The 72,089-nt window shown below is 41.3% G+C and overlaps 1 protein-coding gene across 2 annotated transcripts; it reads right to left on the reverse strand.

Annotated features, from left to right (window-relative positions):
• Nucleotides 1-10,509: 10,509 nt before the first annotated feature.
• LOC309622974 (interferon-gamma-inducible GTPase 10-like) lies at nucleotides 10,510-36,726 on the reverse strand. Of its 2 annotated transcripts, XR_014241222.1 has the most exons (3): nucleotides 31,006-36,726; nucleotides 14,624-16,174; nucleotides 10,510-11,487 (listed from the first exon to the last, which is right to left on the reverse strand). XR_014241222.1 is itself a non-coding variant. In XM_082379471.1 (2 exons), exon 2 carries the CDS (start codon nucleotides 16,152-16,154, stop codon nucleotides 14,910-14,912), a length of 1,245 nt encoding a protein of 414 aa, XP_082235597.1. In that variant the 5' UTR covers nucleotides 16,155-16,174; nucleotides 31,006-36,726; the 3' UTR covers nucleotides 14,561-14,909. The 2 variants fall into 2 exon arrangements, 1 of the variants encoding a protein (XP_082235597.1); XM_082379471.1 differs by lacking the exon at nucleotides 10,510-11,487 and having other exon boundaries at nucleotides 14,561-16,174.
• Nucleotides 36,727-72,089: the final 35,363 nt, after the last annotated feature.

Consider the following 72,089-nt stretch of genomic DNA (forward strand, 5'->3'; position numbering starts at 1 on the left):
AAAAGTATTTGAGAAAATACATCTTTTCATGACAAAACCCCTCAACATATTAGATATAGAAGAAACATATATCAACATAATAAATACTATATGACAACCCCAGAGCTAACATACTCAACGAAGTATAATTTATTTTTTAATTATAAAACAGAAAAATTGAAAGATTTTCCTGTAAGGTTAGGAACAAGACGAGGGTGCCCAGGCTTACCACTATTATTCAACATAGTATTGGAAGGAAGTCCTAGCTATAGCAATCAGGCAAGACAAAGAAATGAAAGGTTTTCAAACTGGAAAGAAAGAAATAAAATTGCCATTATTTGCAGATGACATGATCTTACATATTGATAATCTCGAAGACTCAGTGAAAAAGCTATAGGATCTAATCAATGAATTCAGTCAAGTTGCAGCATATAAGATCAATACACAGAAATCAGTTGCATTTCTATATAATAGCAATGAAACATCTGAAAAAGAAATTTTAAAAAGCTATCATATTCACAATAACATCAAAAACAATAAAATACTTAGGAATACAAAGAAGTGAAAAGTTTTGTACAATGAAAACTACAAGACTTTGTTGAAAGAAACCAAAGAAGGCAGAAACAAATAGAAGAATATCTGTGTTCATGAATTGGAAGAGTTAATATTGTTAAAATATCCATGCTGCCCAAAACCATCTATAGATTCAATGCAATCACTATCACTTTTTTGTTTGCTTTGTCCTCTTCCTCTTTTGCTCCCACAAAAATCCCTGTGCATTTCTTCCAGATGTTTCTTTCACTTAGGCCTGGGCTCTCCTGGTAGCCTCCTCTAGGCTTTGCCTTCCCCAGGAGCCTAAGGAAAGAGGCCTGGCCTGAATGCAGCTTGAGGCCTCAGCACCAAGCAGGGCTAAAAAAATCACATCCCAGGCCCTTCTTTGATACATCCAAGCCCCAGGAGCCAAGCCAGCTCAAGCCAGGAGCAGCTGAGAAAGATCAAGTTGGAAAAACTCACTGACTTAAGGCTGAGTGGAAATGAGAAGCACACACTGTGGTCACTAGAAAAGCTCTGGACATAGTCATGAGGGATGCATGGGGGTCAGAACCAGAAATGGGTGGCTGGAAGGAAAGCAAGCTCCGGGGAAATTTCCTTGTCCTCATGCTTCTTGCCATCTGTCTCTGCTGCCATGCCTCCAACTTCTTACTAAGTGGTCCTCATCACTTGCTTTCCTGACAACCTCACCTATCCAAAACCAAAGGGCCCTATGACATTTATCACACAAATAGAAAAAAAGAATGCTAAATGTGTATGGAACCACAAAAGACCCCAAATAGCCAAAGCAATCATAAGAAAGAAGAAGAAAAACAGACATCACACTTCCTGATTTCAAAGCTATAGAATTTAAAACAGCATAGTACTGACATAAAAATAGACCCAGAGACCATTAGAACTTAATAGAGGCCTCAGAATTAAACCCCAATAAATGCAGGCAACTTATATTTGACAAGAGAGTGAAGAACACCCAAGGGGGAAAGGATAGTCTCTTCAACAAATGGTGTGGTGAAAACATGAAGAAAAATAAAATTGGACTCTTATCTTGCACCACTCACAAAAATTGACTCAACATAGATCAAAGACTTAAACATAAAACTTGATACCACAAAACACCTAAAAGCAAACATGGGGGGAAAGCTGTTCAACACTGGCAGTGATTTTTTTGAATATGACACCAAAAGTAAAAAGAATGAAAGAAACAAATCAATGAGTAGAACTACACCAAAATAAAAAGCTTCTGCCCTGCAAAAGAAACAACAAAATGAAAAGGAAACATATATGGGTAGGATCTGAATGACAGAGTAGAAATATCCTGAGCTGATTTCCTCCCATGGACACACCAAAACTACAAATACATATAGAATGACTGTCTCTGAAAATGACTTGAAGATTGGTAGAGCAAATATCTACGATTAAGGATATTAAGAAAAAAACACATTGAGACAGGTAGGAAGGACAAAGGCACAATCTAGTCAGGACGCACACCCCTGGTGCAGTGACCCACAAGCAAGAGAGGATATCATGAACTAGGAAGTTTGCATCATGCATACCGGCCCTGGGGGCCTGGCCCAGAAGTTGAGCCTCCAAAATGCCTGGCTTTGAAAACCAGCAGGGCTTACACTCAGGAGAGCCAGAAAGTTGTAGGAAACCAGGATCCTGCTATTAAAGGGCTTGTGCACAAACCAACTCACTCCAAATCCCAGCACAGAGGCAGTAATTTGAAAGGTTCCTGGTGCTCCAGCAACCCTGACAAGGCTGTCCCAGCATGCCTCAGAGCCCGTGCCTGCTTCAGCACCAGCCACCCCATCAAGACAACCACAGCTGGCCTGGCATATCCAGGGACCTCTATCACTCATGCTCACTCTAGCTCCAGCCATGGCAACCTGAGTGCACAAGGCAACCTCAGTCCAGCCCAGTGCACTCTGAGAAAAGTCTGGCCTGCACTTGCTCAGCTACAGCCACCCAACCAAGTTTCACTCTCACCAGGCTGGCCCAGTATACCCTGTGAAAAACCCCAACTAGTGCCCATTCTAGCTCCAGCCATTCTGCCAATGTGGCCCTGTCCCAGCTCAGCACACCCCATGAAAAACCTGACTTGTGCCCACTCCAGATGCAATGTCCACCAAGGCAGCCCTGGCTCATTCCAGCACACCTTGAGAAAGCTCCTCCAGCCTGCACCTACTCCAGCTACATCCATCACACAAAGGTGACCTTGGTGACCAACCCCCCCCATTCGTAACCACTCCAGAAACAGTTGTCCTACAAAGGTGACTCAGGCCTTGCACATCCCAGGAAGCACTGGCTTGTGCCTGCTCCAGCCCCATCCAGCCTGATGAGAATCAGGAACATGTAGTCTACATATGGGGTGTTCCTACACAAGGCCATGCCTTCAAGACTAGAAAAGGAAACTAGTTTACCAAGTTCATAGAAACAAACACAGAAAGTCAAACAAAATGAGGAGGCAGAGGAATATGCTCCAAACAAAAGAACAAGATAATCTAATGAAATGGAGATAAGTAATATGCCTAATAAAGGGTTTCAGTAATGATCATAAAGATGCTCACCAAACTCAGGAGAAAATACAGGAACTCAGTGAGAACTTCAACCGAGTTAGAACCAAACCAGCTGAAGAATACAATAACTGAAGTGAAAAATACACTGTGAAAACAGCAGATTGGATGATATGGAAGAATTCATAAGCTACTTGGAAGACAATAGTGGGAAATCCCCAATCAGAACAGGAAAAAAAAAAAAAACAAAGTAAAATTTGAGGAATAGTTTAAGGGACTTCTGAGAGAATGTCAAAAATGTCAACATATGCATTATAGAAATCCCAGAAAGAGAAGAGAGAGAGAAAGTGGCAAAACTTTTATTTGAAGAAATAATAGCTAAAAACTTCCCTAATGTGGGGAGAATACCTAGGTCCAAGAAGCACAGAGTCCCAAACATGATGAACCCAAAGAGATCCACACCAAGACATATCATAATTAAAATGGCAAAAGTTAAAGATAAAGGAAGAATTTTAAAGGTAGCCAGAGAAACAGAGCTAGTCACATGCAAGGAAAAACTGATGAGGCTATCAGCTGATTTTTCAACAAGAACCAGGCCAGATGGAGACATATGATGTATTTAAAGTGCTGAAAGGAAAAACTTTACAACAAAGACTACTTTATTCAGCAAGGTTATCACTGAGACTTGAAGGAAAGATAAAGTATTTCCCACAAAAGCAAAATTAAAGTAGTTCATCACCACTAACCAGGTCTTACCAGAAATGTTAAGTATCTTCTTTAAGTGGAAAAGAAAAGACAATAAATAGACATATGAAAATGTACAAAAGAAAAAAATCTCACTGGTAAAGGAAAATATATAATAAAGTCAGTGGATCAGACACTTAAAATGCTAGTGCAAAGGTTCAAAGACAAAAGTGTAAAAGAAACTATAACTACACTGAGTAAAAAGATGTACAATATAACATCTATTACATAAAAAATGTGGGATAAAAATGTACTGTTTTTAGAATGTCTTTGAACTCAAGTAACTATCTGCTAAAGTAAACTAATATATGTAACTATAACTATATATATATAGGTATATATAACTGTATATGTATGTGTGTGTGCATATGTATATATACATATATATAGAGAGAGAGAGAGAGATTGATATGTATGAACCTCACAGTAACCACAAACCAAAGACCGACAATAGAGACACAAAAAATAAAGAGAAACAATCAAACTATAACACTAAAAAAAAAAAAATAATCAAACCACAAGGGAAAACACTAAAAGAAGAGAAAAACAACAAAAAAATCACAAAACTTGGGGCTTCCCTGGTGGCACAGTGGTTGAGAGTCTGCCTGCCAATGCAGGGCACACGGGTTTGAACCCTGGTCTGGGAAGATCCCACATGTCGCGGAGCAACTGGGCCCGTGAGCCACAACTACTGAGCCTGAGTGTCTGGAGCCTGTGCTCCACAACTAGAGAGGCCTCAACAGTGAGAGGCCCATGCACCACGATGAAGAGTGGCCCCCGCTTGCCGCAACTAGAGAAAGCCCTCGCACAGAAACAAAGACCCAACACAGACAAAAATAAAATAAATAAATAAATAAAAATTTATAAAAACGACAACAACAACAAAAAGCAAAGGTTAAAAATCAAAGAAACAGATCAAACATGGAGTCCAATTTAAAAAAAAAATCACAAAACTTTTTTTAATAGCAATAAGTTCATATCTATCAATAATCACTTTAAATATAAATGGACTAAGGAATTCCCTGTTTGTCCAATGGTTAGGACTCCATGCTCTCACTGCTGAGGACCAGAGTTCAATCCCTAGTCAAGGAACTAAGATCTCACAAGCCACATGGTATGGCCTAAAAAAGAAAGTAAATATAAATGGACTAAATGTTCCAATCAAAAATATGGTGGATGAATGGATAAACAAACAAGACCCATCTATATGCTGCTGCAGGACTCACGTCAGATCTTAAACATGCACAGACAAAGTGAAAGATGCCAAAAGATATTCCAATTAAATGGAAGTTAAAAGAAAGCTGGCATGGCAAAAGTCATATCAGACAAAATAGATATTAAAACTATGAATGTAGCAAAAGAAAAAGAGGGCAGTAAATAATGATAAAAGGGTCAATCCAAGAAGTGGATATAAACTTTGTAAAAATGTATTCACTGATCATAGGAGCATTAAATATAGAAAGAAAATATTAACAGGCGTTAAGGGGAAAATTGACAGTAATACAATGATAGTAGTGGACTTTAACACCACATTAGCATCAATGGACCGATCACCCAGACAGAATATCAATAAGGAAACAAAGACCTTAAAAGACAAAATAGACCAGATTGCTTTAGAGATATATACAGAACATTCCATCCAAAAACTGCAGAATACACAATCTTTTCAAGTGCAGAAGGACCATTCCCCAGGATAGATCACATTTTAGGTCACAAAACCAGTCTCAATAAATTTAAGAAAATTGAAATCATATTAAGCATCTTTTCTGACCACAACAGTATGAAACTAGAAATCAATTACAAAAAGAAATCTGGAAAAAACATAAACACATGGATCCTAAACAACATGCTATTAAACAACCAATAGGTCAATGAAGAAATCAAAGAGGATACCCAAAAATACCTTGCGACAAATAAAAATGAAACACAACTTTCTAAAATCTGTGGGATGCAGCAAAAGCAGTTTTAGGAGGGAAGTTCATAGCAATACAGGCCTACCTTAGGAAACAAGAAAAGTCTTAAATAAACATTCCAACTTTCCACCTAAACAAACTAGGAAAAGAAAAACAAGCAAAGCCCAAAGTTAGTAGAAAGAAGGAAATAATGAAGATCAGAGCAGAAATAAAAGGGGATATATGTATACATATAGCTGATTCACTTTCTTTGTACAGCAGAAACTAACACAATATTGAAAAGCAACTATACTCCAATTAAAAAAAAAAAGAAATAGAGAACAAAATATAGGAAGATCAATGAAATTAAGAACTAGTTCTTTGAAAAGATAAACAAAATTGATTAGACTTTATACAGACTCATCAGGAAGAGAGGGGCAAAATAAATAAAAGAGAAGTTACAAACTTACCATAGAAATACTTACAATCATAAAAGTCTACTACAAACAATTATATGCTAACAAATTACACAAACTAGAAGAAAAGGGTAACTTTCTAGAACCATGCCATCTTCCAGACTGAATCAGGAAAGAAATGAAAACATGAATAGACCAATTATTAGTAATGAAATTAAATCAGTGATCCAAAAACTCCCAGAAACAAATGTCCAGGACCGAACAGCTTCACAAGGGTACTCTACCAAACATTTAAAGAAAAGTTAATACCAGTCCTTCTCAAACTATTTCAAAAAATTGAAGAGGAAGGAATGCTTACAAACTCATTCTACAGGGTCAACATCACCCTGATACCAAAACCAGACAGAAAGACCACAAAAAAAGATATCATAGACCAATATCCCTGATGAACACAAATGCAAAAATCCTCAACAAATATTATCAAACAAAACAACAACACATTATAAGATAATACAGAATGATCAAGTGGGATTAATTCCAGGAATGCAAGGATGGTTCAATATCTACAAATCAATCAATGTGGTATACCACATTAACAAAACAAAGGTTAAAAATCATCACAATAATCTCAATAGATGCAGAAAAAGCATTTGAGAAAATTCAATATGTATTTATAATAAAAACTTGCCACAAAGTGAATACAGAAGGAGCCTCAACATAATAAAGGCCATATATGACAAACCCATAGCCAACATAATACTCAATGATGAAAAGAGGAAAGCTTTCCCTCTATAATCAGGAATAAGACAAGAACGCCCACTCTCACCACTTTTATTCAAAATAGTATTCTATGTTACAGGCATAGCAATCAGAGAGTAAAAGCAAATAGAAGGAATTCAAATTGAAAAGGAAGAAACAAAACTATCACTATTGGCAAATAACATGATTATATATATATATATATATATATATATATATATATATATATATATATAAAACCCTAAAGACTCTACAAAAACAAAAACTATTAGAACTAATAAATGAATTCAGCAAAATTAAAGAATACAAAATTAACATACAGAAAAAGGTTGCATTTCTATACAATAACAACAATCTATCAGAAAGAGAAATGAAGAAAACCCATTTATATGTTCATTAAAAAAATGAAATACCTAGGAATAAATCTAACCAAGGAGGTGAAAGACATGTCCTCTGAAAGCTAGAAGACTTGGATGAAAAAAGTTGAAGACAACACAAATCAATGGAAAGTTATGATCAGGGATTGGAAGAATAAATATTGTTAAAATATCCATACTACCTAAAGCCACCTACAGATTCAATGCAATCCCTATCAAATATCCAATGACATTTTTCACAGAACTATAAAAAATAATTCTAAAATTTGTATGGAAACAAAAAAGACCCTGAATACCCAAAGTAATCTTGAGAAAGAAGAACCAAGCTGCAGGTATTACACTCCTTAATTTCAAACTAGACTACAAAGCAATAGTAATCAAAGCAGTCTGGTAGTGGCTCAGAAACAGACACCTACATCAATGGAAAAGAATACAGAGCCCCAGAAATAAACCCATGCTCCTACAGTCAATTAATCTATGACAAAGAAGGCAAGAATATACAATACGAATAAGAGAACCTCTTCAAAAATAGTGTTGGGAAAACTTGACTGCTACATGCAAAAGAATTAAACTAGATCATTTTCTTACAGCGTATAAGAAAATAAACTTAAAATGAATTAATTATATAAATATAAGAACTGCAGTCACAAAACTCTTAGAAGAAAGCATAGATAGTAAGCTGGTTGACTTCACGTTTAGCAATATTCTTTTTCCATCTCTCTCCTCAGGCAAGGGGAAAAAAGTAGAATAAACATTTAGGACAGCATCAAACTAAAAAGCTTTGTACAGTGAAGGAAATATCAACAAAAAAAGCAGTCTACTGAATGGGAGAAGTTATTTGCAAATTATATATATGATAAGGGGTTAATATCAAAAATATACAAAGAACTCATAAAACTCAACATTAAAAAAGCCTGAATTTAAAAATGAGCAGAGGACCTAAATAAACATTTTTCCAAAGAAGACATACAAATGGCCAACAGACACCAAAAAAGATGCTCCACATCACTAATCATCAGGAAATGCAAGCCAAAAGTACAATGAGATATCACCTTACATCTTTCAGAATGGCTATTATCAAAGAGACAACAAATAAAAAGTGTTGGCGAGGATGCGGAGAAAAGGGAACACTCGTGCATCATTAGTGGGAATGTAAATTGGTGTAACCAACTATAGAAAACAGTAGAGGTTCCTGAAAATATTAAAAACAGAACTGCCATATAATCTGGCAATCATACTTCTGGGTATATATTTAAAAGAAATGAAAACAGGTTGTTGAAGAGATACATGCACTCCTGTGTTTATTGCTTCACTATTCACAATAGCCAACATACTGAAACAACTGAAGAAGTGTTCATTAACAGATGAATGAGGAAGACGTGGTATGTAGGTACAGTGGAATCCACTTCAGCCATGTGGAAAAAGGAAATTCCACTATTTGCAACAACATGGATGAACCTTGAGGACACGAGTGTAAGTGAAAAAGAGACAGAGAAAGACAAATACTGTATGATATATCATGTATCTTAATTCTAAAAACACCAAACTCGGGCTTCCCTGGTGGCGCAGTGGTTGAGAATCTGCCTGCCAATGCAGGGGACATGGGTTCGAGCCCTGGTCTGGGAAGATCCCACATGCCACGGAACAACTAGGCCCGTGAGCCACAATTACTGAGCCTGCACGTCTGGAGCCTGTGCTCCGCAACAAGAGAGGCCGCGATAGTGAGAGGCCCGCGCACCGCGATGAAGAGTGGCCCCCGCTTGCCACAACTAGAGAAAGCCCTCGCACAGAAATGAAGACCCAACACAGCCATAAATAAATAAATTTTTTTAAAAAGCAGCCTTTTAAAAAATAATAATAAATAATAATAATAATAAAAATTTTTAAAAAAACAAAAAATAAAAAATAAAAACACCAAACTCAAAAAAGCAGAAAGTGAAATTGTGGTTACCAGGGGTTGAGGAGTGGAGGAATGGAAGAGATGATGTTTAAAGGTACATAATATTTACAGCTAGTAAATAAATAAGTTGGAGATATAATACACAGTACAGTGATTATAAACACAGAGCTGTATTATAAACATTACACTGCTGAGAGATTAGATCTTAATTTTTCTACTACTAGAAGAAATGATAATTGTGTGATGTGACGAGGTGTTAATTAACACTACTATGGCAATCACATTGCAAAATAAATGTATCAAATCAATACATTGTACACCTAAGGATGTAAGAATAAGAGAGAGAAGAGTAACTTTAAAAGTCAAATGGTTCTAAAAGACTTATGACCAGATAGAGTATTCCCTGCCTCACAATAGATTCCAACACCCAGACACAACCATTTTCAACTCTTTTATTTGTTTCTTCCAGAAAGATGAATAAAATTGATAAACCTCTATTCACACTGGCCAAAAACAAAGATAGAAGACAAAAATTACCAATAATGGATGAAACAAGGGACATCAATACTGATCCCATGGACATTAAAAGGGTAATAAGAGAATACTAAGAACTGTACCCTCATAAATTCAACAACTTAGGTGAAATGGACTAATTCCTTGGGAGACATAAACTACCAAAACTCACAAGAAAAATAGAGGATGTAAGAATTCTGCATCTATTAAAGAAATTGAAATTATTAAAATTCACCATAGAATAGAAACAAAATGCCAGGCCCAGATTGCTTCACAGGTGAATCCTACCAAACATGTAAGGAAGAAATCATTCTAATTTTACAAAGCTCTTCCAGAAAAGTAAGGCAGACTTTCCAATTCTTTTCATGAGGCCAGTGCACTCCAATACCAAAGCCTGACAAAGAAAAGTAAACACAATTACAACAGAAAACCATAAAGAAGTAATTTATCTATATATATATGCATATATCTGCAAAAATAATGAATACAAGGTTACATACACAATTACAGCAATATATGGAATGAATAATACATCACAACCAAGTGAGATTCACTTCAGGAAAGCAAACCTGTTTGAACAATGGAAAAATCAATCGTAATTTCACTAGATTAGCATAATAAATAAGAAAACCATACGATCATCTCAATAGATGCATAAAAATCTTTCAATAGTATTTACCATTTATTCATGATAAAAACTTACAGAAACTAAGAAGAGAATTTTCTTAGCCTAATAAAAACCATTTATATTGAAAAACAACCCCCCCCCCCACTGCCCGCCACAGCTAGCATCATTCTTTTTTTTTTTTTTTTTTTTGGCTGCGTTGGGTCTCCGTTGCTGCAGAGAGCAGAGGCCACTCTTCGTGCGGTGCACGGGCCTCTCACTGTGACGGCCTCTCCTGTTGCAGAGCACAGGCTCTAGGCATGCTGGCTTCAGTAGTTGTGGCTCACGGGCTCCAGAGTGCAGGCTCAGTAGTTGTGGCGCACGGGCCCAGTTGCTCCGCGGCCTGTGGGATCCTCCCCAACCAGGGCCCAAACCCATGTCCCCTGCATTGGCAGGCGGACTCTCAACCACTGCACCACCAGGGAAGCCCCATCATTCTTAATAATGAAAGACTGAATGTTTTTCCCTAAGGTAAGGAACAAGACAAAAATACCCTCTCTCACCACTCTATGATACATAATATTGAAGTCCTAGCTAGTGCAACAAGACAAGAAAAAGAAAGATATACTTGTTGAAAAGGAAAAAATAGGAATGTCTCTGTTCACAGGGTGTAATATTCTGCATTAAAAAATCCCAACAAATGCACAAAAAACTCCTAGAACTAATAAGTGAGTGGAAATGTTGCAAAATACAAGATCAGTATACAAAAGTACTCCTATTTTCCAGCAAGGAACAATTGAAATTTGTTTTTTAAAAAAAGTATCATTTATAATTGCACTAAATAAATAAAATACTTAGATATAAACAACAAAATATATGCAGGAGATATACACTGAAAACTACACAACACAGAAGAAAGAAATAAAAGAAGATTCAAATACACGTAGAGACATATTGTGTTCATGGATTGACGGCCTCAATAGTGTGCTGGTGTCAGTTTTCCTCAGTTTGATCTATAAATTGAAAAAAATCCCAATCAAAATCCCAGCAAGCTTTTTTCATAGATATTGATAAGCTAATTCTACATTTATACAGGAAAGACAAGAGGAACAGAATAGACTAAACAATTTGAAAAAGAAGAATAAAGTTTGAAGACTCACACTGTAAACTTATCCTATTCCAAACTTGCTAGAAAATTTCCATAATCAGGACACTGAGGCACTGAAGAAAGGATAGACCTACAGAACAATGAAATAGAATAGTGAGGACAGAAATTAACCCCAAATTTTTTAACAAGTTGCTAAGACAACATTCAATGGAAAAACGAATGCCTTTTCAACAAATGTTGCTACAACAAGTGAATATCAATATGGGGGAAAATGAACAAATTAACTCATTGACAGGAAAAAAAGTAGTCAATAAAACGGAGAAGTCGAGGGAACCTAATGGAGCCCCAGATTCAGGCGGAAGTATGGTGATTACCTTACCAGTTTGCCTGCATTCCCGTCCTCATTTGTTCCCTGGAGACAGGTTTATAATGATAAATTTTTCTCTCCCAAGTTAATTTACCTGTGGCTTACCTCCTAATAAATTCTGTCACTCCGTGGAGCACTTTCACTGCACCATACTCCTTTCATGTAAATATTAAATCATCCCAGGACTTGTATTCCCCAAAAGGTCCTTGAGTGGATAAGTTGATCCCCATTTTGAGGGTAAAGGAAAGTGCTTCTCAGTGATTTGCCAAACGTCAGACAGATAGAAAGCAGCACAACCATGATCTCTGCTGACCCTCAGACTCAAACCTCCACCTGTCCACATGGCACCTCCACTCAGAGTTCCAACGGACACCTCAAGTCTAACAGTCCTTTTCTTAGATCTCGACTCTTAATTCCCCAACCTCACCCCTACCCCCAGGTCTACTCTCCCAGAGACTTCCCCATCTCTTTGAATGGCACCCCCTTTACTTAGTTGCTCAGAAGGAATCATCAGGTGATTCTTATAGTCTCCCTCTAACATCCTCATCTAGTCAGCAAACCTGGCAGGTCTATCTTCAAAATACATCCTGAACCCAGTTTCTTCTCACACTCTCTGTCTCTCTCACTATTGTCCAAGCCACCATCATCTCTAACAAGAAGGAATGAATAATCACCTTTAGGTGCTTTAGACCTATCCTTTCAGCCTCCACTGTAATCTATTTGCCAAGCCTAAATTAAGTCATGCCTAACACCTTCAGTGGTTCCATCATACTTAGAATAAATTCTGAAGAAAAGACCATGCCCACCATTGTCCTACATTCCTGTTCCCTGATTACTCCTCACCCTTCATATCCTACCACTCTCCCATTGGTCACTACTCCACCACTGGGGCTTACTACCTACTCAGTGGACATGGCAAGTTCCTCCCATTTTCACAACCTTACATTTGCTGTTCCCTTTACTGGGGGCACTCTTCCAACATATATGCACATTTTTTGTCTCTGCTCAAGTGTCAGGTATCCAGGAAACTGTACCATTCACAATACGCTTTTCAAAAGTGTCCCAGTGCAGAGAACCAATTTGTATCTACTAGACACTGATTTGAGAGAGAAGACAGGATAGGAACTGTTTTACCACTAATCCAGCGGTAGGATCCAGCATCCAGGAAGATGCTTTCAACCAGTAACCCTGAGGGGCAGGGATGAGGGGAAAAGAGGGGCTTCCCTTTCTCAGTAACACCAACCCTCTAGTGGTCATGAAAAGGAGTTTTGTGCTCACAAGGTAAGACACATGGGGACCAAGGAAGTGCATGGCACAATGAAGTGGTGTTTCAGGCTATGGGCTGCAGACTGTTGAATGAAAGAGGCTCACCCAATGCCTAACGTGGCGGTCAACCATTACAGCACCACCCACAGGAACTTCTGAAGCTTCTGCTGACAGTCTGGCTGGACTTCAGAAACTGCCCTTATAAGAGCCTGATGCTCACACGTATTGATGTGCTAGGCTCAAAGGTCTCAGTTTAGAGACTCCGCACAGTTCTGTCCCCTCCTACCAGACCCTGAGACCTCTCTTCTTCTTCACAGCCTCCTCCCATTTCCCCACTTTTTTCCCTGCGAGGGGAATCATTCAGGCACTTCCTGAATGTTCTCCTAGGTACATGAACCCTCCTGTTCACTCTGGGTGATGAAAACAAGACACCAGAACAGATTTTCTATTTTCCTCCTCTGAGTTCTTTCTTCCCAGAGAGAAAGACTCATTAACCCTGCCTGTCTTATTTGGGAATAAGGGAACTTTGAAAACAAAAACCACAGATGTAAATATTTGATAACTCTTGTTTTGTAGCAAGGGTGTTTCCACTGGGACCCACACAAGACCCATTTGATTTGTCCTTTGCTATCTTGATGGAAGGTCACTGAAATGAAGTGAAAAAGCCTGGGGAATGTGGAAAGTCATAATTTCTGGAGAGGGGGAAGGTCGTGTGAGTCCCAATGTTGGTCACATCTGACGAACAAAAATTTTTTAATGCAATCTGTCCATAACAGAAAGTCAAGAGCTCCTTCTCTTTTATCATTTCACATATCTGTTGAATATGAGGCAGCACACATAGTGATCTGCTTCATCCCCCACTGACTGCTTCTGCCCTACAGGAGTCCTCTGCTGAGCAGTGGGGGAACAGGGAGGAGTAGGGTGATTGTGGACCCCTCATGTCCTACTTCATATCTCAGTGCCCTCCACCCACTGAGAGAGCCTTCAGAGTGTGGGGATCTAAGGGAAGGCCTCAGCCATGTACATCTCTTAGACCGTACAGCATCCACCCTATACCAGTGATATAGAGAAGAAGAGAAGAAAGTCACATGTACAATTACAGTTACAGCAGGAGTAAAAACCCCCAAGACTTGAGACAGGTACTGTTGTTGTGTGCTTCTGTTTCAGAAGTTTGATGTAAAATTTTGGGTGAGAGAAAAAAACACTCTATTCTCTCATTTATCCCAGTTCAGTTAATCTTTTCTTTCCTTCTTAATTCAACTTCACTCTCTCAAATCTCCTGTCCCTCATCGTGCCCTGTTCGCTGGTCTCTTAATCTATCCAGTGTTGAAAAAGTCCTAGAGATATAAACGCTGACTTGGTTTCCCTCCCTTTAATTTCTAACAGTATCTAGAAATATTACATTCTAAATCATTTCTCTAATCCTCTCTTTTCTACCTGCTGTGGTTCCCCATACACATCATCAACTATTCACTTGGCCATATTCCCATAGTTGTGTATTTTCCCTTATTTTGGTGAGGATGGTATTGAAATGATGACTGGGGATAATAATTCATAAAAAGCCAATAGATAACAGTTATCTTATTATTACCAAATGTTTATTATCAGAGTAAAACTTGCAAATGAAAAATACCTTATAACACCAGGAGATTAATGAAAGTTATATGGTGCATTTCTGTCATGATTAGAGCAAAATAGCTTAGAGAGTACAGAAAATTCCCTTTACTTAGCAGTGTAGCATCAATGTGGAGCAATGGTCTTTTTCAAACAGTGAGACAATCTTTTTACTTTAGGGTAGTGTTGGCCTTGGTGGTGGGTAGAAGAGGATCCTGCTCCCACCCAGAGAACACAAGACCTGAGGCCCTTTTGTTATTCAGTTAGGCAACTCTATACCCATCTCTGCCTCATTCTCTTAGACTTCAGCTCTCTAAAGTCTTATGCAACAGCATTTTAACATCATCAGCCACAGTATTGATGAATTTCAAACGTAGAAAATATACTTTCAAAAATTGAAAGATAGAAGATCGGAGTCCTCCGTTCACTGAGCAAAAGGATTCAGCACATTTCATGGCCTTTGCTGCTATACTGTCATTCTTCACAAATAACCAGAAATCCAAGGACTTTGTGGAGCTCTTGATCTCTTGCACAGATGTGCCCAGCTTCTGGGCAATCTCTTTGACTGACTGCTCATCCAAACCAAAATAGCTTCGATAAAGGTTCAAGCACTTCTCCTGTTTAGGCAAATCAAAGCCACTGAAGAAGGCCATGAAAGGGATGATGGCCAAAGCGGCTGATTTCAGGGCATTCAGCCAGATCTTCTCTTTGAGGATAACTCTCTTCACCTCAATGAAAGCATCAGACAAATTGGACAACTGGAGCACAAAGGTGTAGTGCTTATGAGCAGGGAGATCCTGCAGCAGTGTCTCCTGCAGTCTTGGGAAATCAAACTTATCCGGGTGAAAGTTGGAGACCAGGAAGACACACGGATTAGATACTCCGATGTTGCTGAGAATAGCCAGGTAGTCATCTCGGATCTGCTGAAGGACTCTCTCCTTTTTGAAGGTTATGGGTTTGCGTTTCTCTTCACTATGTAATTCAACATCCACCATTGTTCTAGCAAAATAGAAATTCTTCCCCTTCTCCTTGATTTTCTGGGCCAGGAGAGCATCATTTGAGCTGAACCGTGAGGAAGAAATAATGATGAAAAAGTCATAGTCATCATCTCCTATAATTTCTAGATAAGAATCTGGAAGGGAATTGGGAGTCCCAGTTCCAGGCAGGTCCCAGAAGGTCACACTGGGATATTTTGGATGTTGATAGGGGGTTTTCTTCATGGTGGTTGGCACAACTCCAACATGAGCAGACCCCTCCTCTTCATGACCAAGACCTAGCAGGGCATTGATGAAACTGGACTTCCCAGAACCAGATTGCCCAATCACAGCCACATCCAAGGGAGCATTCTCAGATTTCTGAAGTGCTTCCTGAATCTCTTCAACCACCTCTTTTAAAGTCCCCTCCTGAAAGACTCTTCGAATACGTTCAACGCTTTCCTGAGAGAGGATCCCCCCTGCCTTGCTGATCAATGTGGAGTAGTGAGGGACAAATTTTTGGGCCAATTGCTCAAAATTCTTTCCTGACAGGAAATATGAGGTGAACCAATCCATGCCAGTTAACTCTGGATGATCTGTGGAAAAAGAAAGAGAATAAGGAGGTAAGGTGAATGAAGCAGCAGAACAGGCAGGTTCAGCTGAGGAAACACAGTGGTCTCAACAGATCAGTCCCATCTCTCACACTTACTCATGTTACTACAGTTAATTTATTTTTCCTGATGACTTTTGTTTCCATTGCTACAGAAAAGACTACCTGTTTTCTAAGCTGATGATTTATATGTCCCAGGAGACAGGACAATGTAGAGACAGAATAATGGCCCCTAAGATGTCCACATCCTGAACCCCAGAACCTGTGAATGTGTTACCTTACATAGTGAAAAGCACTTTGCAGATGTGATTAAGTTAATGATCTTCAGATGGAAAGATTATCTTGGTTTGTCCACATGGGTTAAATATAATCACAGGCATCCCTATAAGAGTGAGGCATGGCCAAATGCAGAAAAGAAGATGGGATAATAGGAACAAAGGTTGTAGTGAAGATGGAGGGAGGGCAATGAGCCAAGGAATGCCAGGCAGCGTCTCGAGCCTGGAAAAGACAAGAAAATGAATTACCTCCTGGAGCCTCCAGAAGGAACCAGTCCTACTGACACTTTAATTGTAGCCCCTTAAGATTCATTTTGACTGCTCACCTCCAAAACTATAAAAGAATGAATGTATATTGTCTTAAGCCACTAAGTTTGTGGTAATTTGTTACAGAGCAATGGGAAACTAATATAGACTGTCTGTATTTTCCTGAAACGTGAATACAGAGCCCAGCACCTTTCCATTCCGCAGGAAGAACCACTTAGGCCAACATGTTAGTGAGCACAGATGACTTCCAGAAAGACCCTCACTTCCAATACCCTGCAGCAAATCAGGACAGGACTTGCGTTGTGGGAGAGGCAGGAGACAGAGACAAGCCCACCAGGTGGCCTGTACGCCAGGATGTATGTTCCATAAGGCAGACAACCAAGAACATAGTCATTGTGGTAATAGTTACCCCATGGCAGCTTAATGTCTATTTACCTCACTTTATGGACCACTTTGGGTGGAACTTAAAACATGTGACAGGAAGTTGCAGAGGAAGTAAATAAGAGCTCTAATTTTCCCTATCCAATTCAGCACAGTTTTGAAACATGGGCATCTGATTAAACCAAGGCAATTTAAAGAAATTATTAATATGATACTGATGGGACCTCCTCTCATTCACTATGAGTGAGGAAAGTCATACCAAGAAACTGTGATTTAAAGAATATTTATACCATAAGATTGTTTCACATATTACCAGTGGGCTCTGTCCAGTAGGGGTGTGTTGAATGCCCTCCACCCCCATTCTACATATTGTGCAAAGACAATTTTTTTTAAAAAGTAAAATCATGACTCTCAAAAAATATTAAATGAATACATGTTAAGGATTTTATTTAACTGATCACTAATGAAGGAAGTAAGCAGATGTTAATGCTAGTTGAAAGGAGAATACCAAAGAAGAGACACGTTTATAGCTCAGGAATATTGAAATGAATGTCAAAGTGAGACAAGAGTGCTGTCTTCTAAGAAGAGGGTGGGAAGACTATTGAACCTCAACAGACAGATTTATATGGGCTATGGACTAAATGTGTCCCCATAAATTCATAGATAAAATGTAATGCTCAAAGTGATTTTATTAGTAAGTGGACACTTCGAACGTGCCTAGGTCATGTGGGCAGAGCCATCATGAATGGATTAGTGCCCTCATAAAAGAGACCCCAAAGAGCTAGCTTAACCCTTCTGACATGTGAGCTTAAACAGAAAAGACATTCATCTAGGAAGTGTGTTCTCATCAGACATCTAATCTACATGTGCCTTGATCTTGGTCTTTCATCCTCCAGAAGTATGAGAAACAGATTTTTCTTCATAAGGCACCCAGTCTGTGGTATTTGGTTATAGCCTGCACAGAGTAGGGAAATGGCAAAGAAACTAATTATTTTGCATTGCTATTAATTACCAAAACTCAAAGAGATTTAAATATCTTTATGGTAATGAAAGGCTAGAATCAGAAAACCCTGAGTGTGCATTAAACATTACATAGTTTACTACTGGAGAAACCAGTAAACCTTCTGTTGCCCCAAATTTTCTTACAACTTTCTCAAAGAAAGAAGGAAGGAAAGAAAGAAAGAAAGAAAGAAAGAAAGAAAGAAAGAAAGAAAGAAAGGAAGGAAGGAAGAAAGGAAAGGCATCTTCAGACACAGGGGTTGTCTATTCTTCAAAGAGGTTGGCATGAACTGCTGGATGGAATTCCAGCTCTCCACCAGCCAGCCCTGTCCTCAGCCCTCCAAGCACAAAGCTGGCCTTGGCCACTGCAGGTATAGAGCATGTTTTCCAGAGAGAAAATGGACTTCCTATGACAGAGATCAGATCCAAATGTTTCCACTAAAACAGCAGAAAATGCTGAGACTGTGCAGGGACACTCCCCAGAACTGTTCTCACCAGGAAATGCAGACACAGTGTGCTCCTGTGCTCACTGTAGAGAACAAAGGTTAGCAAACCTCTGCTGCCTGGGTAATGAGGCCCAGAAGGGGGAGGCGTCAGGAAGTACAATACCTTCTAACCTGAGCCTCTCCCTCTGGAAGATCTGATTGATATTTGAGAACCCACATTTCAAGGAGGAAATGGGAAGACCTGCCATACCCTGTATGGTATATTTTCATGTATATTTTATACATTATAAAAATAAACAAAGTATATTTAATACTGTACTTGGGTGCTGGCATAGGGATAAACCAACTGACCCACAGAACACAATACCAATCCCTGTCTTGGACTCAGGCATGTGTGGAATTATGTTGAAAGGGAGACATATGGGTTGGCCAAAATGTTCGTTCGGTTTTTTCCATAAAATGGCTCTAGTAGCACTTAGTTGTCTTTAACTTCATTTGAAAAAATTTTGCTAGAGTGTATGTGACAGCTGTCATATCAGCATGCATTTAAAAAATGACGTCAAAATTGATGAAGTTTTGTGTAGCCATTTTAATATTGAAGATGGAAGAAAAAAGCAACATTTTTGGCATATTATTCTTTATTATTTCAAGAAGGGTAAAAATGAAACTGAAACGCAAAAAAAGAAAAAGATTTGTACAGTGTATGGAGAAGGTGCCGTGACTGATTGAACATGTCAAAAGTGGTTTGCGAAGTTTCGTGCTGGAGATTTCTCGCTGGACAATGCTTCACGGTTGGATAAACCAGTTGAAGTTGACAGTGATCAAATTGAGACATTAAGTGAGAACAACCAATGTTATACCATGTGGGAGATAGCCGACATACTCAAAATATCCAAATCAAGTGTTGAAAATCATTTGCACCAGCTTGGTTATGTTAAGCGCTTTGATGTGTAGGATCCTTACATAACTTATGCTAAAATAAACCTTCTTGACCATATTTCCACATGTAATTCTCTACTTAAGCATACCTTTTTAAAAATAAATTGTGATGGGTGATGAAAAGTGTACAGTAAAAGTACTGTACAATAATGTGGAACGGAAGAGATCGTGGGGCAAGTGAAATGAACCACCACCAACTGCACCAAAGGCTGGTCTTCATCCAAAGAAGGTGATGTTGTGTATATGGTGAGATTGGAAGGGAGTCCTCTATTATGAGCTCCTTTTGGAAAACGAAACGATTAATTCCAACAAGTACTGCTCCCAATTAGACCAACTGAAAGCAGCAGTCGACGAAAGCGTCCAGAATTAGTCAACAGAAAACGCATACTCTTCCATCAGGATAATGCAAGACCACATGTTTCTTTGATGACCAGGCAAAAACTGTTACAGCTCAGCTGGGGAGTTCTGATTCATCCGCCATATTCACCAGACATTACACCTTCAGGTTTCCATTATTTAGGTCTTTGCAAAATTCTTTTAATGGAAAAAATTTCAATTCCCTGGAAGACTGTAAAAGACACCTGGAGCAGTTCTTTGCTCAAAAAGATGACAAACTTTTGGGCAGATGGAATTATGAAGTTGCCTGAAAAATGGCAGAAGGTAGTGGAACAAAAGGGTGACTATGCTGTTCAATAAAGTTCTTGGTGAAAATGAAAAGTGTGTCTTTTATTTTTACTTAAAAACTGAAGGCACTTTTTGGCCAACCCAGTACATGGAATGTCAGTGAGTAAAGAAGGCACTATCAAGTAAATGGAGCTGGAAAAACTGGTTTTCCATTTGGAGAATGTTACTGATTCCCTACCTATATCACTTTTGATAATCAACTCTAGAGGAAGAGTAAAGATCTAAACTTCAAATAGAAAACAATATTAGAAAATATAGCAGATCTTAGGGTACAGAAAAAAATTTTAAACAAGATACCCAGAAGATAACTGTATAAATAAGATTGACAAATGGGGTGCCTTAGAGTACATTAAAATGAAAAGTTTCTGTTCATGAAAAGAAATGCTTCAGGGCAGTAAAAAATTCTCCAGACATGTGGAGAAGATATTGGCACAAATGTCATAAACTAAAAATCAATACTAAGAAGGTATTTTTAAAATGCTAGAGATCACTAAGAAGCAAAACAATCCAGTATGGAAGTGCAAGGTGTGGGGGGCGGGGGGGGAATGAACAGATCTTTCTCAGGAAGAAAACAAAAAACAAAAACAGGTGTGACCAATAAGCACACAGAAAGTTTAGCATCCTCCTTAGTAATGAGGCAAATGCAAAACTGTGCACAGTGAGATGACATTGTATGTCAATTCAATTGGAAAAATTTTTAAGTTGGACGATATTGAGTACTAGGGAGAATGTGAATCAGTAGAATCTCTGAAATATAGCTGCTGGGAGTGTAAAATCAATACAATCACTATGAAAAAAGTATGGATTAATTTTATTAAATTGTACATTCATGCACCTTAGGACCCAGCATTTCCACTCCTAACACGGTACCCAGGAGTCACTGTGCAAAAATGTACAGGGGACATGTAAAATGTGTTTCTAACAGCAGTCTTCATTATTGTGAGAAAGGAGAGGATAGCCATTGATAGAGAATGGATAAATAAACTGAGCTCTACAACACTGATCCATTGTTATACGTAGGTAAATAAATCTTAGTAACACAACACTGAGGTTAAAATAAATAGAATTTAGTAGAAATGGTAGAAAAAAATAGTAGGAAAAAAGAATACTCTTTAAATAAATCTTCAAGAAAACACAACAAAATATTGTTTAGGCACGCATATGTAAGTGATAACACAACAAATGACAGAAAGGAATTGTAAATACATACTTCATGAAGTTGCTAAACAAGGGCTGGTGACAGAGTATGGAGTAAATAGGAACACATAGGTAAGTGTAATTATTGAAGGTGTTCTATTTCTTGGGATGGTTGTTCACTGTGTAGGTGATCATCCTATTATATAAGTAAACAAAGGATTTTTAAAAGAAAAATATCTCAGTTCTTTCAAATTGGTGCTGCATGTATTCTTTTCTCTGTAGTCAGTCATGAATCTCTCCCTACTTCCATAGTTTGGGGACATCAGAGAAATACTCTGTCTGACACATAGAGACAATCAATGCTATGATGGAAGAAAGCAGAGAAATCGTTGAGGGAGGAGGTGGGGACAAGAGAGATTGTCATTCCAGGCAGAAAGAACTGCAAGGCAAAGAAGAAAGATCACAAATGAATTTGACAGCTAGCTGTAGATGCAGATGAACACATACAGACACCCAATTAAAAACTTCAGTTTTGGGACTTCCCTGGTGGTCCAATGGTAGAGAATCCACCTTCCAATGCAGGGGACACAGGTTCGATCCCTGGTCAGGGAACTAAGATACCACATGCCTTGGGGCAACTAAGCCTGTGTGCCACAACTACTGAGCTCGTGCACCTCAACTAGAGAGCCTGCATGCCACAAACTACAGAGCCCATGTGCTCTGGAACCCCCATGCCACAACTACAGAGCCCACGCACCCTGGAACGTGTGCGCCACAAATAGAAAAGAGAAAACCTGCGCGCCGCAACTAGAGAGAAGTTCGCGCACCACAGTGAAGAGACTGTGCACCACAGTTAAAGATCTCGCATGCCTCAGCAAAGATACCACGTGCCACAACTAAGACCTGATGTAGCCAAAAAATAAGTAAAATAAAATAAATAAAAGACCTCAGTATTAATTAAAAACACCACTCAGAGTTCCCCAGGGCTGGACTGGTCCTCACTGTGAGGGTCACTCTGAGTCTGGTGCCCCATTTCATAGTCTCTGGCCTGGAGTGGCCATTGCTCAGTGATGCCCCTCAATGTACACCTCATGGTCCATAGTCAGACTTTCTAGCCCTAAGTCCACTGAGATCACATGAACCTTCCTCAGGACAAGAGGTGACACAGCATGTCATGGTCACTACTGTGCACCTACCAAGTGGAATTGTTCCTTGGACTCAAGCATGGCTTCTGCCTTTGCAGGAGAAACTCCTAACAGGCCCCATCAGAAGTCTGTGAGTCTCTGGCAAGGTGCCTTCTCCCTGCACAGAGTAGGAACCCAAAGTAGGATCTGGGCAGAGTCCACAAGAGACATATAAAGTTTGCTGATTGCACTTTAGGGCCACACTTTGAAAACCTTTTCTAGGTTTGGGTTCTGCTTTCAGGCTAATCTGTCCATTAGATGCCTGAAATCGTTTGAACCTGGGCTCAAAGGAATTCACAAGGTCCAGGCAGGCAGCCAAATTCAGCCTCTTTTTTGGTTGAGCCACCTCCTCTCATGTTTCTCCATCTTCTGGCAGGCCCTCAACCCATGTGATGTTTGCATGGTCCTCACTTCACCACCAGGAACTGGGCAGGCTGGAGAGCTGAACAAGAGGCTGTGTCAGGCCTGTATCTGAGACCAGACTAGGCCTGGGAACACTAGCAAAGCAAAGCAAAGCAGGGAACAGGAGAAAAGGGAAGGAGGACAGGCCTTAAATGCCTTGCCTAAAGCCCTCAGGCTGTTGTGTGGACCAGCAGGGTTCAGGCTGAGTTCCTCCAGAAAAATCCTCTGCAAGTGGCTTAACTGTAAAAGTGTTGCTAAAGTTGAAAATGGGTGTAGTCCTTCCGTCACCTTGCAAATATTTACTGAGCTTTTCAGTTGCAATTCGGCCCTGTTCTGTGGGTGACTGACAAGACTAGGCCTCTAATATCTCGGTCTCCTTAGGGCATCACACCTTCAGGACAGGGAAGTTACTCCTGGACATCAATAAGGTCTCTGAAATGCACAGAGGCAAAGCACACATTTCCTGGTTGGAGGAGGAGAGGAATGTCTCAGGAAATATCCTGTCTCTTGGTCCCACTCAGGTAAGCAAAAGTCCAATTGGTCTCATAAACAATCTGCAGACTCTTACAGAGTTGAAATCTCACCTGCCCTGGCTCAGTCCCTCCACCATGTGAGATAGCTGCAGCAGGGACAGGAAAAGAGTCAGCTTCTCCCTCTTTCTTCCTCCTACTGACCCTATTACAAGGATGGGAACAATAAAGGGTAGGAAAGACACACTCGGGTGGGACAGGTGCAATCCTGCTGAAGCCCCTGGTGCAGTGACTGTCCCTCACGTAGGTGGGGCCATGGGTGGCTCACACTGACGTCCCCATTGGGATCTCAGGGACAGGCACAGCCCAGACCTGCAGGCCTGCTACCTCCTCCTTAGAGTTGGGCAAGGTGGGTAGCCCCAGCCTCTTACCTCCTGATATCATCTTACCCAGAAAAGAACATCCAGCCCTCACTGTTGGCCATACCCCTTGCAACAAGTCCACTAAAGTGATCTTTGCCTTCCCCTTTCCTCAACCTGTCAACTGTCTTTTTCTGACCCAGGGAAGGAATCAATGGTGGCTAAATTGAATTCACAATCTCTTAGATGCATAAGAATTTCCTATCCTATTATTGACGTTTGCAATCTCTACCTAAACCTTGGAAGCATTGTAAGCCTTGAAAACTTTCTCTGTTACACTCACACAGTCCTCTGTCTGGGGCCTCTCTCCTGACCACAGAAGACTTGGGGAGCTTTTCCTTCTGATCCCTTCTGATCTTTTCCTTCTGATCTGAGAGCGAGCACATGACAATCACTAGGATGTTAGGCAGATGCCCAGGGTCACCTGGCCAGTGGTGAGCATTGCTGGGTCTCAGGCGCCCAGCAGGTACATTGACAGCAGGTAGGGGTCAGAGCTTGGAGTTGGCAGGGAGGTCCGTGATGGATGGAGAATATGCACTCCAAGCAAAGCTGGTGGTAACAAGTGAACTCAAGTGCTGAGTGAGCTGGGCAACACCAGGGAGCATCTCTGCAGACAGTGTCTTGAGCCTCAGGAAGGGGCAGGGTTTGGGTGATGGTGAAGCTGAAGGTGGACATAGGACTGAGCTGAGGACCAACATCCGAGGACATGGCTCTGGAGGGAAGCAGCAGGGCTGGACCCAGGACACCCCAACTCTGTGCTTGGCCTCTGTGCACTGATTTGACACTGAGGCCTTAGAGTCTGGCTCAGGCCAGTGCCCCCTCCACTATGGAATGCAGAAAGGAAACTGGCGCTCCCTTTCCTGGACAGCTAGAGTCATTTCCAGGAATAGAATTGAAACTTCCGCTGCCTGAGTCCCCCTGCAGCTGGAACCCTGCCAGCATTCAGATCTAGAAATAACCCAGCTGAGAGGTCCAGTGTCCCCGAGGGGTCGCTGAAGGAGAAAACTGCAGGACAACCAACTGTCCTTCCCAGCTCCTCTTCCCTCCTTCCCCTCAGCTCTCCCTAGGGCAACCCCAACCCTCCACAATTCCATTTCTTCCTTCTGGAGCAATCTGAGCTTGGATGGTCCCAGAAGGAATTGCCTCTGTTTGAGGAGAGGACTGTTCCCCAGGGAGGGGTGACATGCCAGGAGGCCCACTGACATCTATCTGATCACCATCACCCTCTGCTTCCATGGAGTGTGTAAGTGAGAGGGCTCCTAAGATGGAACGTGTTTGATAACTGAGCTACTGTAAGGACATGAAAGGTGGAGCCCACACCAGGACAGGAGAACTTGGCATCTGGCTTACTCATTTCAGTGAGTTTTCATAGCAGGACCCCTCTCTGACATTCTTCAGGGACCACATCAGCACACAAACACTTTGCTGCTCCAAACCCATCCAGCCCTCCAGTGTGGAGGCAGTGTGCCTCTCATCTCCATGTTCCTGGCATTTGGGGTCTTCTGATGGAGACCACATGTGTAGAAGGAGGGCAGGATGTGCCACTCATACACTCTTAGTGTCTAAACTGGAGAAGGAGCCACTGGTCATTTCTGGGGCATCTGGAATTGTGAGTCCACTAGTTCCCCAGGGTGGACCTCGCATGGAATAGGGACCTTAGGTGGGCTTTCAAGGATGAGATGTCTAATGGGACTTTTCAGTCCCCCTCAGTTTAATTGTGTATTAGCCTTGGAGAAACTATCTCTATTGCAGGGCACCAACTCTTCCCTTTACAGATGATGTTAGTGAGGTGGGAACTTTTCAAACACCATCTTCCCAGATGTGTCCTGTTCAGTACCAGGCCCTTTGATGATGTTGAGGCTTATCATACTTTTCTGCAATAAACGAGCATGTTGATTTTCTGTCAGCCTTTCATGATAATGACCAAATGGGGGACAAACTTGGGGCTTGATGTACATTGGATTCTGGGCTCACAGAAGTCCTTGATGCCTCGGATTCCACATCTGGTGCAAGGTGGGCCACACTTCTCCATGGGTCCCTTTGGTTGGGACTTGGGATAATTGGGCATGTTGGGAGCTATATAGAAACCAGCATGGGAAATCCACTAATGAGTGGTTTTCATTCTGCTTGTCTGAAGTTGTGAAATCTATTTTGTGGGTTATAACAGGAGTTGTTTTTTTTTTTAAGTTACCCACTGGAATTGAATAAAGTGAAGAGATGGCAAATCCTGTGGTAAAATCTCTTTTTCAGGTATGTGCCTGTGTCTGTGCATGTGTGTTGAGTATACTTGGTTCCTATGTAAAATGCATCTTTTACTCCTGGGCTCATTCATAAGACTGGTGGCTGAGGGAGAATGTAAGCCAGCATTAGGAGCAGTTGGGAAAGAGTGGACAATTGCCCAAACCTTCACCTAGGAGCAATCATGGAGCAGTCCTGTGAAATTAGGGATTTCTCCACATGTCACTTTCTGTTTGCTTGTTGTAAAATTTACTTTAAATTGATGTATCCCCATGCTATTTTATAACCAAACTCTAAGATGGTGACCATTCCTACTATTTCAAGAGAAATTGAATGGATGCTTAGCTCTTAAGTGGTGGCAAAGGTGACATTAGTGCTGTGAATGGCTCTGAGCTTACTGAAAAGTCCTGTATCCATGGCTAACATTCAAACTGACCGCAAACCACAGGTATTAACTTAAGATTCTGTGTGGCCTCAATTTAGTTGTTTAAGCAGAGAGTAACTGTGCTTAAGCATAATTGTACCCCATCTTACTCCACTGCCTAAAACCTAGCCTAGCCTCCCCTCTGATGTGAAGGCTTTAGGACTTGTGAAAATATAGTACCAGTAATATTGAGTTCATATCTTCAGAAGCTATCACTTGCTTACAAAAGGGGTCTCAATAAGCCCAAAGCAATCACAGGGGGAATGAAAACAGCATGTGAACTGTCAAATAATTCCTTCCTTTATTTCTTTATTCTAGAAGCAAATCCTCCCTTTATTTTCTAAGCACAATCATTCTTTATTCTTTCCTTTATTCTCTAATCAAATTCTTACTGAGTGTCTGCTCTGTGCCAGGCAGTGTCCCAGCCCTGGAGCTTCAGGAATGGAAATCATTGATTTCATAGAGATTGCTTTCCAGGGGAGAGACAGAGGAGTGAGAGAACCAAGTGAAATGTGGGCCAAGCTTGATGTGATAATCAGAGAAGACTAGATTGCTCCCCTAGAGAAAAGCACACAGATGGGGACAAGGGCATGGAGATGGTGGATTGTGAAGATGGGCCGGGCCTGAGCTCTACCTGACCAAGACGAAACCAGCACCCGGCTGTGCAGTCTGCTAACCTCTGCACTGCCCTCAGAGGGAGGGAAAGCCTTCCCTGGTGCTCTGTGTCCGTGTTTGAGTCCCTCTTTTACAACAGCGTTGTCTGTACCCTATGTAATACTGTGTCCTTTTTATAATTAATAAATAATGGAATATACATTTGACTGACCGCTGTGTCAGAAAATATAAAGTAGACCTATGCACATCAACATAGAGAGATGCCCCAAATGATATTGAGTTTAGGAAGTAAGAAACTGACCTTGTTAGGGGTTTTAATGTTTTGTTACATAGGCACTGTTGAATAAGTCATTGACCACTGATGATTGAACTCAATCTCCAGCCCCCCTCCCCTCCCTGGAGTTTGGAGGGAGGAAGGGTAGGAAGGAACTGAAACTGCCAACCCTTTAATTCTGGCTCGATCTTTCTGGCCACCAGCCCCCATCCTGACGCTCTGTAGGCTCCCTGCCCCCAATAATCTCATTATCTTACAAAAGACATGCCTATCACTGAGGAAATTTCAACGTTTTTAGGAGCTCCTTCCAGGAATTGTGGACAAAGACCAAATAGGTATTTTTATTATAAAACAGACTTTAAGCTCAATACTTTTTGTGGACAATTAAAGGGATAAACATAAAGCACTACTCTATAGCTTTCATGGATACATATATACATTAATATGCATTAATAAATATGTTCAAGATGAATATCCTGACACATATTAAATTGAAAAGACGGCGGTAGTCTGTGATGGGAAGAGAAATAAACTAGGGGAAATAGGAGAGAGATTTTTAAGGTGGGCTTTAGAGTCACAAAAGGCAAGATAATTTGAAAACGGGCACTCCTGTCACTTCCCTAGAAGTAAAACTACCCAATCCAGGGGTGAAGCCCTTTACAAACACAGTCTCCCCTTGGGAACCCTAAAGAGAGGTGAGATGTGCAGCCTTAGGGAACCTCCTTGTTCCATCTACTCAGTTCCCCCACATCTCCTCCAGCCCCAACGACACAAGACCACATACTCACTGATGACTCCTAGGTTTGCATGCACATTGCACACGTCTCTCCTCAGCTCCACACTCCAGACTGGTCCTTCCTGCAGACAGCCCTCTGAGAAATGCCCTGAGGTGACCTCACACAAGCTCTCTCCTGCACGTGGCCTGGATCAGACGTATGGACCACACATCACACCCTTCACCCCAACTCATTCTTGGGCTTGCCTGCCACATCTTGCTAACCTGACTTGCTAACCTGACTTTCACATTTAGATATCTCAGGCTTGTGACAAACCCAATTCCCTGTCCTCTAGCTGTTCTCCCTAAGCTCCTGCTAAAACCCTCATTCTGAGTTTGACGTGAGGGGCAGGCATCACTCTCCATCTTTGCCCTGGGGATCCCATACCCTAACATCTCCCTCAAAATATCCCTTCACAAATTCCCTCACCCCAACCCTTTTGTACCTGCTATACAGGTGAGAGCTTTGACAGTGGTCTAACTAGTTTGTGGCCACCTGATTTGAAATATCTATGTGGCGGTTTACCTTGAAATGGCGCAGCAATTATTGCCATGTATCAGCCAATAGGGAGAAAGAAAGAATGAGTCCCATTCTGATGTTCTGTTACACTTAGCATCAGCGACCTCAGCGTGGAGAGAGGGTATTTTGAATGTATTTGAAATGTGACCTTTAAGTCATAAAAACGAAGGGTACTAGAGCAATGAGAAGACATTTTGTTTCAAAGGTGAAAGAAAAGTCAGATAAATGACCAGTGTAGGGGATAAAATTGCCACCACGAAATGCTTCTCTGGTATGAGGATTATTTTAGGTTGGTTATTTTTAAGAAACAGAAGACTCAGGAAGTTTTCCTTTTTACCTTCCCCTTAACTGCTTAAAAGCATTTAGATGGGGGGCTTGTTCCAAGAAGGGAGCTGTCACCAGAGATAACTAAAAAAATATGAGCTAGACATGTAGACCGGGAAATTTACCAAGGCCTATTTGTTCCCATTCCTCTCTGTGTCCCATTGTCTCTACATGGCAAGGCAAATACTTGTTTACCAAACATTTCCTCTTCCCATTACCCTGTGCCTTATCTTCCTCACCTTTTTTTTTTTTTTTTAGTATTATTTATCTTGATTACTGAGCTTTTTTTTTTTTTTTTAGCACCTTTAATTATTATTTATTTATTTATTTGGCTGTGTTGGGTCTTCGTTTCTGTGCGAGGGCTTCCTCTAGTTGTGGCAAGCGGGGGCCACTCGTCATCGCGGTGCGCGGGCCTCTCAGTATCGCGGCCTCTCTTGTTACGGAGCACAGGCTCCAGACGCGCAGGCTCAGTAGTTGTGGCTCACGGGCCCAGTTGCTCCGCGGCATGTGGGATCCTCCCAGACCAGGGCTCGAACCCGTGTCCCCTGCATTAGCAGGCAGATTCTCAACCACTGTGCCACCAGGGAAGCCCCCTTCCTCACCTTTGAAGTCCTACACCCTTAGCCCCAACTCCTTTGCTCAGAATGAATACATAGCCTTGATTGTCTGACTGCCTCTGTGCCCCATATTCTTCTGGAGCCCTCTTTCATAGGTATAGTAATTAAATTTGTTTTTTCTCCTGTTAATCTGTCTCATGTCAATTTAATTCTTAGACCAGCCACAAAAACCTAGAAGGGTAGAGGAAGAATTTCTCCTCCCCAACACCATTTTGTTAAACTAAAGCAGGAAGTGGGTGTGGCCGACCACTCCTTGCTTTGTGTGCACGTCCCCCCACACAGTGTGATCTGAAATTGGGGTGCCCATAGCATAGGGGAGCAAAATTTGCTGTCCCAAAATGTATCTCTTTGGCATAGGATTATTTTAGGATGATTATTTTTAAGAAACCAAAGACTCAGAAAGAGCTTTTACCTTCCCCTTAACTGCCTAAAAGAACTTAGATAAAGGGCCTATTTCAGGAAGAAGAGCTATCACCAGAGATTTCTACAAAGACTATGAGCTAGTGTGGTAGACTTGGGGAAAATTAGCAAGGCCTGTTTGATCAAAGTCCTCTCTGTTTCCCATTGTTTCTGCATGGCATGGCAAACATTTGTTTATCAAACATTTATTTTTCCATCTTCCTGTAAATTGACTTCCCTCTTTGAAGTCCCAGACTCCTACCCCATCTCCTGAAATGTGAATAACATATAAGCCTCAATTGCCTGAACGCAGGTGTGCCTCATATTATGGAACCCCTGCACATACAAAGTTAAATTTGTTTTTTTCTTCTATTAATCTGCCTCATGTCATTTTAATTCTGAAACCAGACATAAGAAGCTACAAGGGTAGAGGAAAATTATTTCCTCCCCTACAACAGGCTCAGTCCTGACCCTGCTCCACATACATGCACCCTTTAGGTTATCCTAACCTGTCTCATGTTGTCCAGCACCATCTACGTGCTGGCAACTCCCAAATTTATATCTCTACCCCAGGCATCTGCCCTGACCTCGGACCTAAATATCCTATTGTTTATACAACATCTCCCGTTGGTATGTCTAGGATGATCTTTAGTAACTGAACAAGGCCAAACCTATCTCAAGCCCCCATCTCTCTCCTCCCATAGACTTCTCCCTGCCAGACAATGTCAATGCCACCCCTCATTTGCACATGGGGCTGTCCGCATAATCTTCTTTCTCTCACACTTCACACCCCCAGTCCTGCAACCTGACCAAATTTATCCAGAATCCAGTCACTCCTCCCATTCTCACCACTATTGCCCTAGCCCTGGGCAGTTCTCAGCCCTCCCTCACTCTCTTAACCACCTGAGAAGGAGGAGCAGGCTTTCTGCACCAAGCCACAGGTCTCCACCAGCCAGCCCTGCCCCTCAGGCCTCCAAACACAAAACAAGCATCTCATCCCTGCAAGTGCAAAAAGCTTGCTCACTCACCAGTTCAAGAGAGAAAAGACATTTCTGGTCAGAGCTCCGACCCGAATGTTTCCACTAAAACAGTAGAAAATGCAGAGTCTGGTGAAGTGCTCCCTGCAGCCCCCAGCACAGGAACAATCCAGAGAACTGTCCTCATCCAGATAAAGGCAGACACAGTAGAGAGCAAGGACTGGCAAACTTCGGTCCTGCCTGGGAAATGAGGCCCAGGATGGGAGGCAGTAGGAAGTACAATAGCCTCTGACTTGAGCCCCTCCCTTAGGAAGAAAAGATTGATAGTTGAAACTAACATTTCCAGAAATGAAAATGAAACCAGGGAAATCATGTTTATGTCTTTCTCTACAACACCACATTTTCCAGTAAAGAAAATACAAGAGTGTGACTTCCAGAGGATCAGTGAGTAAGGAGAGGGCAGAGAGGTACTAAAGACCAGGAAAGGCAGGTCTCTTAGGACCCCTGGGAGGTCACCTAGCCAAGACACCCAGGGGAGTACAGACAACAGGGAAGAAGGAAGGCTGTGAGAAACTTTTCAAAGCGTCCAGTGAATGAGGGAGAAGCATTTCTCTAACTTTTCTCTGTCTTTTTGTTCTTTCATCATTAGGAGCCCTATACCTGACTGCCACATTGTCAACCGGGGCCTGGATCACTCTGGCGGGTCGTGGGGTCACACCTGATGAGCAAATCAAACTACCAGAAGGGGCTCTGGGGACACAAGGCAAAACCACAAGGAGCTGGGCACAGAGAGGAGGGAGGAGCCTGGATTCCTAAATTTACCTGGAAGATTAAGGAGAAAATACCAAATTTTCTTTAGAAGAAGAAGAAATGGGAGGGTTTGCAGTACCATATATGGCATTTTTCATGTATATTCTATACATTGTAAAAATAAAGTATACTTTAATGCTGTACTTGGGTGCTGGCACAGGGATGAATGAACTGACCCACAGAACACAGCACAGAACACTGTATTAGACTCAGGATTTACAGAATTGTGTTGAATGGAAGAAGTACATCATACGTCAGTGGGTAAAGAAGGTGCTGTTTAGTAAATGGAGTTGGACAAACTAATTATCCATATGGAAAAACGTTACTGATTCCCTACCTATATCACTTTTGATAATCAACTCTAGAGGAAGAAAGGCCTAAATTTCAAATGGAAAACTCTGGAAGAAACTATAGCTGATCTTAGGGTTCAGAAAATTTTCTTCAACAAGATACCCAGATAATAACTGGATAGAAAAGATTAACAAACAGGGTGACTTTGACTACATTAAAATGAAAAGATTCTGTTCATGAAAAGAAATGCTTATTGACAGTAAAAAAAAAATCTTCAAAAACCTGGAGAATATACTTGCACAAATGTTGCCAACTAAGGGTCAATGGAAACAAGGTAGTTTTTAGATTTTACAAATCACTAAGGAGATGGGAAACAATCTAGTGTGGAAGTGGGCAAAAGACATAAATAGACCTTTCTCAGGAAAAACAAAAGCAAAATCACGTCTGGCCAGTAAGCACCAGAAGGTTTAGCACCTCCTTAGTAACAAGGAAAATGAAAATCTGGGCACAATGAGATGACATTGTGCATCAATTCAATTGGAAAAATTAAAAGTTGGAAAACATCAAGTATTGGTGAGAATGTGGATCAACTGGATCTCTGAAACATTGCTGCTGGGAATGTAAATCAACACAATCACTTTGATCAATAAAAAATAATAAAAATTTTAAAAATACAATCACTTTGAAAAACTGATATGGCTTAATTTTATAAAACTGTACTTTCATGCACCTTGGGAATAAGCATTTCCACTCCTAAGATGATACCTAAGAGTCACTATGCACAAATGTCCAGAAGATATGTAGAAGTGTGTTCCTAACAGCAGTCTTCATAACTGTGAAAAAGGAGAGGATAGCCAATGACAGAGAAGGGATAAATAAATTGAGCTCTACAGCATTGTAAAGAATGGGTCATAGATATAATAGATAAATAAATATTAGTAGCATAATGCCAAGTTTTTAAATTAAGAACCAGTATAATGCCGTTTAAATAAAGTTTCAGGAGAACACAACAAAATATTGTTAAGGCATGAATATGTCAATGATAAAACAACAAATGAAAGAAAGGAATCATAAATACATACTTCATGAAGTATTTATCCAAGGGCTGGTGACAGAGCATGGAGTAAATAGGACCACATAGATAGGTATAGTTATTGAAGATGTTCTGTTTTTTGGGATAGTTGTTCAGTGTGTAGGTAATCATTATATTATGTAAGTAACTAGAGGATTCTAAACAGAAAAATATCTCAGTTCTTTCCAAATTGATGTTGCATGTATTCTTTTCTCTGCAGTCAGTCATGACTCTTTCCCTCCTTCCATAATTTGGGTACATCAGAGAAATACTCTGTCTGACATATAGAGACGATCAATGCTATGTTGGAAGAAAGACTGAGAAATCATTGTGGGTACAAGAGAGACTGGCATTCCAGGTAGAAAGAACTGCAAGGCAAAGATGAAAACTCACAAATGAACTTGACAATGAGTTGTGCATGCAGATAAACACAGCCAAACAGCTAATTAAAGACCTCAGTAGTAAAATAAGAAATAAGTAAAATAAGAAAACCAAGTTCATGCCTTCTCCATCTTTGCTCTGAACTGTCCACAGGCTGGGACCTGATGCCCTGAATACACATCTCACAGTCCACAGTCTGACCTTCTTCTCCTAAGTGCCCTGTGATCACATGAATCTTCTTCAGGACCACAGGTGACACAGACCTGTCATGGTGACTACTGGTCACCTACCAAGTGGAATTGTTCCTTGGGCACCTGGACAGCTGCAGCCTCTGCAGGAGAAACTCCTAACTGGCTCTGTCATAGGTCTGTGAGCCTCTGCAAAGATGCTTTGTCCCCACACAGAGTAGGAACCAAAGTAGAATCTGGGCAGAGTCTACAAGAGACATACAAAGGTTGCTGACTGCACTTTAGGGCCACCCTTTGGAAACCTTTCCTAGGTTTGGGCTCTCCTTTCAGGCTAATCTGTCTATTAGATGCCTGAACTGGTTTGGAACTGGGCTCAAAGGAATTCACAAGGTCCAGGAAGCAGCCTCTTTTGGTTGTACTACCTCCTCTCATGTTCCTCCACCTCTGGTAGAGCCTCAACCCATGTGATGCTTGCATGTTAAGACTTTCACCACCAGACACTGAGCAGGTTAGAGTGTGGACAAAGAAGCTGAGTGCCAGGCCTCCATCAGAGACCAGGCTAGGACTGGGGGTACAGGTAAGCAGAGCAGGGAACAGGAGTAAAGGGAAGGAGGACAGGCAGAAAATGGGTTGCCTAGAATGGCTGAGTTTGTCCAGAAAACCCTCTGAAAGTGCCTTAACTCTAAAAGCAGTAGCTGAAGTGGAAAATGGGTGTGGTCCTTCCTTTACCTTGCAAATGTTTACTAAGCTTTTCAGTTGACATTGGGCAATGTTCTGTGGTGACTGACAAGACTAGGTCTCTAATATCTTGGTCTCCTCAGGGCATGACATGTTCAGGAGGGGCAGGCATTCCTGGATATCAGTATGGTCTCTGAAATGCACAGAGGCAAAGCACACATTTCCTGGTTGACAGAGGGAAGGAATGGCTCAGGAAATATCCTGTCTCCTGGTTCCGCTCAGGTAAGCAAAAGTCCAGTTGGTCTAATAAACGATCTCCAGACTCTTATAAAGTTGAAATCTCCCCTGCCCTGGCTCAGTCCTTCCTTCAACTGAGATAGCTGCAGTGGGGTTAGGAAAAGAGTCAACTCCTTCCCCTTTCTTCATCACACTTGACCCCATTACAAGGATGGGAGCTGGCTGAGAGGAAATATAAAGGGTAGGAATGACATACTCAGGTGAGACAATTACAGTCCTACTGATGACCCCTGGTGTAGTGAATTGTCCCTCACATAGGAGGGACCATGGTAGGGGTGGGAGTGGCTCACACTAACATCCCCATTAGAATCTCAGGGACAGGCACAGCCCAGACCCACAGGCCTCCTACTTCCTGTTCAGGGTTTACAAATGGTGAAGAAATCCACCTTTTTTTGGATGAGGGTATCTTACCCAGGAAGACCAAGTCCAGACCCATAGTTGGCTTAAAGTGAAAGCACATTCTCTTGCAAAGGGCTCACTAAAAAGTGATCCTTGCCTTCCATTCTCCTCACCTGTCAGTCATTGTTTTCTGACCCAGGGATGGAATCAAGGGTGGTAAAGCCAGGTTCACATTCTCTTAGCTGGGTAAATGTTTCCTAACCTGTTATCGACATTGCAATCTCGGCCCAAACCTCGGAAAATACACCCACTCTATCACCCTGTTACAGTGGAAGCTCTCAGAACATGTCCAGCAGCTGCCTGGGCACCTTTGGCTCAGGGACAGCCCCAAGCACTGCCACTGACCAGGCATCACTGGCCCACAGTGCTTTCAATTCCAGGGTGAAAGAAACAAGGTCCTGGTCCTGGTCTGGTCTATGATATGTCTCTTGTAAGTGGTGGAATCTCGCATGTGATGACACCAGGGTATTCTTACCTACTGGTTGCCTTGATTGGAGGTTTCCTTTTGGGGGAAAAGGCATAAAATTTGGTCATCTGGTTTTGAGCCTACTGCCACTTTAATTGGACTTTTCCTTCTGGGTCAAGGAGTCCCTCGCCATCTGACGCTGCCTGATTGGTAACTGGGAAACTCCCTGTTAGACCAAGTCTTGTTGGTATCCCCATCTGCAGTGGTAGGCAGACAATCCTCCATTCTCTTGCTAGGGAACTGTGACCCTGAGAGACTACCGAGTATTGGTTCATCTGGTCTTGGTCTGTCTGTTTCTGGTAATATTGACCATAAATAAGAATAATGGATAATCAGGGCTCTGTTCCATCCTGTAGTCCCCTAGGGTGTATCGGTGGAAGACCTAAATAGACATTTCACCAAAGAAGACATACAGATGGCCAAGAGGCACATGAAAAGCTGCTCAACATCCCTAATTATTAGAGAAATGCAAATCAAAACTACAGTGAGGTATCACCTCACACAGGTCAGAATGGCCATCATCAAAAAATGTACAAACAATAAATGCCGGAGAGGGTGTGGAGAAAAGGCAACCCTCTTGCACTGTTGGTGGGAATGTAAATTGATACAGCCACTATGGAGAACAGTATGGAGGTTCCTTCAAAAACTAAAGATAGAACTACCATATGACCCAGCAATCCCACTACTGGGCATATACCCTGAGAAAACCATAATTCAAAAGGACACATGCACCCCAATGTTCATTGCAGCACTCTTTACAATAGCCAGGACATGGAAACAACCTAAATGCCCAACAACAGATGAGTGGATAAAGAAGGTGTGGTACATATATACAATGGAATATTACTCCACATAAAAAGGAACGAAACTGGGTCATTTGTAGAGATGTGGGTGGACCCAGAGTCTGTCATACAGAGTGAAGTAAGCCAGAAAGAGAAAAACAAATATAATAATGCATATATGTGGAATCTAGAAAAATGGTACAGATGAACCTATTTGTAGGGCAGGAATAGAGATGTAGACATAGAGAACAGACATGTGGACACAGCAGGGGAAGGGGAGGGTGGGATGAATTGGGAGATTAGGATTGACATATATACACTACCATGGGTCAAATAGACAGCTAGCGGGAACATGCTATAAAGCACAGGAAACCCAGCTTGGTGCTCTGTGATGACGTAGATGGGTGGGATGTGGGGGCGGGGGGGGGGGCCAAGTAGGAGGGGATATAGGTATACATATAGTTGATTAATTTCTTTGTACCGCAGAAACTAACACAACATTGTAAAGCAATTATACGCCAATAATAAATAAATAGATTTGTTGCAGGCAGAAGAGTGGGTCCTGATAGATGTCTATATCTAGTCCCCAGAACCTTGGAATATGTTTCCCCACATGTCAAAAGGGACTTTGCCAGATGTGATTGAGTTAGGGATTCTCGATTGTCTGGTTGGGCTCAGTGTAATCACAACCGTCCTTAAGGTGTGAAAGAGGCAGGCAGAAGAGTTAAAGGAGTTGTGATGACAGGAAGAGAGGTTGGAGTGATATTCAATTGTTGGCTGGGGGCCCAAACCAAGGAATGAGGACACCCTCTAGAAGGTGGAAGAGGCAAGGAAACAGACCCTCCCCCAAAACCTCCAGTCCTGCTTACATCTTGATTTTAGCCCCATGAGACCCGTTTCAAAGTTCTGACCTCCAGAACTATAAGATAATAAATTTGTGTCATTTTAAGCCACAAAAAATAAAATAAAAACACAGCACAGAATTTTCAAAGATAAAAATGAATTTAACAATTTGTATCAAAGGAGACAAGTGCCATTTGTGTGGGAGAGGAGCAGAATGAAGGGATGGGACTTGATTCACTAATGAGCTAATGTTAAAAACAACAGGTGTGCTGTGCACAAAACAAAGACAGTGCTTTGCCATGATCTGGACAGCAGGGCCAATTCAGCCCTCTGCACTGGAGGGCCCAAAAAAGTTAATCAATTTTGTTACCAGAGTTGCCACAGACCATTGCTCAAAACACACCAACACCTCCCTTGAACAGGAACTAACATATATCTTTAAGTCACAAGGTCTGGACACACACACACACACACACTCACAAAAGAAGCTGTATGAAGAGAAAAACAAAAACCAGATAGAACTAGCTAAAACCAAGATGGTGACAAATCTGACCTCTAACAGACCCTGAGTTTCATTCTACCCTGATTTTAGTGAATTAGGTACTAAACGACACACCTACCAGCGGTCACGATGGGAAGTCTTGGACCAAAAAGGACAGAAAAAGGATGACATCGCATTTCCAGGAAAGCCCTGCCTCTCTTCCAGAAAACTAATGTATATGCCTCCCCATCATTAGTCTCACTCCTCCCACCCATTGTCCTTACTCATTAAAAGCAAATCCCTCTCACCATTAAGGTGATAGTTGTAAACTAAGTTTATAGTTGTAAACAAGTTCCCGCTTCTTTATTCTCTGGCCATTGAATAAAGCTCGCGCTGCTTCAATCTCAGCTTCAGTTTCATTTTGGCTCTGAGAACTGAAACAGAAAAAGTACATTCCCCGCTGAGACAGGGGGCCTCGGCCAGTCTATGGCCTGAGTGGGGGGTCCATATGTCCTAATTTGGTAACAGTTTTAAAAGAAAGAAAAAAAAATCAGCTTAAAAGTTAAGGAGGGAGAGTATTCTTCTCTGGGGCTGTGAAGCCCAGTGGTGGCTGCATGCAAACCCTTGTTATGAGCTGGGAGGACTTCTGTGTGAGGTGGCCAGTGGGATTGTCAACTGTCATGAAACCGAACATGAAACCAAGAGCCTGGGCACATGGGCTTTCCTTCAGCATTCTCAGAGGGGACATTCCCGCTGACCACCCACTCTGTTACCCCAGCCCCCTTCCAGGGCAAGGGTGGGTATGGGTCATAAACTGCTCCTCTGTTCTCACATCTCCCACATCCTCAGGTCTTCCTCTCCCAGATTCCTCCTTTATCTCTTACTCACAGCTTCCCCCCTGGAACTTCCCCAGGGTTAACACGGGATCTTCTGAAATGTTAGTCCTACATACATGGGGCTAGTGGGTGTTGAGGGAGGAGGCCCTGTGGAGGGAACCAAAGGGTCAGGAATGTGACAAGGAGACAGGAACTCCAGCTCTGGTCCCCACCCAGGCACTAACTGCATGTGGCCTTTGCACCACTGGGGGATCAGTGTCCTTTTTTGGAGCAATGAGAACCCCCTGCAAAAGTCTGTGATCTGGCTACCTGGGAGGTTGGGAACGTGGAGAGCATGGGGCCCACGTGACCAAGGGGAAGAGGAAGGGAAGGAGGATCACACAGGAGACCAGCAATGGCTGGCTTGGTGCCTGTGGCCCAGGACCCAGAAGAAGAGGTTTCGGGCAGGGTCAGTTCTCCTTCCCCCATAATCACCAACTGACCTGGGTCCCCCCAAGTGCTGGGAGTCAGCAAGACAGGAGGAGACAGGGGCTGTGAGAGGCGTGGATTACCTCTTAAGGACTGATATGAAGAAGACCTTATATCATATAGTGCACTATACATTAATGAAGTAACTTATATGTACTTTCTTATCGAATTGTATCAAGACATTTTCGAGACTGTATTGTGATTACTCCCTTCCCAGAGAGAACATCAGGTTCTGAGGGGCCACACAGAGTCTCAGTATTGGAGCTCGTTTTCAGATGGGTTCCAGGGTTGTGAGATAATAAAAAATATATATTGTTCTCTGCACCCAGTTCCTGGCACAGAACTTCTGAAATCCTTGTTATTTCCTAAGTGATAAGAACACTAGGAGCAACCCTTGTTCTAATATATCCTTTGACCCCTTCCTGGACACAAACTCCTAAATACTTTGAGGCAATCTGGGTGGGCTCCTGGATGGCTCCTGGGTGGGGGCTGGTCACCAGGAAGACCAAGCCATTATTAGAAGCTTGGAATTTTCAGTGCCACCCCCCATCCTCTAGACAGGGGAGAGGGGCTGGAAATAGAGTTAATAATTGATTACGCCTACATGATGATGCCTCCATAAAAATCCCAAAATTATGCGGTTCAGAGGGCTCTCAGTTTGGTGAACATATTGAAACTGGAGAGCTCCTGTTAGGAATCTGCAAGTCATCCTGACTCTCTCCAACGTAGGCTTCTTCCCTGCCTTGATCACCAGAAGCCATGGGTGATGGCAGATGAATAGCTTCCAGGGTTCTAATATGGAAGATTCCCAGGCTACTTTCCTGCCAAAGACACTCTCCTCTCACAGTACCCTAGTTACAAGCTTTCCCTTGGCTCTGTTTCACCCTCCACTTCTTCTGACCTTATGTCCTGCTCATGTTCATGTTGCAGAGGCTTGTAGAACAACATAAATTCAAAAGGAGACCAGAAGAAACATCAGGTGGGCACATAATGAGGGACTATCAGTAATGACCTCTATTGTTTTTCAGTTAAGTGTATGGTGCTCACAAGTATGTAGATCCCAGACTGGTTGGAACCAAAAGGTTGATGATGTTGACTCCAAATTACCTCACCACCCACCAATCAGTAGAATGTCCATTAGCTGATCATGCACCTCAGACGCCCCTCCCTCACCCTGGCTTTAAAAACCATTCCCTGAATGCTATCAGGGAGTTTGGGTCTTTTGACCACTACCTACCTGGGACACTTGCTTGGCGCCCTGCAATAAATGCTGCACTTTTCTTCACCACAACCCAGAGTCAGTAGATTGACTTTACTGCACATGGGTGAGGGAACCAAGTTTGATTTGGTAACAAGACTAGTAGACATTCCTAAAACATAATTATTCCCAAAGAGTTCACCCCAATACTCTTACCTCATTTACATTTAATTTTTCATCATATCAAGTTATTTTTCTTGCTGACAAATTTGCAACAGAAATAATATGAACTTAGTTGATTTCAGTAAACTTAGGTACAATTAAAGTATTATACTTAACATTGATGACTATAAAAACATGTCTATATTAATTAAACCTACAATCTTAAACTTGTTTTTATTCATTAAAAATTAGTCCTAGATCACATGATCCTTTAAAAATTTGGGTTAGTTTCTGTTGTACTTAGAAATATTTTATTTGCAAGCACTTACTTTCCTTTAAGCCAACTAAATAGAGCCCATTTACAAATTAATTTTTACATGAGGTCAGACAGAACCAGAGATTTCGTAGCTTCATTTAAAAACTTGTTTAATGGGGACAGTGTTTCAGTATAGGAAGGTGAAAAAGGGGAAGGGGAAAGGGATAAATTAGGAGTTTGGGATTAAAATATACACACTACTATGTATAAAATAGATAACCAACTAGGGCCTATTGTATAGCACAGGGAACTCTACTCAATATCTTGTAATAGCCTATAATGGAAGAGAATATAAAAAAGAATATAGATGTATAACTGAATCACTTTGCTGTACACCTGAAACTAACACAACATTGTAAATCAACTATATTTCAAAAAAATTTTTAAACTAAAAAAGAAAAACTCTTAGTCATGAACCAGATATTTTAATATAAAACTTATTAGTTTATAAATAATAGTTGGAATAAGTTAAGTTTACTCACTCAAGTTTAAAAGGATTCTTTTTTCTTAAAGTTTTACTAATTTAGCTAAGGCCATAGTCTCAGGCAATGTGGGCTGTGTTTGCATTTCAAGGACATGACATAAGAGTTATAACTTAGCAATACTTTTACTTTTTTAGGGTCAGGATTTTGAAAAGATACTTTATCAAGCCAGCTTTCTCTAAACATATATGCAAAAATATTTTGGAATATCAAAAGAGTGTCATGTTGGCTGTTTTCTTCCAGTGCCTAAACAATACTTTGGTCACACAGTGTTAGAAAAAATACCATCTTTTTTCTTTTCATGGAAGAATAGATGAAAATTTCCCAATGTGTAAGGTACACCCTATAGAACTACAAGATGGAACAGAGCTCTGATTATCCATTATTCTTATTTATGGTCAATATTACCAGAAACAGACAGACCAGGACCAGATGAACCAATACTCAGTAGTCTCTCAGGGCCACAGTTCCCTGGCAAGAGAATGGAGGATTGTCTACCTACCATTGCAGATGGGGGTACCAACAAGACTTGGTCCAACAGGGAGTTTTCCAGTTACCAATCAGGCAGCGTCAGATGGCGAGGGACTCCTTGACCCAGAAGGAAAAGTCCAATTAAAGTGGCAGTAGGCTCAAAACCAGATGACCAAATCTTATGCCTTTTTCCCCTAAAAGGAAACCTCCAATTAAGGCAACCGGTAAGTCAGAATACCCTGGTGTCATCACATGTGAGGTTCCACCAGTTACCAGAGACATATCACAGACCAGACCAGGACCAGAGCCTTGTTTCTTTCACCCTGAAATTGAAAGCACTGTGGGCCAGTGATGCCTGGTCAGTGGCAGTGCTTGGGGCTGTCCCTGAGCCAAAGGTGCCCAGGCAGCTGCCGGACATGTTCTGAGAGCTTTTACTGTAACAGCGTGGTAGAGTGAGTCTGTTTTCCAAGGTTGGCAGAGATTGCAATGTCGAAAACAAGCTAGGAAAATCTTACCCTGCTAAGAGATTGTGAACCTGGCTTTGCCACCCTTGATTCCTCCCCTGGGTCGGAAAAGAATGGCTGACAGACTGAGGAGAAGGGAAGGCAGGGATCACTTTTTAGTGACCCCTATGCAAGGGAGTGTGCTTTCACTTTAAGTCAACCATGAGAGCTGGGCTTAGTCTTCCTGAGTAAGAGGACCTCATCCAAAAAAAAAACACGTGGATTTCTTCACCATTTGTAAACACTGAAGAGGAAGTAGGAGGCCTGTGGGTCTGGGCTGTACCTGTCCATGAGATTCCAATGGGGATGTCAATGTGAGCCACTCCAACCCCTACCATGGTCCCAGCTATGTGAGGGACATTCACCACACCAGGGGCCTCAGCAGGACTGTAATTGTCTCACCTGAGTGTGTCTTTCCTACACTTTATAGCTCTCCTCAGCCAGCCCCAATTCTTATAATGGGGTCAGTGGGAGGAAGAAAGAGGGAGAAGCTAACTCTTTTCCTGTCCCTGCAGCAGCTATCTCAGTTGGAGGAGGGACGGAGCCAGAGGAGGGGAGATTACAATTCTATGAGTCTGGAGATTGTTTATGAGACCAATTGGACTTTTGCTTACCTGAGTGGGACCAGGAGACAGACTATTTCCTGAGCCAGTCCTCCCCTCCTCCAACCAGGAAATGTGTGCTTTGCCTCTGTGCATTTTAGAGACCTTATTGATGTCCAGGAATACCGGCCTTGTCCTGAACATGTGATGCCCTAAGGAGACCGAGATATGAGAGGCCAAGTCTTGTTAATCACCACAGATCAGTGCGCAACTGCAACTGAAAAGCTTAGCAAACATTTGCAGGGTAACAGAAGGACCACACCCATTTTCAACTTCAGCAACTGCTTTTATAGTTAAGCCAATTGCAGGGGGTTTTCAGGAGGAACTCAGCCTGAACCCTGCTGGTCCACACAACAGCCTGAGGGCTTTAGGCAAGACATTTAATGTCTGTCTTCCTTCCCTTTTCTCCTGTTCCCTGTTTTGCTTACCTGGATCCCCAGACTTAGTCTGGTCTCAGATGGAGGCCTGGCACTCAGCCTCTTGGTCAACAGTCTAGCCTACTCAGTGTCTGGTGGTGAAGGTCTGACCATGCACACAACACATTGGTTGAGGGTCTGCCAGAAGATGGAGGAACATGAGAGGAGGTGGTACGACCAAAAAATACTGAATTTCGCTGTCTTACTGGACCTTGTGGATTCCTTTGAACCCAATTCCAACCTGTTTCAGGCATCGGATAGACAGATTATCCTGAAAGCAGAACCCAAACCTAGAAAAGTTTTTCAAAGTGTGGCCCTCAAGTGCAATCAGCAACTTTTTTATGTCTCTTGTAGACTCTGCCAAGATTCTACTTTGGGTTCCTACCTTGTGTGGGGAGAAGACCCCTTTGCAGAGGTTCACAGACCTCCGATGGGGCCAGTTAGGAGTTTCTCCTGCTGAGGCAGCAGCTGTGCTAGTATCCAATGAATAATTCCACTTGGTAGGTGCCCAGTAGTCACCATGACAGGTCTGTGTCACCTGTTGTCCTGAAGAAGATTCATGTGATCACAGGGCACTTAGGAAATGAAGGTCAGACTATGGAATGTGAGGTGTGCATTCAGGGAATCAGGTCCCCGCCTGCATGCAGTTCAGACCAGAGAAGGAGAAGGTGTGAACTTGGTTCTCTTATTTTACTATTTCGTATTTTACTACTAAGGGTTTTCAGTGGCTGTCTGTGTGTGTCCATCTGTATCCACAGCTGCTTGTCAAGTTCATTTGTGAGCTTTCATCTTTGTCTTACATTCCTTTGTACATGGAATGCAAGTCTCTCTTGTCCCTGCCTCCTCCCTTAATGATTTCTCAGTCTTTCTTCCTCCATAGCATTGATTGTCTCTATATGTCAGACAGAGTATTTCTCTCATGTCCTCAAACTATGGAAGAAGGGAAAGATTCATGACTGACTGCAGATAAGAGAATATACGCAGCATCAATATGGAAAGAACTGAGATATTTTTCTTTTTAAAATCTTTACTTCTATAATATAATGATTACCTACACACTGAACAACCATCCCCCAAAATAGAACATCTTCAATAACTATACCTCCTATTTACTCACATGCCCTGTCACCAGCCCTTGGGTAAAAATTTCATGAAGTATGTATTTATGTTTCTTTTTTTCATTTGTTGTCTTATCACTAACATATACAGCCCTAAACAATATCTTGTTGAGTTCACCTGAAGCTTTATTTAAAGGTCATTTTACCAGTTCTTAATTTAAAAACTCCACATTATGCTACTAATATTTATTTATCTATGTATAGCTATGGCTCATTCCTTTCAACGCTGCAGAGCTCAATTTATGTATCTATTCTCTGTCAATGGCTATCTTCTCCTTCCTCACAGTTATGAAGACTGTTATTAGGAACACTTTTTTACACGTCCCTTGTACATTTTTCATAGTGACTTATAGGTACCCTCTTAGGAGTGGAAATGCTGGGTCCCAAGGTTCATGAATGTGCAATTTTATACAATTAAGCCATATTGCTTTTCCAAAGTGATTGTATTGATTTACATTCCCAGCAGCCATGTTTCAGAGATACTGTTGATCCACACTCTCATCAATACTCAGTGTTGTCCAACTTTTATTTTTCTGATTGGATGGATGTACAATGTCATCTCATTGTGCACAGATTTGCATTTTCCTCATTAATAAGGAGGCTGCTAAACCTCTGTGTGCCTACGGGCCACACGTGATTTTGTTTTTGTTTTTTTCTGAGAAAGGTCTGTTTATGTCTTTTGCCCACTTCCATCCTGGATTATTTCCCATCTCTTTAGCAATTTCTAAAATTTTTTAAATACCTCCTTTCCATTGATCCTTAGTTGACAACATTTGTGCAAACATCTTCTCCAGATTTGTGGACCTTCTTTACTTTTCTTAGGCATTTCTTTTCATGAACTTATTTTTCTTTTCATGAGCTTTTTTTTCTTTTCATGAGCTATTCATTATAATGTAGTCAGAAGCACTCCTTTTTTGTACAGTTATCATCTGGATATCTCATATAAGAAATTTTTCTGTACCCTAAGATTCACTATATTTTCTTCTAGAATATTCCATTTGAAGTTTAGGTCTTTACTCTCCTTTTGGAGTTGATTGTCAAAAGTGATATAGATAGAGAATCAGTAACCTTTTTCCATATGGATAACTAGTTTGTCCAGCTCCATTTACTAGACAGTGCCTTCTTTACCCACTAACACGCTATGTGCTTCTTCCATTCAACAGAATTTCATTCATGCCAGAGTCTAACACAGGGCTCTGTGCCAGGACCCAACTATAGCATTAAAGGATACTTTGTTTGTTTTTATAATGTATGAAATATACATGATAATACACCATGTACAGTATGGGAAACCCTCCCATTTCTTCTTCTTCTAAAGAAACTTTGGTATTTTCACCTTGATCTTCCATATAAATTTAAGGATCCAGGTTCCTTCCTCCCTCTCTGTGTCCCCCTCCTTGCTGTCTTGCCTTGTGTCCCCAGAGCCCCTTCTGGTAGTTTGATTCACTCATCAGATGTGACCCCATGACCCACCAGAGTGATCCATGCCCAAGGTTGAAAATGTGGCAGTCAGGTATAACTCTCCTAACAATGAAAAATCAGAAGGACAAAGAAAATTTAGAGAAATGCTTCTCCCTCATTCACTGGAAGCTTTGAAAAGTTGCTCACAGCCTTCCTCCTTCCCTGTCCTCTGTACTCCCCTAGGTGTCTTGGCTAAGTGACCTCCCAGGGGTCCTTGGAGACCAGCCTTTCCTGACCCCTAGTACCTCCCTGCCCTCTCCTTAGTCACTGAGCCTCTGGAAGTCACACTCTTGTATTTTTCTTTTTTGGGAAATGCTTGTGCTGTAGAGAAGGATTGTAAATATGGTTGCTATGGTTTCATTCTCATTTCCTGGAAATGTGAGTTCTGAACTCTCAACCAGATCTTCTTGCAAGAGGGGTGCAAGTCAGAGGCTGTTGTACTCCCTGCTGCCTCCCACCCTGGGCGTCATTTCCCAGGCAGGACAGAGGTTTGCCAGTCCTTGCTCTCTACTGTGTCTGCATTTCCCTGGATGAGAAGAGTTCTGTGCAGTGTCCTGTGCTAGGGGCTGCAGGGAGCACTTCACCAGACTCAACATTTTCTGCTGTTTTAGTGAAAACATTCCAATCTGATCTCTGACACCAGAAATGTCTTTCCTCTCTGGCACTAGTGAGTAAGCAAACTCTTTGCACTTGCAGTGATGGGATGCTTGTTTTGTGTTTGGAGGCCTGAGAGGTAGCCTTGGCTGGTGGAGAGCTGTGGTTTGGTGCAGAAGGCCTGGTCATCCTTCTCAGGTGGTTAAGAGAGTGAGGGGGGTGCTAAGAACTGCCCAGGGCTAGGGCAATAGTGGTGAGAATGAGAGAAGTGACTGGATTCTGGATAGATTTGTTAGGTTGCAGGATTGGGGATGTGAAGTGTAAGAGAGAAAATTATGTGGACAGCCCCATGTGCAAATGAGGGATGGCATTGATATTACCTGAAAGGGATAAGACTATGGGAAGAGAGGGATGGGGGCTTGAGACAGGTTTGACCTTGTTCAGTTACTAAAGATCATCCTAGACATACAAGCAGGACATGTTGTATAAACAATGGGATATTTGGGTCTGAGGTCAGAGGAGAGGCCTACAGTAGAGATATAAATTTAAGAGTTGCCAGCACATAGGTGGTGCTGGACAACATGGGACAGGTTAAGGAACTTAAAGGTGCAGCAGGGCTGGGACCAAGTCTGTCATAGGGGAGGAAATAATTTTCCTCTACCCTTGTAGGTTCTTATGGCTGGTTGCAGAATTAAAATAACATGAGACAGATTAATAAGAGCAAAAAACAAATTTAGTTTCATATGTAAGGGGCCTCCATAATATGAGGCAAACAGGAGTTCAGGCAATTAGGGCTAATTTGTCATTTGGAGTTTAGAAGGGGTAAGAGTCTGGGACAACAAAAGAGAAAATCAATTTACAGGAAGATGGAAAAACAAATGTTTGGTACACAAATGTTTGCCATGCCAGGCAGAAACAATGGGAAACAGAGAGGACTTTGATCAAACAGGCCTTGCTAGGTTTCCCCAAGTCTACCACACTAGCTCATAGTCTTTGTAGAAATCTCTGGTGATAGCTCTTCTTCTTGGAATAGGCCCTTTATCTAAGTTCTTTTATGCAGTTAAGGAGAAGGTAAAAGCTCTTTCTGAGTCTTTGGTTTCTTAAAAGTAATCATCCTAAAATAATCCTTGTGCCAAAGAGACACACTTGGGGCAGCAAATTTTGTTCCCTTACAACATGGACACTCCAGTTTTAGATGTCACTGTGCGGGGAAGGTGCACACAAAGCAAGGAGTGGTCAACCACATCCACTTCCTGCTTTAGTTTCATAAAATGATGTTGGGGAGGAAAAGTTTTTCTTCTACCATTCTAGCTTCTTGTGGCTGGTCTAAGAAGTAAATTGACATGAGACAGATTAATAGGAGAAAAACCAAATTTAATTACTGTACCCATGTCAGGGGGCTCCAGAAGAATATGAGGCCCAGAGTCAGTCAGGCAATCAAGGCTTATGTATTCATTCTGAGCTAAAGAGCTGAGGCTAGGGGTCTAGGACTTCAGAGCAGAGGAAGACAACTCACAGGGTAATGGGAAGAGCAAGTGCTTGGTAAACAAGTATTTGCCTTGCCATGTGGAGACATTGGGACACAGAGAGGAATGTGAACATATAGACCTTGGTAAATTTCACGGTCTACATGCCTAGCTCATATTCTTTTTAGTTACCTCTGGTGACAAGCCCGCCATCTAAATGCTTTTAAGTATTTAAGGGGCAGGTAAAAAGGAAAACTTTCTGAGTCTTCTGTTTCTTAAAAATAACCAACCCCAAATAATCCTTACACCAGAGAAACATTTTGGGGTGGCAATATGTGCTCCCCTACACTGGTCACTGTTCTGATTTTTCTTTCACATTTGAAATGAAATGGCTTCTCATTGTTCAATTTGTTACTGAATTGCTTGCCTGGACCCTAGCCTGGGTAAGACCCCTTGAACAGCACAAGCTTTATTCAAGGGCTAAAGAATGGAGAAGCAGCAACTTTTAGCTTGCAAATCAACTTCTCAACCCAATTTGGGTGGAGATGCCATATGTTTTGGAGGGTCGGGGTAAACAGGAGGGAACGGGAAAGAGAGGGAGGAATATTCATTACTTACCAGAGAACAGGGATGTGGTTTGGATGGGAAACTGAGGCAACACTCCTTTTCAGTCCTTGTATGGGCTTTTCCGGTTGTTGTTATGGCAATAGTCAACTGTCCTGTTGCTGGTGGATGTGTCATTTAGCATGCTAATGCATTACAATGAGCATATAATGAGGCTCAGTCCATTGGAAGTCAAATCTTTTGCCATCTTGGGCCTAGTTGGTTCTAACCAGATCTTAAAATTTTCTTTGCAGCTTCCTCCAGAAACTTAGATAAGAGCAATTGGTTTCCATTCAAGGGAGGGGCAGGGATATGATTCTGGGGCAACAGCCTTGGTAACAAGGTATCTTTCCTTTTCCTGGCTTAAAGGTCACATTTCAAATACATTCAAAATACCCTCTCTCCACGCTGAGGTCGCTGATGCTAAGTGTAACAGAACATCAGAATGGGATGCATTCTTTCTTTCTCCCTATTGGCTGATACATGGCAATAATTGCTGCTCCATTTCAAGGTAAACCACCACATAGATATTTCAAATCAGGTGGCCACAAACTAGTTAGATCACTGTCAAAGCTCTCACCTGTATAGGAGGTATAAAAGGGTTGGGGTGAGGGAATTTGTGAAGGGATATTTTGAGGGAGATGTTAGGGTAGGGGATCCCCAGGGCAAAGATGGAGAGTGATGCCTGACCCCTCACCTCAAACTCAGAATGAGGGTTTTAGCAGGAGCTTAGGGAGAGCAGCTAGAGGACAGGGAATTGGGTTTGTCGCAAGCCTGAGATATCTAAATGTGAAAGTCAGGTTAGCAAGTCAGGTTAGCAAGATGTGGCAGGCAAGCCCAAGAAGCAGCTGGGCAGAAAGTATGTTAGGGTGAAGGGTGTGATGTGTGGCCCATACGTCTGATCCGGGCCACACGCAGGAGAAGACTGGTGTGGGGTCACCTCAGTGTCCTTCTCAGAGGGCTACCTGCAGGAGGGACCAGTCTGGAGTGTGGAGTTGATGAGAGAAGTGTGGGATGTGCATGCAAACCTAGAAGTTGTCGGTGGGTATACGGAACAAGTACACTTCCCTAAGGCTGCACATCTCACCTCTCTTTAGGGTTCCCAAGGGGAGACATTGTTTGTAAAGGGCTGTTGGGAAGGCTGTGCTTAGCCCCTGGATTGGCTAGTTTCTTCTAGGGAAATGGCAGGAGTGACCGTTTTCAAATTACCTTGTTTTTGTGACTCTAAATCCCACCTTAACAATCTCTCTCTCCTGTTCCTAAGCCCATTACTCTCCCCATCACAGACCACCACAGTCTTTTCAATTTAACATAGTTCTCCACAATTCATCTTCAATATGTTTATTGGTGTATATTAATGTATACATGTATCCATGAGAACTATATAGTAAAGCTTTATGTGGATCCCTTAAGGTGTCCACAAAAGGTATTGAGCTTAAAGTCTGTGTTATAATAAAAATACCTATTTGGTCTTTGTCCCCAATTCCTGGAAGGAGCTCCTAAAGCCCTTGAAATTTCCAGAGTGATAGGAATTTCTTTTTTAAGCTAATGAGATGACTGGGGTGGGGAGACTATAGAGCACCAGGATGGGGGCTAGGGGCCAGAAAGACCAAGCCAGAGTTAGAGGTTGGAACTTTCAGCCCCTTCCTTCCCTTCCTTCCCCACAACCTCCAGGGAGGGGAGGAGGGCTGGAGATTGAGTTCAGTCATCAATGGTCAATGGCTTAATCAACCATGCCTGTGTAACAAAACCCCTAACAAGATCAGTTTCTGACTTTCTAAACTCAATATTATTTGGGGCATCTATGTTGATGCTCATACGTCTATTTTATTTTTTCTGACACAGCAGTCAGTTAAATGTATATCCCACTATTTATTAATTATAAAAAGGACACGGTATTACCTAGAATACAGGCAAAGCTGCTGTAAAAGAGGGACCCAAACACGGAGATGGAGCACCAGGGAAGGCTTTCCCTCCCTCTGAGGGCAGTGCAGAGGTTAGCAGACTGCACAGCCGGGTGCTGGTTTCGTCTTGGTCAGGTAGAGCTCAGGCCCGGCCCATCTTCACAATCCACCATCTCCATGCCCTTGTCCCCATCTGTGTGCTTGTCTCTAGGGGAGCAATCTAGTCTTCTCTGATTATCACATCAAGCTTGGCCCACATTTCACTTGGTTCTCTCACTCCTCTGTCTCTCCCCTGGAAAATAAGCTCTGTGAAATCAAGCATTTCTATTCCTGGAGCTCCAGGGCTGGGACAGTGCCTGGCACAGAGCAGACACTCAATAAGAATTTGATTAGAGAATAAAGGAAAGAATAGAGAATGATTTTGCTCAGAGAATAAAGGGAGGATTTGCTTCTAGAATAAAGAAGTAAAGGAAGGACAAATTTGACAGTTCACATGCTGTTTTCATTTCCCCTGTGATTGCTTTGAGCTTATTGAGACCCGCTTTGTAAGCAAGTGATAGTTTCTGAAGATATGATCTCAATATTGCTGATACTATGTTTTCACAAATCACAGAGCCTTCACAGTAGAGGGGAGGAAAGGCTAGGTTTTAGTCAGTAGAGTGAGATGGAATACAAATATCCTTAAACACAGTTATTCTCTGTTTAAGCAGTTAAATTGAGGCCACACAGAGTCTCAGGTTAATAACTATGATTTGCAGTCAGTCTCAATGTGAGCCGTGGATACAGGACTTTTCGGTAAGCTCAGAGCCATTCACAGCACCAGTGTCATCTTTGACACCACTTGAGAGCTAAGCCTCCACTAAATTTTTCTTGAAATAGTAGGATTGGTCATCATCTAAGAGTTTGTTCATAAACTAACATGTGGATACACCAATTTAAAGTAAATTTTAAATTTGGTTCAGCCACTATGGAGAACAGTATGGATGTTCCTTTAAAAACTACAAATAGAGCTACCATATGATCCTGCAATCCCACTCCTAGGCATATATTCAGAGATAAACATAATTTGAGAAAATACATGCACCCCAGTGTTCATAACAGCACTATTTACAATAGCCTAGACACAGAAGCAACCTAGATGTCCATCAACAGATGAGTGGATAAAGATCTGGTATATATACACAATGGAATATTACTCAGCCATAAAAAAGAATAAAATAATGCCATTTGCAGCAACATGTATGGACTTAGAAATTATCACACTAAGTGAAGTAAGCCAGACAAAGACAAAACATCATATGATATCACTTATAAGTGGAATCTAAAAAATGATACAAATGAACTTATTTACAAAACAGAAATAGGTTCACAGACATATAAAATAAACTTATGGTTACCAGAAGGGAAAGGGTGGGAGGGATAAATTAGGAGTTTGGGATTAAAATATACACACTACTATATACAAAATAGGTAACCAACAAGGACCTACTGTATAGCACAGAGAATTATAGTCAATATCTTGTAATAACCTATAAGGGAAGAGAATGTAAAGAAAGAATATATATTCATATACATATGTATAACTAAATCACTTTACTATACACCTGAAAGGAACACAACATTGTAAACCAACTATACTTCAATAAAAAAATTTTTTTAATAAATTTTACAACAAGCAGTCAGAAAGTGACATGTGGAGAAATCCTTAATTTCACAGGACTTCTCCATGATTGTTTCTAGGTGAAGGTTTGGTCAATTGTCCACTCCTTCCCAACTGCTCCTAATGCTGGCTTTACATTCTCCGTCAGCCACCAGGAAACTGGGTCTAGAACAACCCAGCTGAACTCTGACCTAGCCAGTGGGCATTTCCTTTCTCAGAGTCCACCAGGCAAACCTCTGGGCTGTGCTTTGGCATGGGCATCCCTTCATGGCCACAATCTACAGACGCTGCTTCTCCCTGCAGAGAGCCACTCACCTCCTTCAGCTGCACATTTCTAACAAGCCCTGAGAAGGCTCAGTATCACCCAAGGGGCCCCCAGGCGAACTGTCCTGCAGGCTGTGTGTATGTCCTCGTGATCACATGCCCATCACCAACTTCCCTAAAATATATCAAAGTTTATTTTTCCCCTCTGAACTCACTTCCTTCTCCTGTGAGCCCAACGAGATGGATCTTTTATTTAACTTTACATAATTTATATTTTATTGAGATTATAATTGACACATAATATTCAGATGTACAACATAATGATTTGATATTTTGTATATTGCAACATGATCACCACATTAAGTGTCACCACACAGTTACAATTTTTTCCTTTGTTGAGAACTTTTAAGATCTAGTCTCTTAGCAGCTTTCCAATACATATACAGTATTATTCACTATAGTCACCATGCTGCACATTACATAGCCATGGTTTATTTATTTTATTACTGGAAGTGTGTACCTTTTGACCACTTTCACCCAATTTTACTGGCCCTGTAGTGACCATCCCAGGTTTGTTCTCAGACTCCTGTCCTGACAAAGGCTCACGTGATCACAGGGGACCTAGGACCAAAATGTCTGACTGTGAGTTATGCATTCAAGGGCATCAGGCCTCAGCCCACACTGGGCACTGTGGCCACTCCAGCCCAGAGCCTATCAAATGGGATGCCAGACTCAGAGTGACCCTCACCATGGGGAACAGCCCAACCCTGGGGAACCCAGGAATGGGTGGAGCTTTCTGTCACCCACCACAAATGTCCTCATCACTGCAAGAGTCCCCTAGATTTAGTGGTATTTTTTATTTTACTACTAAGATCTTTAATTGGGTGTCTGTGAGTGTTCATCTGCATCCACAGCTAGTTGTCAAGTTCATTTGTGAGCTTGTCTTTGCCCTGCAGTTCTTTCTACCTGGAATGCCAGTCTCTCTTGTGCCCACCTCCTCCCTTAAGGATTTCTCAATTTTTCTCCCATCATAATATTGTCTCTACATGTCAGATCAAATATTTCTCTGATGTCCCTAAACTAAGGCAGGAGGGAGAGATGTATGACTGACTGCTGACAAAAGAATATATATACATTTGGAAAATACTTAGATTAAAAAGAAAAAGAAAAGAAAACACTTTAGTTGTATGTATAATATAATGATCACCTACACAGTGAAAAGCCATGCCCAGAAATAGAACATCTTCAATGACTTATACCTACTAATGTGTTCCTATTTATTCCATGGTCTGTCACCAGCCCTTGGGTAACAACTTCATGAAGTATTAATTTGTGATTCCTTTCTTTCATTCGTTGTGTTATCACTTACATATGCATGTCTAAACAATATTTTGTTGTATTTTCTTGAAGATTTCTTTAAAGAGTGTTTTACTTTTTTCCTACTATTTTTTCTACTAATTCTACTAAATTCTATTTATTTTAAACTCAGTATTGTGTTACTAAGATTTATTTATAAAAATGGATCATTCCTTTCAATGCTGTAGAGCTCAATTTATTTATCCATTCTCTGCAATGGCTAGCCTCTCCTTTTTCACAATTATGAAGACTGCTGTTAGAAACACTTTTTACATGTCCCCTGTAAATTTTTGCATAGTGACTCATAGGAACTATCTTAGGAGTGCAAACGTTCCAAGGTGCATGAATGTACACTTTTACACAGTTAAGCCACATTGTTTTTCCAAAGTGATTGTATTAATTTACATTCCCAGTAGCTATATTTCAGAAATCCTATTGATCCACATTCTCCCTAATACTCCAGTTGAATTGATGTACAATGTCATCTCATTGTGCACAGATTTGCATTTGCCTCATAACTCAGGAGTCTGGTAAACATTTTTTTTTAACATCTTTATTGGAGTATAATTACTTTACAATGGTGTGTTAGTTTCTGCTTTATAACAAAGTGAATCAGCTATACATATACATATATCCCCATATCCCCTCCCTCTTGTGTCTCCCTCCCACCCTCCCTATCCCACCCCTCTAGGTGGTCACAAAGCACTGAGCTGATCTCTCTGTGCTATGTGGCTGCTTCCCACTAGCTATCTATTTTACATTTGGTAGTGTATATATGTCCATGCCACTTTCTCACTTCGTCCCAGCTTACCCTTCCCCCTCCCCGTGTCCTCAAGTCCATTCTCTACATCTGCATCTTTATTCCTGTCCTGCCCCCAGGTTCTTCATAACCTTTTTTTTTTTTTTTAGATTCCGTATATATGTGTTAGCATACGGTATTTGTTTTTCTCTTTCTGACTTACTTCACTCTGTATGACAGTCTCTAGATCCATCCACCTCACTACAAATAACTCAATTTCGTTTCTTTTAATGGCTGAGTAATATCGCATTGTATATATATGTCACATCTTCTTTATCCATTCATCTGTCAATGGACACTTAGGTTGCTTCCATGTCCTGGCTCTTGTAAATAGAGCTGCAATGAACACTGTGGTACATGACCCTTTTTGAATTATGGTTTTCTCAGGGTATATGCCCAGTAGTGGGATTGCTGGGTCATATGGTAGTTCTGTGTTTAGTTTTCTAAGGAACCTCCATACTGTTCTCCATAGTGGCTGTATCAATTTACATTCCCACCAACAGTGCAACAGGGTTCCCTTTTCTCCACACCCTATCCAGCATTTATTGTTTGTAGATTTTTTGTTGATGGTCATTCTGACTGGTGTGAGGTGATACCCCATTGTAGTTTTGATTTGCATTTCTCTAATGATTAGTGATGTTGAGCATCCTTTCATGTGTTGGCAATCTGTATATCTTATTTGGAGAAATGTCTATTTAGGTCTCCTGCTCATTTTTGGATTGGGTTGTTTGGTTTTTTTATATTGAGCTGCATAAGCTGCTTGTAAATTTTGGAGATTAATCCTTTGTCAGTTGCTTCATTTACAAATGTTTTCTCCCATTCTGAGGGTTGTCTTTTAATCTTGTTTATGGTTTCCTTTGCTGTGCAAAAGCTTTTAAGTTCCATTAGGTCTCATTTGTTTATTTTTGTTTTTATTTCCATTTCTCTAGGAGGTGGGTCAAAAGGATCTTGCTGTGATTTATGTCATAGAGTGTTCTGCCTATGTTTTCCTCTAAGAGTTTTATAGGGTCTGGCCTTACATTTAGGTCTTTAATCCATTTTGAGTTTATTTTTGTGTATGGTGTTAGGGAGTGTTCTAATTTCATTCTTTTACATGTACCTGTCCAGTTTTCCCAGCACCACTTATTGAAGAGGCTGTCTTTTCTCCATTGTATATTCTTGCCTCCTTTATCAAGGATAAGTTGACCATATGCGCATGGGTTTATCTCTGGGCTTTCTATACTGTTCCATTGATCTATATTTCTGTTTTTGTGCCAGTACCATACTGTCTTGATTACTGTAGCTTTGGAGTATAGTTTCAAGTCCAGGAACCTGATTCCTCCAGCTCTGTTTTTCCTTCTCACGATTGCTTTGGCTATTCAGGGTCTTTTGTGTTTCCGTACAAATTGTGAAATTTTTTGTTCTAGTTCTGTGAAAAATGCCAGTGGTAGTTTGATAGGGATTGCTTTGAATCTGTAGATTGCTTTGGGTAGTATAGTCATTTTCACAATGTTGATTCTTCCAATCCAAGAACATGGTATATCTCTCCATCTGTTTGTATCACCTTTAATTTCTTTCATCAATGTCTTATAGTTTTATACATACAGGTCTTTTGTCAGATTTTTCATCATTAGTGTATAGGAATGCAAGAGATTTTGGTGCATTAATTTTGTACCATGCTACTTTACCAAATTCATTGATTAGCTCTGGTAGTTTTCTGTTAGCATCTTTAGGATTCTCTATGTATAGTATCATACCATCTGCAAACAGTGACAGTTTTACTTCTTTTCTGATTTGGATTCCTTTTATTTCTTTTTCTTCTCTGATTGCTGTGGCTAAAACTTCCAAAACTATGTTGAATAATAGTGGTGAGAGTGGACAACCTTGTCTTGTTCCTGATCTTAGAGGAAATGGTTTCCATTTTTCACCATTGAGAACATTGTTGGCTGTGGGTTTGTCATATATGGCCTTTGTTATGTTGAGGTAAGTTTCCTCTGTGCCTACTTTCTGGAGGGTTTATATAATAAACGGGTGTTGAATTTTGTCGAAAGCTTTTTTTGCCTCTATTGAGATGATCATATGATTTTTCTGCTTCAATTTGTTAATATGTTTTATCGCATTGATTGATTTGCGTATATTGAGGAATCTTTGCATTCCTGGGATAAACCCCACTTGATCATGGTGCATGATCCTTTTAATGTGCTGTTGGATTCTGTTTGCTAGTATTTTGTTGAGGATTTTTGCATCTGTGTTCATCAGTGATATTGGTCTGTAGTTTTCTTTCTTTGTGACATCTTTGTCTGGTTTTGGTATCAGGGTGATGGTGGCCTCGTAGAATGAGTTGGGGACTGTTCCTTTCTCTGCTATATTTTGGAAGAGCTTGAGAAGGATAGGTGTTATCTCTTCTCTAAATGTTTGATAGAATTCGCCTGTGAAGCCGTCTGGTCCTGGGCTTTTGTTTGTTGGAAGATTTTTAATCACAGTCTCAATTTCAGTGCTTGTGATTGGTCTGTTTATATTTTCTATTTCTTCCTGGTTCAATCTTGGAAGGTTGTTCTTTTCTAAGAATTTCCATTTCTTCCAGGTTGTCCATTATATTGGCATATAGTTGTTTGTAGTAATCCCTCATGATCCTTTGTATTTCTGCAGTGTCAGTTGATACTTCTCCATTTTCATTTCTAATTCTATTCATCTGAGCCTCCTCCTTTTTTTTCTTGATGAGTCTGGTTAATGGTTTATCAATTTTATTTATCTTCTCAAAGAACCAGCCTTTAGTTTTATTGATCTTTGTTAGTGTTTCCATCATTTCTTTTTCATTTATTTCTGATATGATTTTTATGATTTCTTTCCTTCTGCTAACTTTGGGGTTTTTTTTGTTCTTCTCTCTATAATTGTTTTCTGTGTAAGGTAGGTTGTTTATATGAGATGTTTCTTGTTTCTTGAGGTAAGATTGTATTGCTATAAAGTTCCCTCTTAGAACTGCTTTTGCTGCATCCCATAGGTTTTGGGTCATTGTGTTTTCATTGTCATTTGTTTCTAGGTATTTTTTGATTTCCTCTTTGATTTCTTCAGTGATCTCTTGGTTATTTAGTAGTGTATTGTTTAGCCTCCATAAGTTTGTATTTTTTATATACTTTCTCCAGTAATTCATATGTAGTCTCATAGCGTTGTGGTCAGAAAAGATACTTGATATGATTTCAATTTTCTTAAATTTACTAAGGCTTGATTTGTGTCCCAAGTTATGATCTATCCTGGAGAAGTTCCTTTAGCATTTTTTGTAGAGCTGGTTTGGTGGTGCTGAATTCTCTTAGCTTTTGCTTGTCTGTAAAGCTTTTGATTTCTCTGTCAAATCTGAATGAGATCCTTGCTGGTTATAGTAATCTTGGTTGTAGGTTTTTCCCGTTCATCACTTTAAATATATCATGCCACTCCCTTCTGGCCTGCAGAGTTTCTGCTGAAAAATCAGCTGATAACCTTATGGGGATTCCCTTGTATGTTACTTGTTGCTTTTCCCTTGCTGCTTTTAATATTTTTCTTTGTATTTAATTTTTGTTAGTTTGAGTAATATGTGTCTCAGTGTGTTTCTCCTTGGGTTTACTTGTATGGGATTCTCTGTGCTTCCTGTACCTGGCTGACTATTTCCTTTCCCACTTTAGGGAAGTTTTCAACTATAATCTCTTCAAATATTTTCTCAGACCCTTTCTCTTTCTCTTCTTCTTCTGGGGCCCCTATAATTCTAATGTTGCTACGTTTAATGCTGTCCCAGATGTCTCTGAGACTGTCCTCATTTCTTTTCATTCTTTTTCTTTATTCTGTCCCACGTTATTTATTTCCACCATTCTATCTTCCAGCTCACTTATCCATTCTGCTTCAGTTATTCTGCTATTGATTCCTTCTAGTGTATTTTTCTTTTCAGTTACTGTATTGCTCATTATTTTTTTTCATCTTTAGTTCTTCTATGTCCTTGTTAAACATTTCTTGTATCTTCTTCATCCATGCCTCCATTCTATTTCTAAGATCTTGGATCATATTTACTGTAATTACTCTGAATTTTTTTTCCATTAGATTACCTATTTCCTCTTCATTTTTTGTCTTGTGGGTTTTTACCTTGCTCCTTCATCTGCAAAATATTTTTCTGTTATCCCATTTTGTTTAACTTACTCTGTTTGTGGTCTCCTTTCTACAGGTTGCAGGGTTGTAGTTCCTCTTGCTTCTGGCGTCTGCCCCCTGTTGGGTGAGGTTGGTCAAGGGGCTTGTGTAGGCTTCCTGGTTGGAGGGACTGGTGCCTATGTTCTGGTGGGTAGAGCTGGTTCTTCTCCTTCTGGGGGGCAGTGCCACATCAGGGGGTGTGTTTTGGGTGTCTGTGAGCTTAGTACAACTTTAGGCAGCCTGTCTGCTGATGGGTGGGGCTGTGTTCCTGTCTTGCTGGTTGTTTGGCCTGAGACATCCAGCACTGGAGCTTGCAGGCTGTTGGGAGGAGCTGGGTCTTGGTGCTGAGATAGGACCTCTGGGAAAGCTCACACCAATTGATATTACCTGTGGCCAGGAATTCTCTGCTGGTCCAGCAGCCTGGACTCAGCACTCCCACCATGGGGGTTCAGGCTTGACCCCTGGCCAGGGAACCAAGACACTGCAAGCTGTGTGGTATGGCAAAAAAACAAATAAAATAACAAACAAAGAGACAAACAAAACCCAAGACAAATAATGAAAACAAACTAAACAAACAAAAACAGAGACAAACAACAACAAAAAAGAAAAGAAAACAAACAGAAAAACAAAACCCAAGACAAATACTAAAAACACAACCAAACAGAAACAACAAACATACCACACAAAAAAGAAAACAAAAAACAAGCAAACAACTAAACACAAAAACCAAAACAAACAATAAAAACAAAAATAAAAAAACAAAAATAAAAAACAAACAAAAAAAATTTAAAGAAAACAAACACACAAAAACGACAAAAAAGTTGAAAACAAAACAAATACAGAAAACATACAAAAAATTTAAAAACCCAAAAAACAAAGCAACAAGACAACAAATAAGTAAAATAAAAATAGAAAAATAAAAAATATATTAAAAAAATAAAACAACCACAGCAAAACAAAACAAAACCAAAAAGTAAAAATTTTAAAAATAAGAAAAAAAGTTCCCTGGGGCCTCTGCTATCAGTGTCCTTGACCCCACAGGAGCCACAGCCAACCTCTGCCTCCCCACGACACCCTCCAAGACCTCTACATATGTGTCTAGACCCACTGTGGGTACTTTGGGGGCAGCTCAGACTCTGACCTGACCCAACTCCAGCATGTATGTGCCACCAAAATCCACAGCTGCTAAAGCTAGACCAGTTTCAGTTGTGAGAGCACTCATTGTCCATTCATATATTTGGCAGATGCTGGGTTTACCAGGCCGATAACTTGGGTTTAATCCATGGCTTGTGCAGTGGTACAGAGAGATTTTAGTTCCTCTTCCTCAGTTGCACAGCTCCTGAGCTTGGGGCTCTCCTTTGGTTTTGGCCCCACCTCTGCATGTGGGTCACCCTCAGGCCTCTCTTCCCTGCCCAGGCGAGAAGGAGTCAAAGGAAGCAGATGACTGGGGCACACTTGCTTGCTTAGGTGTGAGGGTAAAGAGGCTGCTACAGACAGGGACGTGCATGCTTTCTCAGGTAGGAGAGGGATAAGGCAGCCACGACTGGGGTGCACACACTCGCTCCTATGGGATTCCCCCTTTAGTGCCTGAGGAGGCGGGGGCTGGTTGGAGGCTGAGACAGACTGAGGCATGCTCGCACTGGTGGGAGTCTCTCCCAGTGCCTGCAGAGGCGGGGCTGGCATGTGGGGAGAGAGTCTGCAGTGGTGGCTGCATTCCTTGTGCAGCATTCAACAATGGTCCCTCACTCCCAAGGCAGACATCGCTTCCTCCAGGAGCATTCCCAGCTGTGGAATTCCTCACTCCTGACCCCTCAGGCTCTCTCCATGCTGCCAACATCAGTCCTCTCTCTGGTCCACTCTCCTAATCCCACACTTCAGCACCCAGCCCCTGCCAGCATTGGCGGACAGCCATCTCAGGCTGGGGCACCTAGGGCTGTGGCACAGACTGCCTGTGCATGTCTCACTCTGTCCTGCCTGCCACAGACTGGCCTCTGTACTTTCTTACACTAGCCTCCAAAGCCCCCTCTCTATTTCAGCATATCTCGCAACTGATGAGGAGTTCTCTCTGGGTGTGGTAACCCCTCCTTTCCTTCAGCTTCCCACCAAGGGTGTGGGTTCCGTCCTGTTTCCTCTTTTCTTTTTCTTCCCTTTCTCTCCTTCATCCTACCCAGTTATTCTGGGATCTTTTCCTGTACTTTTAGGTCTCCGAGGCCCTCTGCTAGTGTTCAGCAGGTGCTCTGTGCAAATTTTTCCACGCATAGTAGTATTCTTGATGTATTTGTGGGGAGAGGTGAACCCCAGGTCCTCCTATTCTGCCATCTTGATCTCCTTGAACTACTACAGCTTTGAAATCAGGAAGTGTGATGCCTCTGTTTTGCTTCTTCTTTTTCATGATTGCTTTGGTTATTTGGGGTCTTTTGTGGTTCCATACATGTTTAGCATTCTTTTTTCTACTTGTGTGATAAATGTCATAGGGCCATTTGATTTTGGATAGCTGAGACTGTCAGGAAAGCAAGTGATGAGGAAAAGTTGGTAAGAAGGTGTAGGCATGGCAAGAGAGACAGGTGGCAAGAAGCAGGAAGGCAAGGAAGCTCCCAAAGTTTACTTTCCTTCCAGTCACCCATTTCTGGTTCTGATCCCCATGCATCCCTCATGACCATTTCCAGTGGCCAAAGTCTGTTTCTCATTTCCACTCAGCCTCAAGTCAGTGTTTTTCAACTTGACCCTTCTCAGCTGCTCCTGGCTCAAGCTGGCTTGTCTCTTGTGGTTTGGATACATTAAAGATGACCTTTCTAATTTTTATTGGAGTAGAGTTGATTTACATTGGTGTGTTAATTTCTACTATACAGGAAAGTGAATCAGTTATACATATACATGTATCTATTCTTTTTCAGATTCTTTTCCTATTTAGGTTATTACAGACTATTGAGTTCCCTCTGCTATACAGTAGGTCTTTTTTGATTATCTATTTTATATATAGTAATGTGTATATGTTAATTCCAAACTCCTCATTTATCCATCCACCCCCCCCCCCATCTTTCACCTTTGGTAACCATAAGTTTGTTTTCTAAGACTGAGTCTGTTTCTGTTTTGTAAATAAGTCAATTTGTATCATTTTTTTAGATTCCACATAGAAGTGATATCATATAATATTTCTCTTTGTCTGTCTGATTTACTTCACTTAATATGATAATCTCTAGGTCCATCCATATTGCTGCAAATGATATTTACTTCATTCTTTTTAATGGCTGAGTCATATTCCATCGTATATATGTATCACATTTTTTTTCTACGTATGGTAATGCCAAAATATGTAATACATTTTCTCACATATTATTTTTTTTAATTTTTTAAAATTTTTATTGGAGTATAGTTGATTTACAATGTTGTGCTAGTTTCAGGTATACAGCAAAATGATATCATGATATTTGTCTGTCTCTGACTTACATCACTTAGTATGAAAATCTCTAGGTCCATCCATGTTGCTGCAAATGGCATTATTTCTTTTTTTTCTGGCTGACTAATATTCCATTGTATACATGCGTATATTCTTTATCCATTCCTATGTTGATGGACATTTAGACTGCTTCCATGTCTTGACTATTGTAAATAGTGCTGTAATGAATATTGGGGTGTATATATCTTTTCGAATTTTGGTTTTCTCCAGATATATGCCCAGGAGTCAGATTGCTGGATCATATGGTACTTCTATTTTTAGTTTTTTAAGGAACCTCCATACTGTTCTCCATAATGGGTGTACCAACTTACATTCCCACCAACAGTGTAGGAGGGTTCCCTTTTCTCCACACCCACTCCAGCATTTAATGTTTGTAGATTTTTTTATGATGGCCATTCTGACGAGTGTGAGGTGTTACCTCATTGTAGTCTGGATTTGCATTTCTCTAATGATTAGTGATGTTGAGCATCTTTTCATGAGCTTTTGCCCATCTATATGTCTTCTTTGAAGAAATGTCTACTTAGATCTCAGACCATTTTTTGATTGTGTTGTTTGTTTTTTTTATATTGAGCTGCATGACCTGTTTGTATATTTTGGAGATTAATCCCTTGCTGGTCACTTCATTTGCAAATATTTTCCCCCTTTTTGTGGGCTGTCTTTTTGTTTTGTTTGTGGTTTCCTTTGCTGTGCCAAAGCTCTTAAGTTTCATTAGGTTACATTTTTTATTTTTGATTTTACTTTCATTACTCTAGAAGGGGGTCAAATAAGATCTTGCTGCAATTTATGTCAAAGAGTGTCCTGCCTATGTTTTCCTCTAAGTGTTTATAGTATCTGGTCTTACATTTAGGTCTTTAATCCATTTGAGTTTATTTTTGTGTATGGTGATAGAGAATTTTCTAATTGCATTCATTTACATGTAGCTGTCCAGTTTTCCCAGCACCACTTATTGAAGAGACTGTCTTTTCTCCATTGTATATTCTTGCTTCCTTTGTTATAGATTAGTTGACCATAGGTGAGTGGGTTTATCTCTGGACTTTCTAGCATGTTTCATTGATCTATATTAATGTTTTCGTGCCAGTACCATACTGTTTTTGATTACAGTAGCTGTGTTGTATAGTCTGAAGTCAGGGAGCCTGATTCCTCCGGCTCCATTCTTCTTTCTCAAGATTGCTTTGATATTCGGGGTCTTTTATGTCTCCATACAAATTTTAATATTTTTGTTCTAGTTCTGTAAAAAATTCCCTTGGTAATTTGATAGGGATTGCATTGAATCCATAGATTGCTTTGGGTAGTATAATCATTTTGACAATATTGATTCTTCCAATCCAGGAACATGGTATATCTCTCAATCTGTTTGTGTCAACTTTGATTACTTTCATCAGCATTTTGTAGTTTTCTGAGTACAGGTCTTTTGCCTCCTTAAGTAGGTTTATTCCTAGGTATTTTTTTTCTTTTTGATGTGATGGTAAATGGGATTGTTTCCTTAGTTTCTCTTTCTGATCTTTCATTTTTACTGTATAGGAATGCAAGAGATTTCTGTGTATTAATTTTGTATTCTGCAACTTTACCAAATTCATTGATGAGCTCTAACAGTTTTCTGGTAGCATCTTTAGGATTTTCTGCATATCCTGTCATGTCATCTGCAAACAGTGACAGTTTTACTTCTTCTTTTCCAATTCATATTCTTTTATTTCTTTTTCTTTTCTGATTACTGTGGCTAGAACTTCCAAACTATGTTGAATAAAAGTGGCGAGAATGGACATCATTCTCTCGTTCCTGATCTTAGAGGAAATGCTTTCAGTTCTTCACCATTGTGAATGTTTGCTGTGGGTTTGTCATATATGGCCTTTATTACGTGGAGGTAGGTTCCCTCTATGTCCACTTACTGGAGAGTTTTTATCATAAATGGGTGTTGGATTTTGTCAAAATCTTTTTCTGCATCTACTGAGATGATCATATGGTTTTTATATTGCAATTTGTTAATGTGATGTATCACATTCATTGATTTGCCTATATTGAAGAATCCTTGCATCCCTGAGATAAAATTCCACTTGATCATGGTGCATGATGCTTTTAATGTGTTGCTGGATTCAGTTTGCTAGCATTTTGTTGAGGATTTTTGCATCTATGTTTATCAGGGGTATTGGCCTGTACTTTTCTTTTTTTGTGATATCTTTGACTGGTTTTGGTATCAGGGTGATTATGGCCTCGTAGAATGCACTTAGGAGTGTTCCTTCCTCTGCAATTTTTTGGAAATTTTCAGAAAGATAAGTTTTAACTCTTCTCTAAATGTTTGATGGAATTCATCTGTGAAGCCATCTGGTCCTGGACTTTTCTTTGTTGGATGTTTTCTAATCACAGTTTCTATTTCAGTACTTTTGATTGGTCTGTTCACATTTTGTATTTCTTCCTGGTTCAGTCTTGGAAGGTTGTACCGTTCTAAGAACTTGATTTCTTCTAGGTTGTCCATTTTATTGGCATATACTTGCTGTAGTTGTCTCTTCTGCTCCTTTGTATTTCTGTGGTGTTTGTTGTAACTTCTCCTGTTTCATTTCTAATTTTATTGTTAGTCTATTTCATTTATTTCTGTTGTGATCTTTATGATTTGTTTCCTTTTACTAACTTTGGGTTTTGTTTGTTCTTCTTTCTCTAGTTGCTTTAGGTGTAAGGTTAGGTTGTTTGAGACTTCTCTTGTTTCCTGAGGTAAGATTGTATCACTATATATTACCCTCTTAGAATAGCTTTTGCTCTGTCCCATAGGTTTTGGATCATCGTGTTTTCATTGTCTTTTGTCTCTAGGTATTTTTTTATTTCCTCTTTGATTTCTTCACTTATCCATTGGTTGTTTATTAGCATATTGTTTAGCCTCCATATGATTGTGTTTTTGTAGTTTTTTTCTTACAGTAGGTTTCTAATTTCACAGTGTTGTGGTCAGAAAAGATGCTTGATATGATTTCAGTTTTCTTAAATTTACTGAGGTTTGCTTTTTGGCCCAGCATGTGACCTATCCTGGAGAAAGTACCACATGTACTTGAAAAGAATGTATATTCCGATGTTTTTGGATGGAATGCTCTATAAATATCAAGTAAAATTCCAACTGGTTTAATGTGTCATTTAAGACCTGTGTTTCCTTATTGATTTTCCATGTGGATGATCTGTCCATTGATGTAAGTTGGGTGTTAAAGTTTCCCAGTATTATTGTCTTACTCTCAGTTTCTCCTTTTATGTCTGTTAGTATTTGCCTTATATATTGAGGTGCTCTGATGTTGGGTGTATATATATTACAATTGTAAGATCTTCTCCTGGATTGATCATTTTGTTGTGTCCTTCTTTGTCTCTTGTAACAGTCTTTATTTTAACATCTATTTTTTCTGATATGAGTACTGCTACTTCAGCTTTCTTTTGATTTCCATTTGCATGGAATAACATTTTCCACCCGCTCATTTTCAATCTGTATGTTTCTCTAGATCTGAATTGGGTCTCTTTAGACAACATATATGTTTTTGTTTGTTTGTTTGTTTTTTGTTTTTGTATCCATTCAGCCAGTCTGTGTCTTTTTGTTGGAGCATTTCATCTGTTTATATTATGGGCAGAGTTGTGTGGGCCCTGTTGGTTGTTTGGCCTGAGGTGACCAGGCACTGGAGCCTACTGGCTTTTGGGGGAGCTCAAGCCGATGACTACTCCCTGATACCTCCACCACCAGTGTCCTCGTCCTTAGAGTGAGCTGCAGCCGCCTCCCACCTCCCCAGTAAACCCTGCAAGAATAGCAGGTAGATTTGGTCCAGGCTCCTGTGAAGTTACTGGTGTTTCCCTGGGTCCCAGTATGCATGAGACCTTGTGTCTACCCTCCAAGAGCAGAGTCTCTGTTTTCCGCAGTTCTATGGAGCTGCTGCAATCAAGCCCCGCTGACCTTTTAAGCCAAATGCTCTGGTGGCTCCTCTTCACCATGTCAGACCCCCAGCTTGGGAGCCTGACATAGGGCTCAGAACTCTCACACTTGTGGGAGAACTTCTGCAATGTAATTATTCTCCAGTTTGTGGGTCACCCACCCAGGGGTATAGGATTTCATTATATCGTGAGTGCTCCCTTCCTACCATCTCATTGTTGTGTCTTCTTTATGTCTTTGGATGTAAAATATATTTTTGGTAGGTTATGGTCTTTTTCATCAATGGTTGTTCAGCAGTTATTTGTGATTTTGGTGTTCTTATGAGAGGAGGTGAGCTCAAGCTGCCTCTACTCTGCCATCTTGTCCCTTCTCTCCACATGGGCTTTCTTTGATCTTTTAAAATTATATTTCTTTCTTCTCTTCTAACTGTGTATTTCAAAATTCCCATCCTCCAAGTTACTTACTCTTTCTTTTTTTTTTTTTTTAATTAATTAATTTATTTATTTATTTATGGCTGTGTTGGGTCTTCGTTTCTGTGCGAAGGCTTTCTCTCGTTGCGGCAAGCGGGGGCCACTCTTCATTGTGGTGCGCGGGCCTTTCACTGTCGCAGCCTCTCTTGTTGCGTGGCACAGGCTCCAGATGCGCAGGCTCAGTAGTTGTGGCTCACGGGCCTAGTTGCTCCACGGCATGTGGGATCTTCCCAGACCAGGGCTCGAACCCGTGTCCCCTGCATTGGCAGGCAGATTCTCAACCACTGCGCCACCAGGGAAGCCCTACTTACTCTTTCTTCCACCTTGTCTGCCCTGCTTCAGATACTCCCTATTGCATTCTTCTTATCATTCATCGAATTTTTCAGCTGCAGGCTATCTGTTTGGTTCTTTTTTTTAATTTCCATCTCTTTGGCAAATAACCCACTTAGTTCATATATTTTATTCCTGAATTCATTGAGTTGTCTTTCTGAGTTTTCATGTGACTCACTGAGTTTCTCACAACTGCTATTTTGAATTCTTTATCACTTAGATCACAACATTCTATGCCTTTGAGTTTGTACGCTTGAGAATTATCAGTTTCTTTTTTGATGTTATTATTTCCCTGCATGGTTATTTTCATTTTAGTTATGCAATGCTGCTTTCACATTTGAAGTAGCAGACATCACCTTCACTCTTTGCTCTTTGCCTTCAGCAGATGTGGTGTTGTTATGTTCTATGGTGTTGACATTATCTCAGTTTTTCTTCTGTGTTTGTGAAGGATTATTTGCTCCTCTCTTCTTGCTTCCCTTTGTAGACAAAATTTTAAGCTTTTATATTTTCTCTGGTCCTTACAATATACCATGCTGGCTTTTGAAACCCCTCTTTTGTTTTCCACTAGGTGGCACTATAGACAAGTTTGTGATGTCCCTCTTGCCAACCATCATATCCTGTCTTCAGACTCCACTCCCTGTCTACCAGAACTTGTTCTCCCAGATGCACTTGGGAGCACACAGGAGCCAGTAGCAGAGTGCAGACATGTGGGTTTGGCATTCGTGCCCATCCGGGTTGCCAGTGGACCTGGTAGGGAGATCCCTGGGGATGGTACTTCCAGAGGCTCATGGGATGACTTCTTGCTCAGCACAATCCCTTTAATATCCCTTAAATTCTGATCTGCCTCTTTCCCAATATCCTCCCTCCCACCAGTTGTAGAACTCCCACCTTAGTACTAGAGGTGCTGGTGCAAAGAAATGGATTTCTCCGACCCTGACTGACCAGATGAAGTAGATGGGTACTCACTCACTGCTTTTCTTTTCCCCTACAGGAGTGGTCACCTCCACCAGATAAATCATTCCCATTCAGTGTTTTCTTGGGGGAGGTCAGCACAGGAAAACTTCCTCTTACCATCTCTGCTGCAACCAGACTTGTATTTTTCTTTTACTTTTCCTTCCAGTGATGTACTGGATTCTCCCCTCAGGAATGCCAGACTTCTGCAAGTTCTTCCATGGGTGAGTGCCTGCCCAGCTCATCATCACCTCATTTTTTGCTTGCTAGCAAACTGAGGAGTCTAAGCAGTTTCTCTGGCTCTGCTAATTCTGCAGCCATATAGAGGTTTTTCTGTTGCTACCAGCTTTGCTCATGAGTGAATTTCCTCCCAAGTCCTTGGGAGTAAGGTGCTAGGTCCCAAGGTCCTGGATCCCAGGAACCTGGAGCCCAGAATGGAGTAGGGGAGGCAGTACTCTGGTCCATACAAGACCCCTTATTTCCACTGGGACTTCCTGGACCCTCTGTCGTGTCTTCCAGGTGGTGGTGTAAATGAGGCAAAGCAGGAAAAGCAGCATCCTCCTTGCTTGTGTTAAGAGTCTGCAGCCTGCTGGTTTCTGCTTTGATTTGTAGGTGCAATAGAGGTAGCAGCTGTTGTAGGGATTGCAGCAAGTGTGTAAGCAAGTGCTTTCTAAGAGTTAGAGCAGGCAGATAGCTAGATATGAGCAGAGAAAACGGGGGTCATGGACAGAGTGGCAGGAAACCATACATCTTGTGAATGATGGGTGTTCTTGGGCAGACAAAGAAAAGCAGAAACCTCCGGACTGACAGGAAACCATACATCTGTCGTGACAGGGGTCCTAGAGGCAGACAAAGAATGGTGACAAAAGGTGAGACTCTCTGGTGTTGGAATGTAACTTTTTGCTCATTACAATAAAATTAACCTTGCAGATAAGAAGTTCCCATCATGCACCAAGGCCGTGACACTTCTAATCAAGACCAAATAAGAACAAAAATCCCTCCTCCACTCAGGAAGGTGTAGCTGGGATAAATAATCAGGAAATACTCACCTCCCCCCGCAGTGAATATTCCACCCAAACATTTTTAACCAGTTTGCTAAAGGAACTCAGGGCAGCTACTCACATGAGCCTGCTTGCTCTCCTTTCTGAGAGTGTATTATTGCTTAATAAATCCTCACTTTGCTTTCTTGGCCTCCGTGTCCTGTCTCTGAATTCTTTCTTCGACTAGACAAGAACCTACTTTCTGGTAATATAAGTGGCACAATGTTACATACACAAACACAAGGTTGGTTTTACCATCCTCTAGTTCAGAAGTCGTTCTTTACTGATAGCAGGGATGCTGTGGAATGTGGGTGACGTGCAGACCTGATCCTACTACACCACTATCGCTCACCCACAGGTTCTGCTGTGGTTATGGACAAGATGATGGGTCATCTCAGAGGAAACCAGGCCACCACAGTTCTCAACCTTGTGCCGAGGCCAGGCCCAGAGCCTGCTCTATTGGCTGCAGGACCCCTGGGGACTGAGGGTTAAATATAAGACTGGTGGGGGAGGGAATGCGGACCACACCTCCTGAAGAGGGTTAAGTGCATCCTTTGTGCAGCTGGAAGCACTGGAGGCAGAAAAATAACAACCTATTACCACTTGAAATAAAAGTCACTTGTGTATTTGCCCTAGGCCTGCCTTCCTAAAAGCTACATTTGCTTGTCAAAAGCATTTGTATTTAGAAACATTTCAAACAAACATTAATGTAGAAAGAAAAATATATGGACCTCTCCTTATATCCACTGCCCAGTTGCATAACTACCACATTTGCTTCATCTCTGTCCATTTCTTTGCTGAACTCAATCCCAAAGCAAATCCTATATAACTTGTCATTCCACACCTACATAACTCAGGAAGGAGTTTCTAAAAAACATGGGCATTTTCTTACAGAATTTCAGGACCTTGTCATATCCAACAATATTAACAGTAATCCTTGGTAGTGCTTAATGCCCGGTGCATAATTAAATTTCCATGATGGACGTAAATATATCTTTTTAGTGCTAGTTTTTGGATTTGGAATCTAAATAAGGCCCACTCAGTCCCCTTTCTGTCTGTACTTCTCCCCATGCCAGGGATGCATTCTCGTGGTATTTCCTTCTTGTAGAAATGAGCTCTAGAGTCCACTTTTGCTTTCTGTTTTCTAATAATCATTGTAGTTGAAGGATACTGCATTTGCTTGTTATTTACTCAGATGCTGTTTATAACTTACAGGACAACATTCTTGTCCCTGGAAATGCCACACATAGAATTTGGGATGTTTCCCTTGTTGACTGAACAAAAATTGCACAACCTAAAAGTAAAGAATTATGTTTTATTTGATGGTCTTACTGAGGACTAATAGCCAAGAAACAGCCTCTCTGATTGCTCTGAGGAACAGTTCTAAAGGGGTAAGGGAGGAGCCAGGATATATAGGAGATTTTGTGGAAAAAAAACAACATGTAGTCAAACATCAAAAGATTACCGCTAATCACACAAAAAAATGCAGACAACTCAAGTTAATAATTTTAGTGCTTTTCTATGTAAGGTCACATGCAAGAGTCTGGGCTTATTGAAATCATTCTTTTGATATGCATCTTAACTATCTAGGGACATTATCCCATTTTTCCCATTTTTCTCCATCCTGAATTCCCCTTAAGGTGCAGCTGCAGTGGCTGATGGCTTTAAGGCCCCAACATCCTTTGTTTACTGAAATCGCAGGTGACATTCTTTGTCTACACCCTCATGTGAGAAAAACAGAAAATGGATTCAGACCAGGTCTCCTGGGTTCTGTGGCTTCAGCAGATTTAGGAACCCTCTATGACTGTGTGTGAAATACTGAGTGTGGCCTTTTTTTGGGTGGTGGTGGGGGTGGGTGGGGGATGTTGCTTAAAGATTTAATAAAATTCTCAAAGTCCCGGGACTTCCCTGGTGGCTCAGTGGTTAAGAATCCGCCTGCCAATGCAGGGGACACGGGTTCGAGCCCTGGGCGGGGAAGATCCCACATGCCGCGGAGTAACTAAGTCTGTGTGCCACAACTACTGAGCCTGTGCTCTAGAGCCTGTGAGCCACAACTACTGAGCCCAAGCACCTAGAACCTGTGCTCCACAACAAGAGAAGCCACTGCAATGAGAAGCCCGCGCACCGCAACGAAGAGGAGCCCCTGCTCGCCGCAACTAGAGAAAGCCCACGCGTAGCAATTAAGACCCAATGTAGCCATAAATAAATAAATAAAAATTTTAAAAAAAAATTCTCAAAGTCCCTTTGTTCAAGGAAAGGTAAGTGACAACTGGCTTAGAAGGGCACTCCCCTAAATCTTTTGAATGAAACAATTCTGGGATCTTACTGCCAAAGCAGAGAAGAAAAATGAGAAGACAGAAGTGGGAGAAGAAGGCAGGTAAGGACAGAGACAAAGACTGAGCAGAGAGAGAGAGTTATGGGAAAGGCAGGTTCTGTGACAGAGCCCCTCAAAATGGGTAGAGGTACAAACCTGCTCTTAATATCAAGCCCCTTGCACCTGGCCTATATTTTCAGTCCAAACTCAAAAGGAGACTTCAGTGGGTAAAAACAAGCCCCAGGACCAAGGTCTGGGCAGGATCATTCAGGATTGGCCCATTTGGAACCACAGTGTCCAATGAAAGTCAAGGCCAAACTGATCATGCATCATCAGTTATCAGGCGGATTACTCCTATTCACTCTGCATTAGTGAGGTGTAAACACCTCACCAGTTTTCATGTCGGATTGGTCTTAACAGTTTAGAAAAAAAGAGAGTGTCATTCAAGTTTGTTAGTTTACTCATTTATGTGAATACTCGTTAGGTCAGCTGGCCACTTAGTCTGCCAAGTAAGAGAGCAAGAAATGAACCATTACACATTTTGAGTCATTATACATTTTGGCTCTGATACAGCAGTCTGACACTTCAACTCTCATAGAATTCAACTTTTTCTCCTGACATACACTTGGCTCTGGAGTATTTGTTTTTATCCTTTATGTGACAAAAAATATCTATAATACTGGAAACGGAATGGGAATGGAGAAGTGGGGGCAGGTATCCAGCCATACAGGGAAGCATGGGGAAGCATGAGCACCTCCTTCCCAATCCATCTTCAACTCGTCACTCCTTCTTTCATTTCTTCCTCCACCCACAGCTCTGATCACTTCTGGGTTGAGAAGGACAGCAGTGCATTGCCAGGAACAGCCTAGACAGAAGGGTGGGTGGCAGTTCTGGAGAGGGGAGAGACAGTGAGCCTGGTCTTCCCAGGTACTTACCTGCCCTGTGCTGCAATCCCAGATACCTCTCTCTTCTCCTTTCTTCTCTTGCCCTTCCTCTCACTCTCCACCTCAGGTTTCAGAGACGTTCCCACAGGCCTGTTGTGTCACCATGCAGGTATATCTCTGCTCCTCCCCAAGGATGGTCTCTACTGACGTTCACTTCTGTGAGTCTCATGTCTGGAAGTTCCTCCCAGGCCATGTCATCAGTGTGCTTTGTGTCTTAGGTCAGCTCTTCCCTGTCCAGTAGCCATCTA

Source organism: Balaenoptera borealis (assembly GCF_965194805.1).
Source record: "Balaenoptera borealis genome assembly, chromosome: 2".
NCBI lineage: Eukaryota > Metazoa > Chordata > Mammalia > Artiodactyla > Balaenopteridae > Balaenoptera > Balaenoptera borealis.

Coding starts and splice junctions, on each gene's coding strand:
- LOC309622974 (XM_082379471.1), bottom strand. CDS start 16,154: ATGGATTGGTTCACCTCATATTTCCTGTCAGGAAAGAATTTTGAGCAA.